At 44.0% G+C, this 60,948-nt stretch overlaps 1 protein-coding gene and 1 long non-coding RNA gene across 2 annotated transcripts; both read right to left on the bottom strand.

Annotated features, from left to right (window-relative positions):
• Positions 1-296: 296 nt before the first annotated feature.
• Positions 297-10,465, bottom strand: LOC125434465. Its single transcript, XR_007244789.1, has 4 exons — positions 10,364-10,465; positions 10,125-10,126; positions 9,102-9,110; positions 297-308 (listed from the first exon to the last, which is right to left on the bottom strand). It is a non-coding gene; the product is annotated as an uncharacterized LOC125434465 (long non-coding RNA).
• A 335-nt stretch (positions 10,466-10,800) lies between these two features.
• Positions 10,801-51,633, bottom strand: MFSD2A (major facilitator superfamily domain containing 2A). The gene is made up of 14 exons (XM_048501985.1): positions 51,318-51,633; positions 44,705-44,830; positions 42,535-42,659; positions 31,088-31,211; positions 30,179-30,257; positions 28,502-28,677; positions 27,662-27,752; positions 23,030-23,151; positions 22,347-22,430; positions 17,320-17,403; positions 16,551-16,663; positions 15,756-15,899; positions 14,890-15,066; positions 10,801-11,602 (listed from the first exon to the last, which is right to left on the bottom strand). The coding sequence occupies exons 1-14, from the start codon at positions 51,405-51,407 to the stop codon at positions 11,539-11,541; spliced, it is 1,599 nt and encodes a 532-aa protein (XP_048357942.1). The 5' UTR covers positions 51,408-51,633; the 3' UTR covers positions 10,801-11,538.
• Between the last annotated feature and the right edge of the window lie 9,315 nt (positions 51,634-60,948).

Raw genomic sequence — 60,948 nt, 5'->3', positions numbered from 1 at the left:
TTTCAGACCCATACATAATAATAAGGAATACTGTAGTATAAATTATCTTGATCTTGGTCACCAGCAACATCTATCTTTTCCCAGTGTCAATCTTTGGATTTCTTGGTTGTAGTCTCCCGGTTGGTTGATGATGGAGCCAAGGAATAGATAAGTCTTGAACAATTTCAATTTCTGGTTCTGGTGGGTTTTCCGGGCTGTGTGGCCGTGGTCTGGTGGATCTTGTTCCTAACGTTTCGCCTGCATCTGTGGCTGGCACCTTTAGAGGTGTATCACAGAGGGAAGTTTGTTACACACTGTTTTGCCTGCATCTGTGGCTGGCTTCTTCAGAGGTCCCTTCTGGAACCCACCTCTTCTATGTATCCTTTGTCTGACACCTTAGCTTTCATCCCCACACCAAACAAAGCCTAAACTTTGCCTTGGTTCACAGTTTTCACCTCCATCACTTCCATTCAAATCTTTCCTGCTCTGTTCTCTTAGGGCTGCCAATGGGCCAAAATTCCTTGCCTGCTCCTGCTTAGTTTCCTGTTGTGGCTTTAACAGTAGTTTTGAGGTGCAGTACTATTATCAAATAATAGTAACAACATCCAAAACTACTATCTGAGCAGTAGCAAACGCCAAATTAAAAGTTGGTAACTCCATTCTTAAGTGTAAGGCTGTAAGCTACTGGGGACAGAGCTGACTTTGCTTATCTTGTGAATAGGGATACTGTGACTTTCCTCGTGAACATGTTTAACAGACTGTGTTGATCTGACATGAGCTGATCATTGGCTAGAAAGTCTGGCAAACAGGTATGCTGCACATTGTTGTTGCTTTTATAAATGCTGCTTATCCAAACAAACAGGCAGCCATTAATATTACTAAGAACTGCTCAGATTAATGTCAAACTGTTTGTTTGAAAAAGACATTTTCTTATGACTGATTTATATGATTTTCAATTGATTTAACTGTCTATTCGAGCAGTTGCCTAAAAAGCAGAGCAATGGACAGCAGGGATTGGAAGAAGTACATATGGACACACAAGCTTTCTTGCACTGAATCAGACCACTGGTCCATCCAAAGCTACTATCTGAACTGTATCAAAGACCAGATTGTCTATTGTCACTATTGTCTATTGATCGGCAGTGGCTCTGCAGGTCCATCAAGGGCCCTATTGACTGGCAGTAATTCTGTAGGGTTCCAGGCAGAGGTTTTTAACATCACCTACTATCTGATGCTTTTAATAAGAGGCCAGGAATTGAACCCGGGACCAAGCAGATGTATGCCAAGCAGATATTCTATTACTGAGCAACCGTCTCTCCCCTACTAGAACTCTTATCGGGGTCTATGAGAATGCACATGTGAGTAAAGCTGATTGTGTACCATTAGTAAGGAATTATTGGAGCAATTTGCTGAAAAGCCATAAATGGGTTGACAAACAATCTGGCAAATGGGACATATGAGCAAAACTGGCAGTTGTTTAAGCATCCTTGGCGGTGAAGCACTACATGCATTGATGATAGTGGATAATTAATAAATAATAATGAAGACAGCAACATTGATGAGGAAAATGTTTGCTAATAATTGCCACCCTGGCAACTGCCCAGGTGCGCAATCGCTAGCTGTCATTCTGAAGTCAAGGCAGCACCAGAAAGATAACGTATCTGGGCACCGTGCTGTTTCTTTTTTTGTTCACATTCAACCCCATTTCATTTGTTGTTATGGATACTATCTTTCCACCTCATGTGTTGGATAAGATGAAAAATAGGTTCGGGAAGTTCGTTTCCAGGCACTAGTATTTTTCCCAGAGTACTCAGATCCTTCCTCCTGTGGAGAAAATAGACAGGAATCGGCTCAAAGTGATACAGTGAAAGAGACCGGCAAGCTGGCTTCAAGATGGCTGATGTTCACATTAATCCATACGCTATATATTGTATATTGGAATGCTGTATTTAACAGGTTTTAATTATTAAATGTTAATAGAGCTTATGTATGTATAGTACCGTATGTATAGTATGTATAGTTATGTATGTATAGTTATGCTTTGTTTATGTTTTAAATTGTGCTATACTTGTTACACTTCTTATGCTGTACACCGCCCATAACAATAACAACAACAACAACAACAACAACAACAACAACAACAACAACAACAACAACAACAACAATAACAATAATTCATTGTTACCCTTGTAACTGACTGAGCTTTCAGAAAAATATCAGTAGTCCTCAAAAATCAGCAAGCCAAGAACCTGTGGGACTTTCGTATACAAACATACAAAGTCCTGAAGCACAACACACCTGACATCGTCATCGTCATCGATGACATCGTCGAACCAGAAAAGGTGTAGATCACTGATACTGCGAAAAACAACATGAAAAACGAAAAGCAACATGAAAAGATCGCGAAATACCTGGATCTAAAGATGGAGATCCAGCGTCTTTGGCACAAACCAGCAGCAGTGGTGCCAGTGGTCATCGGCACGCTGGGTGCTGTCTCAAAAGACCTGGGGCAGCACTTGAAACAAATTAACATCAACAAAATCGACATCTGTCCGCTTCAAAAAGCTACGCTGCTGGGCTCCACAAACATCCTTCGCCGATACGTCACAACATCCTAGGCCCCTGGCTGGGGCTCGATGGTGACGTAGACCAACACTGACAGTGATACCAGGCTGCCGTGTATTTTGTATAATAATAATAATAACAATAACAACAACAACAACAATTTTCAATGCTGGCAGCACAACAAAGCACTGCATGGGCAATTTCTGGAGAAAATCAAGGACAAGGTGGACAACGAAAAGACCTGGCTGTGGTTAACAACTGGTACTCTGAAAAAGGAAACTGAATCCCTGATTTTAGCTGCTCAAGAGCAAGCCATTAGAACAAATTCGATCAAGGCCAAAATCGAAAAATCCTCGGACAATGCAAAATGCAGATTGTGCAAAGAAGCTGAGGAAACTGTAGATCATGTACTCAGCTGCTGCAAAAAGATTGCCCAGACTGAGTACAAACAGAGACACAACTCAGTGGCCAAGATGATCCACTGGAATTTATGCAAGAATTACAACATAAGAACAGCTAAGAACTGGTGGGAACATTGTCCAGAGAAAGTAATGGAAAATGAGAAGGTTAAGATCCTGTGGGACTTTCGAATCCAAACAGACAAAGTGTTGAAACACAATACACCAGACATCACCGTGATCGAGAACAAGAAAGTGAGCATCATCGACATAGCAGACCCCGGTGACAGCAGGTCATTGAAAAAGAACACGAGAAGGTCACTAGATACTGCGATTTGAAAATCGAGTTTCAGTGTCTATGGCACAAACCAGCTAAGGTCGTCCCAGTGGTAATTGGCACGCTGGGCGCCATTCCGAAAACACTAGGGGGCAGCACTTGAAACATCTTCGAATTGACAAAATTAACATTGGTCAAATTCAGAAGGCAGCCCTGCTGGGAGCCGCACAAATACTACGCTGATACATTACAACTTCCTAGGCCTCTGGGTGAGGCTCGAATTGTAATGAAGGCCAACAACCAACTAAAGATCTGGCAGCTGTGAAATCTACAATCATCATCATCATCATCATCATCATCATCATCATCATCATCATCATCATCATCATCATCATCATCATCATCATCCTTTGTTACCCTTGTAACTTATTGGAGCTTTTAGAAAAATATTAGTAGGTGGAGCAAATAGTTATGATTGCCAAATTTACAGATACACAAGACTTCTCTGCTTTCATCAGAGTAACCCAATATGAGGAGAAAGAAGCTACGTTGAAAGGAATGTGAGCTCAAATACAGTTGCCAGTGTAGTGTAGTGATATTAGTTGCCAGTTGCCAGTGTAGTGTAGTTATACTAAGATCTAGGGTGGCTTAGGTTCAGATGCCCACTCTGCCATGCAGCTTGCTGGGTGACTGTGGACCTGTATGTAAACTACCTCACAGAGTTGTTGTAAGTCTAAAATGAAGGAAGGGAGAACAATGTTATAAGTTGGTTTAGTTCCCATGAGGAAGCAAAGTAGTGTTTAAATGAATGAATGAATGAATAAATAGAATGTTTAACAGGCAACATCCTGTCAGATAAAAATCATCACTCCATTTCCAAAATAAAAACATCTACTGAATTTCTTCTCATCAATACAGTTCTCAATGTCACAGTGTCTCTATGCTCAGGTGGCAATCTCAGTGGGAACAGAGTTAGAACAACATTCCAAGGCAGCGATGGCGAACCTTTTCGAGACCGAGTACCCAAATTGCAACCCATAACTCACTTATTTATCGCAAAGTGCCAACACGACAATTTAACCTGAATACTGAGGTTTTAGTTTAGAAAAAACGGTTGGCTCCAAGGCGTGCATTACTCGGGAGTAAGCTTGGTGGAAGTCGGTGGCTTTGCTTTGACGCAACCGTGCAACTCTTCCAATGGGTGAATCACGACCCTAGGAAGGTTTACTCAGAAGCAAGCCCCATTGCCAGCAACCGAGCTTACTCCCAGGTAAAGGATCGTGCTTTAGTTCTTCACATGAAAATCAGTGGGGTTTAACAGCGCTTAACAGGGTTACCTACACTGCTTCCCCAAAACTAGGTCTTAGGTTTAATGCTAATAATCGAGCCCAGTGGCCTAGATGTGTGTGAGGGGGACTCTGTTTGCGCTTGCCCACAGAGAGGGCCCTGAGTGCCACGGGTGCCAGAGGTTCGCCACCACTGTTCCAAGGCAACACATGTGGCTGTTATAAAAGCCTGTTTAATTTTTGGCTACACCCACACTTCCCCCAAGACTCCTGACTTTGACACTAGTGGCTTCAAAAAGCAGGATCGTAGAAAACAAATCCAAAATACTCATTTCCTAAAAATGAACATTTTTTTTGTAAAAATTATGTTTATACCCCACCATAGCAATTTTGTTCACATCATATTTCCACCGACTCTGCCATATGTTTCCCTTTGGCAACCAAAAGCAAGAAAACATAATCCAAAGTTTGAAAAGAAGAAACCCAAAATAAAGATTGGATTCAAAATCATGCATGCAAATTGAACACATTGTGACAGCTAACCACGACTGCATTTTGATCTGAATAGTTTCCACCATAGAATTTGGTTTCCTCAATGGCGAACATTAAATGTTTTCACTTACTGCAGTATATACTCAGGCTCAATGTAAGAACTATCACTTTCTAACACTTCCACTCAAGATGGAGTTGATTAGATGGTCATCCACAAAGGACCAAAAAAGAGGGCAAAGTCCTCCAAGAAAGATGGAATTCATACATATGTTAATTGACATTTATAATGCAGATATAGAGTAGAATTATTATTCTCCCTTTCTGCTATTCTAATGCCAACTTTTGATGAGGAATTTATCAATGCCCATCTTGCACCCTCTTCCTAGGGTTCCTGTTCTCTGGAATAAAGCCTCTGCAGCCACTTTAGCTTATTTTACTGGACACACAACACAAACACACACATGAAACTGCTATTTCCCCTTGTTCACGCTTTTCTAAGGGCATAGAAGTCAGTGGGCTTGGAAGAGTATGACTCTGCTTGAAATTGCATTGCATATACCATAGTACTACCACCAGGATCTCTTGGAGCTCATGGGAGCAGGGAATGTGCATTGCTATTTTCATCTTTATGCCCTCCCAATCCCTAGTCTGATTCTGTTTGAGTGGATCATCCATTTTTTCCTTTTCCTTTTCCAAGGACAAAGTCATGAACATCTTTTGTTCTTTTATTTCTTTCTGAGCTCCCCAGCCCCCTCAGCCTATTCATTGAGGCCTTTCTATTGCTGCCTTTGTTCCCTCAATCCGGCCAGTCATTCAACACAGTGTAGAAATATTTCTCTTTGGCTCTTCCCATGCCTAAACACACACCCCCCCTACATCACTCTTCCCCAGCCTGACTTTGTTTTGAGAAACAATTCCTTCTCTGAATAAGTTTGCCAGATCATTGGCATCTGGGAGTGTCAATCAGCTCTCTCCTAACAGTTAAAGAAATTTCTGGGTTTCTGATCTAAGATGCTTTTCACTCTTTGGCCACAAAACCAAGGCCAGTTTCAATAGCAGAAAAAAACCATCCAGAACTCTACACAATGGTGGAGCCCCTCATTTTGTCAGTCTGGACAGACTTTGGGGGATTTGCCTCGCTTATTGATTGGCACTGGCCAATGGCTTTGCCCTGCTCCTCTTGGCCCGAACAATGGCCAGATTTTCCGTCTTTTATACAGAGGCTAGTCCGGCTTTTCTGTCTGAGGGCTAATCCCTTTTGTTATTTTTGCCCACTCCTCCTCCCAGCCCCTTCGCTTTGTTCAATATTTAAGTAGCATATGACTCACCCTTCGTCCGCCTTGCCCATCCATCTACAATAATGGGATACTAATGTCACTCCACTGAATGTCTGCTCGTGGGAAATGCTATTTAGAGAGTGCCAAAACCGTGCTAAAGATGTGGCAAAGAGAAGGATGCCTTCAGCTTTTAGAGTTTTTCCCTTCAGTCCATGAGGATTGATATCAAGAGGTTCAGTTCAAACGAAAATGGCTTGTAAAGTCCAAGGAATCAAACCTCAGTGCAAAAGATTTGGACTTGCCAAAACCAAGGTACCCTGGAAAATATAGATAATAAAGGAGTACTATTGAGCATGCACAGATTCCTTACGCTTCCTGTCTTTAGTCGGCCTCTGCACTTTTGTTTTTAACAGAGAAAATTACAACAGCAGGACCCAGCCTTCCTGTTTTGTGGAGCAGATGGAAAATGGCCACTGCTGACACCAGGAATTCTTGGTACAGCAGTGAATTCAAGAAGTACAATCCCATGGCTAAAAGCATGGCCTCTGCTTAGCAACAGAGCACAGAGGACCCAGGTTCAACTCCTGGCATCTCCAGTTGACAGACAGACCTGGGAAAGTGCATTCTCTGCAATCTTAAAGAGGTGTGCCCTCTCAGGTAGACCAGACATTATGACTATTAGATCAGCAACATATACAAAGCATGAATCATCGAGAGAAACTGATTGCTAATTGGAATGACAGCCTCCAGGTGGGGCCTGAAAATCCCCTGGAATTGCAACTCATACCCAGACTACTGAGAGGAGTTCCTCTGGAGAAAACTGATACTTTGGAGGGTGGACTCTAATGGCATTGTGCCCCACTGAGGTCCCTGTTCTCCCCAGATTCCATTTACAAATCTCCAGGACTTTCCTAACCTGGATCTGGCAACCCTACCCCCTATTTGGGAATTCAAATAGTTGAACAACTGATTGTTTACAAGCACCATTTTAACAACCGGTTCTGTTGAAGTGGTGAAAATCTGCTGAATCCTACTATTGCCCCTATCCCTTGCTGGTGACCAGGGGCGACCTGGCAGTGCTAATTGCTATGCATGACTGGCCAAATGCTCTCTCCTACACCATTCGTAGGGCCAGCTAACTGGCCATTTAATTCATTTTACTCTAGCTTGCTCTTCCCTGGGATTCCCCAGTTCAATTCTAGCGAGTGTAGGGTAGGCTATAATTGCCATGCACAGTTTAGCATTGGTCCTTGTGAATCTGTCCCTCTCACATTCTAGCCTTTAAGGCTGCCAAGAAGTTGCCCTTGAAAATATTCAAGCAACGGCTGATGCAACCTCAACAGCCTGCAAGGCTGGTCCTTGCTTACCTGCTTGTATTGCTTACCTGCTCTATCCCTCCTGTCACTTAGCAGAATAAGAAATGGGTCATATTAAGAAAAAAGTATCCAGTTTGTATAATCTACACTAGCTGTGCAAATGAAGTCCACCATTTATTTTACTAGACACTGATAGTATAGTGTTGCAGGTGGGGTTTGCATTCACCAATACTGCTGCTGCTGCAGGGAATGCAAATGTGAATCATTCCCTGGACTGAAAATACTATACTATCAACCACACCTTTGCATAGCAAGTTCCACCCAAACACTTACTGACTGGTTCCCCACCCTGGGACATGGACAATATATACCCCACTGAAACATTCCCTTCTCACTGGACACAGTGTGTAACAGACTTCCCTCTGTGATACCCCTCTGAAGATGCCAGCCACAGATGCAAGAAAAACATTAGGAACAAGATCCACCAGACCATGGCCACACAGCCCGGAAAACCCACCACAACCAGTTGAATCTGGCCGTGAAAGCCTTCAACAATACATCTTCTGAATTGTTGAATGCATGTGTATCCAATTTTTTTAGCCTTATTACAAATGCACCAAAAATGCTAAGAAGTTTCTCCATGATGACCACATTTCCAGCACACATTAAAAAAATTATACAATTTTGCCAATTTCTCCAGTGACAAATGCCAACAATACGTCATTTTCTGAAAATTATCTTTAAGACTGGAACTTAATATAAATTTAAGCTCTTTTAACCACTTATTTCCCCATTGTTTCATTTGTATATTGTGCTCAAAGTTGATGCCCCATTTCTAATACACTCTATAACTTCTTCTGTATCAAATCTCAGCAAGAGCCTACATATATCAGCAATAACATGATCATCATTCATACATAGTTCCATATCAAATTCAGTCTTAGGGTCTTCAAGACCATAAGATCATTTGTCTATTTTAAATCTTTCTAGTAATTGTACATAAAAAACCAATTACAAGCATTTCCTGTTACTAATATTGATCTCTTGATTTCATTTTACATTCCCTTGTGAAAAGTCTAAAGTGTCATGATATATTATCCACCTGTTTATGATGTCATGTCTAAATAATATTTCTTGTGGGCGAGAGTCCCCACAGCGTTTTTTAACATAGTCTAGGTTTAAACTTGTCTCATATTACCAGAATGGCACGCCTATACAATTATTATTCAAGTCTTTATTAACTTTAACTTTCATGCCATAAATAGGCATGCCACCCATATCTCAAATCATGTCCTTCTAGATCAAGCAATCTTCTGTTCTTCAACATAATCCATTCTTTCAGCCAAACCAAGAAGAGCAGAAGAGTTTAGATTTATACCCTGCCTTTCTCTCCTGTAAGTAGTCTCAAAGTAGCTCACAAACACCTTTCCTTCCTCTCCCCACAACAGACATCTTGTGAGGTAGGTGGGGCTGAAAGAGTTCTGAGAGTATTGTGACTAGCCCAAGGTCACCCTGCAAGGCTTCATGTGCAGGAGAAGGGAAATAAATCCAGTTCACCAGATAAGGGGCGGGGCATTGCTGGGTGGGGCTGTGGCAAGGACGCAGCCACTGCGCCGGTCCTTGGGTGGGAAACGAATGCATGCAGGCGCAGGCTGCCGTTTATGTGGAAGAGTAGGGAATCAAACCTGGTTCTCCAGATTAGAGTTCGCCACACTTATAACTACACCATGCTGGCTGTCAAACAAGCTGCAAAATAGAATTTCAGATCAGGTGAACTAAGACCTCTTCTTTTTTTCAATCTTGCAATTTTTTATATTTAATCTGAGATTTCCCCCCCTTTCCAATCAAAGTATAATTTAGCTTTCTGCTACTGTTTGAATGGAACATTATCTGCCAGCACTTGTATTGTTTGAAACAAAAATACCATTCTTGGTAGTACGTTCACGTTAATCATAAAAATTATCCCCAGCAATGATAACTGGAGTTTATTTCATCTTGACAAATCTTTTTAAACTTCATTCCATGTTTTAACATTAGTTTGAAATGCTAGTCATATTTGTTAGCAAAATACTTATATATTTCAATCTTTTTTTGACTAAAACCTGTTTTACTAAATATTCTTTTTGAACCTTTGATTTATAGTCTTTGTGTGCTTTGCTTTGTTTTCTGTTTATTAATTTCAAAACCCCACTAATGCAGCAAATTATTTCAGTTTCAATATAAAAGATTCAGCTCCTTTTAATGGATTTTTATGAGCAACACCAGATTATCAGCAAATGCTCTCAATTTGCAAGGATTTTTTAATTTTTAAACAACAACAAGAAGAAGAGTTTGGATTTATATCCCCCCTTTCTCTTCTGTAAGAGACTCAAAGGGGCTTACAAACTCCTTGCCCTTCCCCCCTCACAACAAACACCCTGTGAGGTGGGTGGGGCTGAGAGAGCTCTGAAAAGCTGTGACTACTAGCCCAAGTCATCCAGCTGGCGTGTGTGGGAGTGCACAGGCTAATCTGAATTCCTCAGATAAGCCTCCACAGCTCAGTTGGCAGAGCAGAGAAATCAAACTCAGTTCCTCCAGATTAGAATCCACCTGCTTTTAACCACTACGCCACTGCTGCTCCCAGAGGAGATAGTGGGCAACAATTCCGCACAGCATGAATATAATGTCTTTCGGACATTATAAAAATATTTGTGTGGGATTTTGTGTTCCCATAGTGTGAGAGACCATGAGCATTGCCAGCCAAAACGGATCTTTCTTCCCACCTTCTTCCCACCTCTTGTCAATTTCTCAGTGGCACCTGCCATTGTGTGTGGTGCAGCAGATTCTCCATGAAGATTCCCCACAGAGGTTACCTCTGCTTGCAGCTCATCCATTTGCCATTTCACTGTAAAAAGTAGATGAATAAAGTTTGGTTTGCCTAGCAATCCCATGCACATGTCATTTTTCCTTTGTTTTGTTTTAAGGGGGATATCTAGTCATGGGATCCAGCAGGTCCAGATTCAAATCCCCACTCTACCATGGGAGCTCACTGGGTGACCTTGAGCCAGTCACAGATTCACACAGGGTTATTGTGAGGTTAAATCGGAGAAGGAAGAGGGAACAATGTAAGCTTCTTGGCATCCCCCTCATTGGGAAGAAAAGCAGGATACAAATGAAGTAAATAAAAATTTCCAATTTTTCCACAGGCATATATATACACACACACACAACTTGGATGTCATTTTTGCATTTTAATTATAACTATATTAATAGTTCCACAGTAATCTTGCTTTACAGATATATACAAATAAGGAAAATACATTTGTATTTACAACAAAATTAAATTATTTCAATTAATTAAGCTCTGTCTATATATATATACATACACACATATAAAACAGCAAGACACAGGATATTTCTACATTAGTCATGTCTGATTTACAAACCAGTACGAGGTTCAGTTTGGCAGGGTCATGTCCATAGTGTAATATACACTAAGTAGCACCATTTGGGTCCTCAATACAAATAATAATAATAAGAACATCAATATAAAAAAATTAATAGTACCACAGAAACTTGCATCATACTCAGTGCCAATGGCATCAAGTGAATTAGTGGGGCTGGCAAGGAGTGGGCACCACCCACAGAACATCACCGCTCAAAAGACTTGTGTCATGTGCAAACTAAAATCTGCTTGGCATCTGTGCTTATTCAATTCAAGAGGTACCTTTTACTGCAGCACTGAATACTGTCCTGCTTTGTACACACATGCTCAGTGAAATCCCATATGTAGGCACAACATAGACCAGTGTTTGACTGTTTCTCCAGAACATTCTGGAAGGACGTTGTAGCACACTCCCTTCCATGGGAGTAAGTCAGCATTGCTCCTGTATGACAGAGGCTGCATCTGCCCCTTCCCGCCTAAGGGTCCCCCGGTGTGTAAACAAGTGAAACGAAGGAAAGCCAGGGTCAAACGATGCTAGCTAGCTCTGTGGAGTCAGACTCAGAGCTGCTATTACTGCTCTCTTCCTCTCTGGGGGAGAAAAGGAATTGAGAATAAACATTAAAACAAAGACCACACAAACATATTAAGAGACTGGCTAAAAGCATTCCAGTTCTGGAGGCTAACTAAATGATTTTTCCATTACCCTCCCGGGTCAAAGAACACTTCATCCAATTTCAAGGCTTGGCTGGCCATTTCACAAAATGTATCTATGTTCCCACTGTAGAGAAATTTGTATTGCAAATATTTTCTTTGCTGGACTATAACATGCACAAATTCCTCCATGCTTTGTGTGAAATGAACAGAACACAGACACCCTGCTTTTCTCCAGCTAGTAAACTGTTTGATAGAATTGCCACACTGAAGTTGTCTATGATATTTGTATTGAAATTGTCATTTGCTATATTTAACTGGTAAATCCTTTGACAGGATTCGTATTTGCTGCCATTTTGACTTTGGACATAATAGAATATAATCTTGTACGTTTGTAATTTTATAATATTTGTATTTCTATTACATTTTGCAATTTAAACTATATAAACACTTTTGGTATTTTTGATGTTCTTGTAATCTTTTTTTAGATTGATATTTGGAAAAGTATAAGATGGATTCAACTAGACTGTTAGAAAACAATGCAATAAAAACAGTGTAAGGCTCAAGAAATGCAAAAAGTAAAATGCAGAAGTTAGGGAACAATGCAGCAAACACATGGTAATGCATACAACAAATAAACGAAAGCCCTTGTGACTCTGTTGAAGCGTCCTGAACAATTCCCCCCTCCCACATAGCCTGATTCACGTCAGAAAAATGCCCTACTGATCACATGCTACTTTCAAACTGGCAAGGCAACCTGGTTCACCTTGTGCATCATTACAGGGACTTTTGAGATGACATCATTTCCCCAATGATGGCATGGGCCCTCACTAGGTAAGCTGCCAGGAGGCTTACCCATATCGACTTCTCCTTATCAGATTAGAAGTTCAAGGACCTACTGCTTACGTGCCAGGCACCCAACTCTTTCAAGAGGTTTTTTTTTAAGGATACTGAAAGGGTGCTTGTTAGAGAAGAGGCCAAAAAAGACCAGCAACCTATTTTTTTTCAATGGCCTGAAGAACCCAGCAAAGCAGCAGACCAGAGAACTTTTGAAGTTATTAGGGACCTAATTTGTTGTGTGTCTCAGTGCATTCATTTGGATTTTGCCTGTGTACTGGGGACAACAATATTTATTCCCTCTCTGAGCGCTGTCATGTAGTGTCACAGGGAGGCCATATATAACAGCTAAGAATTTGCAGAAATATTATCATTTCTTTCCTTAAGACACCATTAATTCGAATTGGTTGGTCTTCATAAAAAGGTATTGCATGGATTTTATTCTTCTTCTTGACAATAATGCTTAATATGGTGATGATCATTTTTATTCACTAGCATGAGACTTGTCTTCATTACACGCCCATCTTTGATAATAACTTTTCATCAATATATTGCTTGGTCCTTAGTATTTGTTGTACTTTATAGATGGTGTACAAGAAAAGCACCAGAGGTCACACACAGGAAAGTACAGAAATGTATGTGTTAACTTAGATAGGATTAGTCAGCATTTTATATTTAGCCTCCTCACATTTTTTCCAGACTGCCGCATCAGAGACACTCAACACCCATTTGGCAATGCGCCAACAGATGCCAGTTATATTTTCAACCATAACACTAACGCGTACGAATGAGCAAGACCTGAGAAGTTCAACCTATCTTTTTAGGATCTGGATCCCCCACCACACACATGAGTCTTTTAAAAAGCACTTTTGAGGGGGATGGGGGGAGGAGTTCTAGCTGTGCTTCTCTCATAGCTTGCGCAAAGATTTAATACCAAGCTGCCTGCTTTGGCACACAGCAGTAGGAGAAACCAGAACCGCAACCTGCGCATGACTGGATTAAAAAAGAGTGGGACCTTACAATTATTATCAAGCTGTCGTAACAAGAAAGAACTCAGCAAGGTAGACAAGGAGAGGATCATTTTATGGAAGAATGGAGGCCTGTAATTCCCCCCCCCCCCCGAAAAGCCTTCAAAGTTGGAAAAAAATAAACAATTATAAACCAATGTTTTATTTATTTACTAGCAGTAAAGCCCATTGTATGAACAAATACAACAAGTTCTAGAAGGCTGTTGTTGGGAGCAGCATCCTCTGAGGGACACAACACTTTGTGCCTTTCCTCCTTCTTTTCTTCCTCTTTCCAGGATTTTCCATCTCCCCAGGAACCATGCTGGATCCCGGCTTTGCATAAGTGGGGCAGCAGGGAACCAGCAAGGTGCCTGTGACTTTGGGGACAATTCTCCCCTTATCCATAAGCATCCCCCATTTGCAAAGCTGGATCCAGGCTTTGCAAAGTAGGGGGAGCCATTAGGGCACCTGTGAAGATGGGAAGAGTTCTCCCCATCTCCATAGGCACTCCCCCTGCTGTTTGCAAAACTAGGATCCCAGGTTTGCAAAGAAAGAGGGGAGCCAGCTAGTACTAATTATTTGTTTGAAAATTGTAGCTGCTCAGAGGGCTGGTCTACCTCCTACAAAGAAGCAATGAGTAAACTTGATCTCTGTAGATCTGGTCTCTGCAGAGGCCAATCTATCCATTACATTCAATTGTGGGTAGACCAGCCCTCCTGCTCCAGGGTTGGGGAGGGGGTAAGAGGCTAAGCAGGGGACTGACCAGGCTGCTGCAGGGCCAAGAAGGAGGGCGGGGACCAGGGAGGGGCAGGGGGAGCGTGGGCAGGGGACTGGTCAGGCTGTAAGATAAGTGGCGCAGCCAACCACTTTGCAGGACTCACTTTCACACAGAACTTGGCTGGAACTGAGCCCTGTGGTAATTGGTTGGAAGTGAGTCATCGCCACACGTTCCATCCTTAAGCAATTATTGTCTTAGGATTTGTTTCCAAGTTACAGCTGACATAGTGACCCCATATTGTTAAATAAAAAGTTTTTTTAAAAATGAAGCATGCAAATTCAATTGTCCTCATATTATTAACACCAGGTGCCGAATTTGAGCTCCTTGGATGTCACTATTCCTTGAAGCCCTTCCTGTGCCCAATCTATAAAAGTGTGGCAGGCCAGGACAGTGCACAAAAGGTGTGTAGAGACAGCGTCTGTGTTGGTGAGTTCCGAACTGAATGCTCTACTACATGCAAACCATCATTCCATTATCTTCCAGTGTAGTGGGAACCCACAGAACAAACAGGAGCCTAGCTCAGAGGGATGCCATCCCCTGCCATTCTATAGCTTTGTTCTTTCCACTGTACTCTGGTTGCAAGGAGCAAGAAAAGAGCTCACCTTAAATCCTGCAGAGCCTTCTTGTTTTTCCTTCGCCTCTCCTCATCAATGGGATACAGCTTGAAGAGAAGAAGGCCAAGGACGATCAAAGCCACAGGGGCAGCTGAGACAAGCAGCTTCAGGGTCCAATTCACACTCTCTGGCTGGCTGCAACCTCGGGTTTTGTATCCAGCAAAGCTGTGACAATAGAAAACATTGGTTTAATTACTTCGACAACACCTCAAGCACCTCAATATATATATATTTTTAAAAACCACGGAATGCTTTACTAAAACTAATCTTCAGTTTCTCCTTCTCCTGGCTATGGCTGGGGAGGAATTGCTGTTTGTGTGCATGCACAGAGAACTATGTCTCCTGTATCACTATACACATACACACACGACCAGTAGGAAGCTGTGGCTTGCTCCACCCCTCCAATTAGGTCACACAACTCTGACTCCTCCACTTCCTGTCACATGACTGTCGTGCTTACAGCTCAATGGGTACCATGCTTCCACCTGTGCTTTTAAAATGACTTCCAGGACTGGAAAAGTTGAAGACAACTGCCATAGATCACATAGCTTTCATGCATCTAGTAGAGATTGCCACCATTTGACTATCCCTCTGGAATCTGTTATCCTGCTGCTGTAAAACCACAAGGAAAAAGTCTCTGTGGTGCCTTAAAGGCTAGCAGATTTGTGACTTAATAAAACTGCCAATTTGTGACTTAATACAACTGCCAAGCTTCAAGATGTTAAAAGACACTCTTTTGCCACCATTTCCCAAGAGGAGATGCCAACAGTACTTCTCATGCACCAGTAGTAGCGCGATGGACTCATTCCAAAATTGCTGTAAAATATCACTATACAGCACAGAGAGAGACTTACTCTAAACTGAGGGTAGAGATCCCTAGAGACACTCCAGAGGCAAACTTGGTGAAGAAAACGTAAAAGGAGAAGAAAATTGCTTCGTGCCCAGCGGAATCTGGGTGCTGAAGTTTGAAGTCATCTACGACATCTGGCAACATGGACCTATGCAACAATAAAGGAATTATTGCTTTGTGAAACATAACCACTGGAAGAAATGCAGTCATCTAAATCTCTTAGGATTAAGTACACAGAAGGCAAAATATGCAGGAACACTAGACAGACCTGAACTACAAGTATAAAGTTCTGTGGAAACATTTCCACTCAAGAACATAGGAGTGGACCTGTTGGAGCAGATGTAGTCCAGCACCTTGCTTTCCACAGAGGTCTACCACCTCCAGACATGGAAGGTATTGTGGGCCTATCCTCTATGAATTTGTCTAACCCATTCACTGGCGGACATCACTGCATCTTTTGGCAGCAAGTTCCACAAGTGAGCTGTGTGTTTTGTGAGGAATTTTCTGAAAAAGAAGTTGGAAAAAAGGACTCATTGAGCCATTTATTTTTGTATTTTCTGAGAGTTCAGGACTTCAGGCAAAGAAAGGTCTTCCACACTTTTCTTTACCAGAGATCTTTTTAGCGGTACAAAAGGATTAAACCTTTCTCCATGCGGAACACAAACACTCCATTGAGCCTTGCCCCTTCCATTTTATCGCAGAGTTCAGTGCTCCACCATAGGATTATAAAGTTTCTGAAAAAACGCAAGTTCTGTATTCAGCACAGAAAGCATGGGTCTATAACTGTAATTACACTTACCATGGCAAAAGGAAGGCAGCCGCTACACTGATTCCAGCTGCGACAGCCACGATGTAGGTTACAACAAGGTTACTCTTCAAAATTGCAACCATGATGAGGAATGGTGTGGCTGACTGCAGAACAAGAGAGAGATTATTATTGTAGACACTATATTTTAAAACTTTGCTGGTATCTTTGTGTATTGATAACATCTGTACTATTCCCCCTCCTAGCCAGCTTATATGGGGCGCTCTCTTTTTCTTCCTAACAATCATAAACATAAGACCCATAGACCTGATTCAGACATTATGCTTCCCAGTTAGGACTGCCAATTCCAGGTTGGGAAATTCATGGAGATTTGGGGGTAGAGCTTGGAGAGAGGAGGGACCTTAGCAGGGTATAATAGCAGGGTAGAGTCCATCCTAGGAAAGCAAGAGTGAAGGGCCCACACCTGGGCCCAGCAGCCACAGAAAAAAAACCACAGCAAGGAGCAGGTAGGAACAGGGCAAATTCTACACTGCCCATGAGACTCAGAACAACTGCAGAAGAGACCCTTGAAGGGGCCTATTTTTGATTCATAGCTTCACACTGGCTCAGATCTTGCTGTAGTAGGTTTGCCAGAGCCTACCCCAGCTTATTTGAAGCTGCCCAGCAAGCTGTCAAAGCTTATATTTTCTAATTGTTCCTGGCAGCACCATGCAAGACGTTTCAGAGCCCAGCTCCTCATGAGGCACTAGCTCCATAAGCCCTCTTTACCCCACCCCTCCCGACCCAGATTGTGTTTACTTACCGAGATTCCAATATAGACAGCTGTTTTCTTTCCAAAACGAGTAAGAAACCATTGCCAGAAAGGGATTGTCAGGGTGGCAGAGAGCTGTAAGAGAGCACAAAGGAGAGGGTGAGATGAACCATTATTACACCTGTCAGACAAATAGCAACCCCAGCAGCCACACGTCTGGCAGAGCAGCAGGGCAATCTGCCACATAGCTTATACAAGACAAGACTCCTCTGCCTTCATACAAGTCAATCTGTAGTTACTGTAATCCCAGTCATGCATACATTGAAGGTGTGTGGGAAAGGCTTAATTTTTAGAGCAACCCTAACCAGGGATCAAAGCATACACAGTTTATGTATAATATTATTTGATCCTATAATGGTGAAACAGAAACAGAGACTACCTGCAAATCACCACTGACTAACCAGACCACATGCTAACTGCTCACCAGTTTCTATACTAGCTTCCCACCATTTTTAACAGCCAGCATCCACACATTGCCTTTGATGCACTTTGAGGGCTTGTCTCTACCTTCCAAAATACTTCTGGCTGGCAGAACCACTCCGCCCCCACTGTACCATGCTCAACAGGGTCTACTTGCTGCCTCTTTTATCTCAAATGCCCACCTAGAGGAGAGCGTCACAGCTTCCAAATCTCTCTTTAAAACTCAGCAATCTGGCACCACATTTGGTTTCAACCCTCAGTCTCATTTCTTTCTGAACCAAAGCCCACAAGATGGCACAGGTTCATTTCACATGGCCTCCTTTCTCTTTTGTTGTGACCACTCCCAAGCCCCGCATGAGGTTTGCAGGGCTGGGGGTGGGGTGTGTGGCTTTTTTCCTACATGAAAAAAGGCCAAACCTACTACTGGCTATGTATAATATTTGTGAGGCAATTTGATATTTTTTGTTTTCAGTCAAATATCTTTTTCCTTCACCACCACCACCACCCCCACCCCCCGGCCACTGCCATGTCTCTTCCTCTGAGAAACAGAAGCCTTGGGAAGAGACTACCAATGCTGCAATTGCAACACGAAGCATCAATTTCTCTGCTGTGATTTGGCAAACCTCAAGTCCCACTTCCACTTCTTCAGAGTAGCAGCTTAGACCACACCCATTTCTAAAGTCAGTCAGGAATTTGCTACAGCTGCATCAAAATTCTTTCCCCCATTCCCACCCAGCTAGTGGAAAGAGGTGGGGGGGGGGGGGAGCTCTGTTATGCACCAGTGATTGACAAGAGCTTCATTTCTGCAGTTTGGACAGAAACCGGGGACAGCTTCCTCCATTGTCCATTGGAACATATTTCACAGTTCCTACAGAACACACACAAAGGCAATGGCCAGTACCAGCAGGCTGGACTCCTGCCTGGGAAAATCTGAATAGGCCACAGAGCCAAGCCCCAGACCCTCCCCCAAGCTCCAGCCACTCAGAAGCAGTAGAGAGACAGCAAAGTGGAAGAGCCAAGAATCAAAACTGGGCGATTTCTGCATTAGAACGTGCATGCCATGGCCCTTTGCTGAGTATAATAATAAGGCATCCACACTTTCACCTTCATACAGCCTTTGCAAATTGCATGCGGCTATTTTTAACTCTCATTTCAGTTTAGGAGACTTGCATCTCTGTTACAGCAATCTGAATGCCAACACAATGCCTACAAACACTTTTTTTTTGGCAAGATACTCAACTATAGAAACGCTCCTTCAAAAAGTCCTCCTTAAAATTCAAAATTTTGCAGCAGTAGCCACTTCTCAATCTACACGTGATGGAAAATCAGGTGATAGACAGTAAAGGTATAGACCACAACATGGCTCATTGTGGACGGGCTCGATAATATTGCATGCTCTTGTACACAAATAAGACCTACCCTCATGTAGTAAATTAGCTCATCAGGGAAAATGCAATATTTCCCTGGATAAAGTTTTCTAAATGCAGCAAGGTCCCTAGCCCTGCTGCACAACAGCCTTCAAAGCTGCAATCCCTCCCTAAATTGCACTCTGAAACAGTATACAGAGCTACAATTCTGCACTCTCATTCTGCCACAGGTCAGAAAGAGGCCATGGCTTTTAAGGTAGCCTCTCCATGGTGCCCATCCAGCAGTCTGCAAACCAAGACTGATATTTTGAGGAAGGTGGCAATCAATGCAAGAGAAATGGATGAGAGAAGGAAGAAGTTGGGTTTATATCCCACCTTTCTCCCCTGTAAGGAAACTCAGGGTGGCTTACAAACTCCTTTCCCCGCAACAAACACCTTGTGAGGTAGGTGGGGCTGAGAGAGTTCTGAGAGAACTGTGACTAGCCCAAGGTCACCCCACAGGAATGTAGGAGTGTGGAAACAAATCTGGTCCACCAGATAAAACTCCACCGTTCATGTGGAGGAGTGGGGGATCAAACCTTGTTCTCCAGATTAGAGCCCACCTGCTTTACCCACTACACCACGGAGGCTCTCTGGATGTGCATACGCAGGGCAGATCTTGCAGTACCTGAACAATGCACGGTGGACCTCTCTCCATGCCCTTTGTGTGGTGCCTTGTTCAGGCCAACTGGCATGTATGAAGGAAGTACAGTGAAGGTCAATTTTAAATTCCCATGCAAGAGGATTTAAAGTTGTTGCTGCCGAATAACTGTGTGTGAGGTCTCCAAGCCTGCAGTTTGCTCATGTTAATTTGGCTCAATCTGTTTCCCCCTCCTCTGCCAAAGCAGGTTAGGACTTGGCATGTGCAGACGTCTCAGGAAGCAGATTTGGCATCCCTTTTAAGTATTTAGGCTACAAGCCATTATCTTTTATGCTACAAGGAACTTAGTGAAGAAAGGAACACAGCTTTGGGATTTTTAAACCTGACTGCATTCTGGATTGGGCTCACTTCAAAGCTGCTTCAATAAAAAAGTTTGTGCAGAAGACCAAGCTAATCCCAAGGGATGTTTACTGTTAGGTCTTGGTTCAGCTCTCCTCCCCAAAGGATAACTTTACCATGCATGGCTGAGTATGTGATGTTCCCCAAGATTTACTGGAGAACAGTGGTGTATTTGCCTAGGGACAGGGGGTACCCTCTGCCCCAGGCACCACTGATCTGGTCACGTCGGGGGGTGCAAAATCGGCCCCCCACATGACCAGGAAGACAGCAAGGCAGCAGGAAGTCCTGCTGTCTTGTCGTCTTCGGGAGGATGCCATTTCCCCCTGCTACACCTCTGTTGGAGAATGAGGGAAAAGGCAGCTTATATACTTCATTTATAGCCCACCTTTCTCCCAAGTGGGTACCCAAAAGTGGTTTACATAGCTATCTCCTCCATTTTATCCTCACAGCAACCACCCTGTGGTTATACTGAGAGTCTGGGATTGTCTGAAGGTTCGCTAGCAAGCTTCAACGGCTTGGGTTGCCAGCTGCAGGTTCGGAACTACCTAGAGGTTTTGGGGTGGAGCCTGAGGAGGGTGGGGTTTGGGGACTGGCTTCAATGGGATATAATACCATAGAGTCTACTTCCCATTTTCTCCTGATGAACTGATCTCTGTTGCCCGGAAATCAGTTGTAATCCCCCAAAATCTCTGACTGCCATCTGGGGACTGGCAGCCCTATCCATGGCACTGTGGAGATTTGAATCTGGGTCTCCCAAATTCTAGCCTGACACTCTCAGATTCTAGCCACCGCACCATCTTGGGCATCACACTATTAGTAGGCTTTCAAAAGACCATGGTACATGAAACAGTTGACTCTTGTGTGGGAATAGATTAACAGAGTCACAGGCTCTCTCTTCCTCAGGATCATAGATCCCATTTGAGGGTTGATTGTTTTCAGGAGCCTTAGATGCAGGAAGCGTGTCAGTCCATGCCACAAACGATGGGCTTTCTGCCTTGGCAAAGCATTTCCAAACACAATTTCCCCTCTTTCACGGTTTGCAAAGACTTTTCCTAGACAAATCGGCTCCATTCCTTTCATTCAATGCCTCTCTCTGATAAACACTCAAGCCTCTTTTCTTCTCATGGCGAAGGGTAAGAAAAATGGCAGCATTTGGACAGAAACGACTTGCATGGTTTTTATCCTCCACCCCTTTTCAAGCGGGAACAAAGGGCGCAGTGTTCTCATCAACACTGTATCGTTTCAGGAGCCATGTTTAGGAAATGCTCTTCCCTGCTAAGGTTACCCATCTTTCAGCTCAGCACAAGAACTTCTACTGCAGTTCTTCAAAAGGACATACCTAACTTCTCTACTGTTTGTATTTTCTTTCTGGCTGCATTTGTGCTGGCAATTTACCACCAACTAACTTCTTGGAAAGTACCTCTGCCATTGTAAGTGTGCAGAAGACTGGTGGTAATTTGGCATTAATTATCGGTGGCAGATTTAGCAAGAACTTCTTGCTGTTTCCTTAGGATGCTCAACAGAAAACCATAACCAGGGGGTTATAAAATCGGGGGAGGCTTATGTTCAAATCCGTGCCACTGCTGTGACTTTGGGCCATTCACTTGGGTGGATCCAACCATCCCGCCTCCAACGCAAAAAGCCACTTAAGTTGGAGGAACACTCCTTTTGGCCATTTCCACATTACAAAAACCAGTGTAGTGAAGTGTCAGACTAGGATCTGGGAGATCCAGATTCAGATCCCCACTCTGCTGCGGCAACTTGCTGGGTAAGCTTGGGCCAGTAACACACTTAACCTAACCTATCTCACAGGGTTGTTGTGAGGATAAAATGAAGAAGGGGAGAATATTGGAAGCTGCTTCAAGTCCCTACTGGGAAGAGTGGGGTACAAATTAAGTAAAATAAACAAATAAGGTGGGACTGTGGGGTATGTGTGAAGGAGTTAAAGTCATACAAGTTTTACAGTTCCACAAGTACACGTGCATCGTATTACTACTGGCTTTACACATAGCTCTAGTATTCACATGACAGTTTTGCTTTACTTGTAAGGAACCCTGAGACACTACTACAACAGCCCTGTAAGTCTGGTCAGTATTAACATATTGCAACAGTGAGTAGCCAGTGTAGTAAATTACATTAGCAGGAAAAGAATCATGGAAGAGACGGGTACAGGTCGACTGCAGCGTACATACCATGATGGCCAAGAGAATATTCTGGAATTCATTGCGGAAGCCCAAGGTGTATGTGCAGAACAAAGCGAAGTTGCCTTCCAGTAGCTGAAAGGAAGCAAAAATGTGGAAGTTATCAGAGGTGGCCCTCAAAATCGTATTCGTTCCAACTACCTCATGGGAGGGGTTGGGGGAGCGATCAGGCTTCCTGCCAGCGCACCATAAGCACTGTGCCAGAACATTCTTTTGCAACAGCCAGAAACATTTTGCTTTCTTCATCATCAGCCAGTTGCAATTCAATTTGTTCAATTTGTACATTACAATTTGTTCAATTTGTACATTACAATATATAAAGTACTTCCCTCGCCTTACAAATACTGGACTATTGACATTTGAGGTGGGTTTGGGTTTTTTGCGTGTGTTACAGACTAATTCCACTTTCACATGCCCCAAAGAGAATGTTATGTCCTAACCAAATAAAAAGGCTAGTAGATAAAAGTCCATGATGGAGGAAGAGAAGGTCAGCTAGAGGGGAAAATTCCACAGATGCTCTGAGGCCAGAGAAGAAAAGGTTGCTATTCACATTAAAAGCAAAACAAACAAACAATCCAAATTTCCTCAGCCACAAGATACTGCATTAGGAAACCAAGCAAACCTTGTAAATAAACCAACAACATGCTCTTGTTCCACAGGACCCTCTTTCTTACCATGAAAGCCAGTGATGTAAAAAGGAAGCCAGCAATCAACCTGATGTAGGGGCCATGGTTCATCACCAGCTTCAAGCCTTGGAAGAAAGAAACTGGCTCATCTGACTGAAGCTCAATAGATGCTGCAAGAAACAAGAGAGAAGTGATTCTTTCAGCTCAATAAGACTGGACAGTGTGTGCCTCACTAGAGAAAAGGTATCTTCAGTATCCAGGCAACTAAAACTCTACATAGCGTATGCAAGTGGAAGATGAATTCTGTAACTTTTGCTCTGTTGTTCATTTGCTACTTGTGCTAGCCATGGGAGAGACAGGGACACTCATGCTAATCATGAAAAGTCAGTGTAATTTTAGAGCTTCTGCATCCACGGTGAAGGGCTGTGGCTCAGTGGCAGAGAATCTGTTCTGCCTGCAGAAGGTCCCAGGTTCAATACCTGGCATCTCCAGTTAAAAGGATCAGGAGCAGATTATGTGAAAGAACTCTGCCTCAGACCCCGGAGAATTGCTGCCAGTGACAATAAACTTGATAGACCAAAAGTCTGACTCAGTAGAAGACAGATTCTTGAGTTCACCAGCACTAGAAACTTGCCTTTCAATTAAAAAAAAAACTGGAGATAAGGGAACTACATTCCACCCCTGCTGACATACCTCACAAATATAACAAGAGAAACATAGCAGTAGTAGCCTGGTGTTACAGTGGCCTTTGACATGATTATTAGAAAGGAGTAGGAAGGTTGGGAAAGGGCAGAAAGATTGAATAGATCCTTCTGTACTACATCACTGCAGACAACATTTTGTGTAATTTAAGATTACACAAGTTTCTTTCACACATATATATTTTATCATGGACACAGTCACTCGGATAGTCTCATACACATTTTGAACATTGTCCCATCATTTAAGATAACAGTGCTGTCCCACTGTTTGTTCAGGACCTAGTCAGCCCCGGACAAAATGAATACCCTTTTGAAGAGACTTTTCAAGAAAGGAGGAACAATCAAGGTCTAATTTGGTTGCCAGCAAAGTCTCATTGGCTAATAGGCTTAAGATTGAAAGATGGTAGTTCAGCCAGTGATGGGGTTTGGAAGGAGGACGGTTCCAATGACAACGGGCGCAGATAGAACAGGGTGACCACAATTGCCAGAAGGGGAGCGCTTCTTCCAGAAAAAGCTCCTTCCAAAAACAGGCCTTCCAGCACACCTTAGCCTAGAGAGGTTTCTGATTTGAGTGCTCAAGATGAACGGAGACACAATGACTTTATTCAGGAGGACAATCCAGGGCAGAGATTAGGAGAACCAGCTTCTCTCAAAGGGCTAGTTGGAACTGGAAGCTGTGGGGTTTTTCCTGTGGGGAGCCGAAGTCAGGGAGGCTTAGAACATAAGAACTAGCCTGCTGGATCAGACCAGAGTCCATCTAGTCCAGCATTCTGCTACTCGCAGTGGCCCACCAGGTGCCTTTGGGAGCTCACATGCAAGATGTGAAAGCAATGGCCTTCTGCTGCTGCTGCTCCTGAGCACCTGGTCTGCTAAGGCATTTGCAATCTGAGATCAAGGAGGATCAAGATTGGTAGCCATAGATTGACTTCTCCTCCATAAATCTGTCCAAGCCCTTTTTAAAGCTATCCAGGTTAGTGGCCATCACCACCTCCTGTAGCAGCATATTCTAAACACCAATCACACGTTGCGTGAAGAAGTGTTTCCTTTTATTAGTCCTAATTCTTCCCCCCAGCATTTTCAATGAATGCCCCCTGGTTCTAGTATTGTGAGATAGAGAGAAAAATTTCTCTCTGTCAACATTTTCTACCCCATGCATAATTTTATAGACTTCAATCATATCCCCCCTCAGACGTCTCCTCTCCAAACTAAAGAGTCCCAAACGCTGCAGCCTCTCCTCATAAGGAAGGTGCTCCAATCCTTCAATCATCCTCGTTGCCCTTCTCTGCACTTTTTCTATCTCTTCGATATCCTTTTTGAGATGTGGCGACCAGAACTGAACACAATACTCCAAGTGCGGTCGCACCACTGCTTTATATAAGGGCATGACAATCCTTGCAGTTTTATTATCAACTCCTTTCCTAATTATCACCAGCATAGAGTTTGCCTTTTTCACAGCTGCCATGCATTGAGTTGACATTCCCATGGAACTATCAACTAAGATGCCCAAATCCCTTTCCTGGTCTTGGGTCATGGGACAGAACTCCTGCTCTGTGTGATCACTGGGACTCTCAAAGTCAACTTTCTGTCAACTTTCTGTCAAAGTCAACTTTCTGGCCTTATAAAAGAAGGAACTTTTGTGTTTACACATTCCACAGGAGGAAGTAGCCCATGGCAAGCCTTCCGCAAACATTCATTCAGTGCCACCAAGACAAAGTACATCAATACCACAGTATGTTCTAAGTGTTTCAGACAACGTATTGTGTTAACAATAACCCTATTAAGGTAGATAGGTTGGTATATCCTATTCAGATATTGCTGTGGGGAGGGTGGCGGAGGACAGCTTGCTTGAATTAGTTCATAGCGGTGGCAGGATTTGAACTAGGGCCCTCCTGCTTTATCTCCCTAGATCAGGGGTAGGGAACCTGCGGCTCTCCAGATGTTCAGAAACTACAATTCCCATCAGCCTCTGTCAGCATGGCCAATTGGCCATGCTGGTAGAAACTTGATAAGTAGTTAAATCTGGGCTGCACCTAAACTCTTTGCTGAGCTCTAAATCTAACTATTACTTGGATGTTGTGGGGTTTTCGGGCTGTATGGCCGTGTTCCAGTAGCATTTTCTCCTGATGTTTCACCTGCATCTGTGGCTAGCATCTTCGGAGGATCCTCTGAAGATGCCAGCCATAGATGCAGGTGAAACATCAAGAGAAAATGCTACTGGAACACGGCCATACAGCCCAGAAACCTCACAACACCCCAGTGATACCAGCCTTGAAAGCCTTCAATGTAACTATTACTGTTCTCAAAAAGCCCAACTACAGTGTGGCCAACCTCTGCAAGCAGCAGTGGCCCAAATCAATCTACAATTTCACATTATAGGCTCATTAAAGGCAGTATGGTTGACCATAATTTCAATCTGCACATCAGTCACCAAATGTTGTAAATCTGGGATTGCCAAGCATGACTTGGCAACCAACAGGAGGCTTACTAGTGGTGGGGTGGGGGAGAAGGAACCTCACTAGCAGTGTAATAATATCATTCACAATGCACTGACATCACTCCCTGTGCAACTGGAAGCAACATCAGCATGTTGCTGGAAATGCCCAACTTCCCACAAAAACTATGGTTTTACCACAGAGTTTTAGCTGAAGACTAAAGCATTCCATGGCACTTGAGGCTGAAGCTTCCTGCTGTACTAGGAAATTTAAATTATTTGTCACCAAGCAACCAGAAGTACAACAGGTTTCCAGACTACAGAGATCAGTTACCCGAAGAAAATGGCTGCTTTGGAGGGTAGACTCTTACAATATTATACTGGCTGATGTCCTGCCACTCCCCAGGTTCCATCTACAGATCTCCAGAAATTTCCCAAGATTTGGCAGTCCAAACAGCTAAATATTTGGTGGTGAGACTCCAAGTAGCTGGACATAACCACGTCAGCATGGTGTAGTGGTTAAGAGTAGGTGGATTCTAATCTGGAGAACCGGATTTGATTCCCCACTCCTCCACCTGAGTGGCAGAGGCTTATCTGGTGAACCAGAGTTGTTTCCACACTCCTGTATTCCTGCTGGGTGACCTTGGGTAAGTCACAGTTCTTTGGAACTCTCTCAGCCCCACCTATCTCACAAGGTGTCTATTGTGAGGAGAGGAAGGGAAAGGAGCTTGTAAGCCACCTTGAATCTCCTTACAGGAAATAAAGGTCGGGTATAAATCCAAACTCCTCCTCCTCTTCTATTTTTCAAAGCTGTTGTGCATTACTATAACCAGGAAGTTTAAACTTCCTAGTTTGCATCTGGGTGGTAGGTGAAATTAATTTCCTTGTAGGCAAATTAGGTATAGTCTTCTCCTTCCAAAACCCTTCCTCTCTGACATCTTAGTGAGGGACCCTCTCTAAGAGAATCTGGTCAAACAGAATCATGAAGCATGACAATTTCCATTAGAAGGCAATGTTGAAATTTTAATTGCATATGAAAATGTTGGGTCATTTGCGTTTCCCTTCCCCCTTCATACTGCATTTTTCTTGTATGAAAGAACTGTCATTATATCATTTTTCTCTAATTGAGATATCCAGTTGGACCACTGCTCTGCAATTGTGAAACTCTTTCCACAGGATGTATTACACTGCTCTTTCATTGTGCAATCTAGATGTAATGTGTTATTATTTGTTTGCATTATACCAATCTTTCCCACACTGCTTTCAGTATAGTGTGGTGGTTAGAGTATCCGCCTAGGTTGTGGGAGACTTGCGTTCAGATCCCCACTCTGCCATGGAAGCTATGCTGGGTGACCTGAGGCCAGCCACACACACACTGAACCTAACCTACCTCTCAAGGCTGTTGTGAGGACAATATGGAGGAGACAAGAAAGGTAAGTTGTCAGGGAGAAATGTGGGGCATAAGAAAATGATAAATAACCGTAATCCACCTTGAATCTCAACAAGAGAGGCAAAAGACAAATGAATAAGTCAGTCTGTTTTGCTCACCTCGTTTTTCCCGCACGCCAACAGACAGGACAATAGCACATAGAATATAAATCCCACCAATGACTCCAGCAGCAATCATGTAGGCATTTCTCTGTATTTGGGGCAGAAAGAAGAAAAGAGATGCTTATCTAGATGATCAAACGTTCAGAGCAGAAAAACATAAAGAAGCCCCCTGAATTCCAAGGCAGGGCAACAGGTCAGATAACTGGACTTCTGATTAAAGGTATTCATGAGAAATCAGCAGACCCAGGACAGACGCAACAACAGCCATCTGGCTTATTGAAGAAGAAGAGTTTGGATTTACACTCCACCTTTTTCTCATATAAGGAAACTCAAAGTGGCATACAAGCTCCTGTCCCTTCCTCTCCCCACAACAGGTACCTTGTGAGGTAGGTGGGGCTGAGAGAGTTCCAAAGAACTGTGACTACTAGCCCAAGGTCACCCAGCAGGAATGTAGGAGTGCAGAAACACATCTGGTTCACCAGATAAGCCTCTGCCACTCAGCTGGAGGAGTGGGGAATCAAGCCCTGTTTTCCAGATTAGAATCCCCTGCTCTTAACCATTACACCACGCTGGAAGAACAGTATTTTAAAAAGTGGTCTTCAACCCATACAGCTTCTGCACAGCTGCAACCCACAGCTGCTTCTGAGAAGGACCTGCTGCTAGTTAATGCTCTTGGATAGAAAGTATGGGTGAACGTCTCTTAGCATCCACATAAAAAGAAGTGGCAGGATGGGGAAGCAGGATCACTTGGGAGCAAAGAGATTTGATGTATGGTTTCTGCTGTTCCCCTAATATACCCCCTAACTGGAATTATAGATCATCTGAACCAGTGCATACCGTATCTGTGAGCGAGCCTGTTTCATGGGTGATGTTCACCTCCTCCATGACCACTGAAGAGGAGTTGGCCATACTTAACAATAGTGGGTCTGAAATGCACGGCGTGTCAACTTTGCCAACTATCTGGCCTTGGATGGCTGTTCCTAGGACAGTACCAAGCACTTCCACCGTCATACCTGTAAGCCATGCACAAAACACACAATGAGGCTCTTGTGTACTTCTTGAGGCTACCAAGCATAGTATATACAAACCTCAGCTGAACATTACAAAATCTAGGCAGTGTCTTAAAGTCATTTCTGCTTTAAGCCACTTATTACTCAACCAAAACCTTTACCAAAAAAAGGGCAGAGTCATCCCATGAAGATTTCTTGTAAAGATATCTCAAAGCAAATTATTGAAAGGATGATGTTTACAACAGCCTAACAAATTTGTGGCAAACCGGGGAACAAAATTGCAGGTTTTCCTCCCATTTCTTAGCTAGTTTTTCTTTGTAACTATCAAGCAGATCCATGTTTGATGTGAATTCCAGTTGTAAGTTGAAGTCAACAGGAGGGTCTGTTAATGCCTAGAGTTGACAGAGGTCAATTGCCCTGGAAAAAATCGTTGCTTGGAGGATGAACACTATGTTATTATAGTCTGCTGAAGTCCTTCCCCACAGACCACCTTTCCCAAGTTCTACTCCCAAATCCCCAGGAATTTCTCAGTCCAGAGTTGCTAACCCTAACGCTCGTAAAAGGAGTATAAGATAACCCTAACACCGGTATAATGAGTCATTCTGCATATGACACTGATTTCAGGTCTGTACTACTGCACTGGGAGGTTGGAGTGGGGAACAGAGTTAATAGTTTTGAATCCTTCCCCATATTGAAACTAAAACCAACACCCTATATGTATGAAACCAGGTTATCAGAGAGCAGGCTAGACTGTTTTAAAATATGCAGGGAGTTCACACAAATACAATCATCCTGAAATACAGCAAATTATCATGTCAAAGAGACAGGTGGAGTTGAACCATCTGCCGAATGGATTCACACATTACGTTCAGAATTTTAAGAGTGTCTACACACACCATACCAATGCTAGCAGCTCATTCAGCAGCTTAAATCTATGTAAGGACTAGGAGATCCACTGGCATAGATTCTATGCCGAGGAGCTTAATGGCATGTGAACATCCTGGAGTTTAGGAAACTGGACCACTCAAGGAAAATGCCTGCATGGGTCTCAAGAGGGGACTTAAAAATATTCTTCTCATAGGTAAATTTGTGTTGCAAAGTATGTACATTCTGGATTTGGCAAGATTAAAAATGCTTTGTGCCCTTTTAGGTTCTAACACCCAAAGGATTCAAGGACCAACAGATACCCACTTTCAAAGGAGGCCTTGTAAAGGTGTGGCTTTCCTGCCTTGAACCAAAACTAGAATGTTGGACAGGAATAATCAATGGGGTTTTTTTTATTTTCAAGCCAGTCCCTTGCGCTCAAATGTATTCCATCATAAACACAGCCCTCAGCTAGCTTCCAGATCCTTGTTCATAGCAACCAGAGAAATCTACTCAGCTAGGTCATATTTGTTTCTGTTTCCAACTGGTTGGATCAAGGGGGAAGGGGGAAACTAGAAACTTTTGACATCTATTTTGCACTGGGTGGGGGGAAGAAAGTGGAGATAGAAGAAGCTCTTACGGTAGGCAGTGGCTGAGTCACGCTCACTCTGCTCACTGCTAATGAACATGGTCAGGGCTGAGTATGGCACGTGGAAGCACTGCAAAAGAGAAGGAAGAATTAAGTCATGCACAAACCATTCATCCTGTCATTAGGGGGCATTAGACCCAAAACAGGCACGTGCAAGCAGCTAGTACTTTTCAAGGGTGTGGTAAAGGAAAGTTGAGCAAGGCTTTGAGGCTGCATGCATACTAAACTTCTCCAGAGCAGTTCAACAGAGCAGGATAGATCAAGACTGCTTCAAAGTCACGTAACACACAGCTTGCAGAATCGAGACCCAACTATTGGCTAGATCTGCTGGAGTCCTTCCCGAAGACAAGCATGTACACATACTCCCCCGACTATGAAAAATCAGGGCATGTACTTTGCATATATGAGGGTGCCAAATGGCGTAACGTGTCAGTGCTGCTGGAGATTGGACTGTTTTAAGGTATTTCAAGTTTCCCACACCACCATATGGTCTAGAAGTTGTGGTTTTTAAAAATACAGACGATCAAGAACGCAGATTTAGCAGATTACATGTGGATTTACACAGTGCGCAGAATACACACAGGCATCTATGCAGAAACCAAGATGCACTCTTTTCCCCCAGTATGGAAAGCAAATCCATTCAATAAACAAGAGTATGCTTGTAAAAATAATTTAATGATAAAGCACAAAGTGTGTGCAGTTTATTATGGGACTTTAATACTTGGCTGTCTTTAAGATCAGCTTTGCTGAGGCTGTCATCACAACAATGCTTACTGCAGTTAGTCTGTGCATTTAAAAATCCACATACAAGGCTGTGCAGATCAATACATGGGATGGGAGAAGAAAGAAAAGGCTCCGCAGTGAAGAGCCAGTTATGGCGCCAACAACAGACAAACTCACCGTTACAAGGGTCTGGAAAATGCAATAGAAGAAAAGGTACCACATCATCTGCCCCTGAGAGATGTCCGGCACGAACCATATCAAGAAGTAGGAGATGACAGCAAAAGGAGTGGAAAATATAATCCTGTGGGATATTAAAGCAAAATTTAACATAGACTCTGCTTTCCTTCTCTGGACACCCAAATATTACATCACACAGTTTGGCCTATTTAGGTTAGTGTAAAATATGCAAGGGAAACTGGCCCTCCGTTCCCATCCATGAGCAAAACTTTTGATCTTTCTGGGTACATCCCACTAATCTCTGCGAGGAGTACATACACACCCAGCTACGGCACCCGGAGCAAGAACATTTTGATAGTGCTAGACAGCTAGTCTCACGTACACAGGTTACAGGTGATTTGGCAGCTCCCACAAGAAATACATTGCCAGTTTCTTCCAGTAACCACTAAATTATGATCCTCTGCTCCCTTCCATTCAGTGTCTGGCCAGGTAAACGTCTGGCATGTGAAGGCCTGGGAGTGTATCTAACTTCAACCATGTGCTTACTGAGAGGTCTAAGGCATACTATTCGGTTCCCAATAAACTGTTTTTCTATGCAATGAGGGCCAAAAGTGGCTTACATCATCATTCTTCCCTCTTTCATTTTCTCTGCACAACCACTCAGTGAGGCGGGGAGGCTGAGAGAAAGTGACAGGTCACCTAGTTGCCTTTCATGTCAGAGCGGGGCGTTCAAACAGATCCTAGTCCAACACTCTAGACCAGTGGTGGCTAACCTTTGGCACTCCAGATGTTATGGACTACAATTCCCATCAGCCCCTGCCAGCAGTCCATAACATCTGGAGTGCCAAAGGTTAGCCACCACGGCTCTAGACTCTCAGACTGCATAACACTGGCCTACATTACGGGATTGTAGTAAGAAAAAGATCTCCTTATAGATTCTATTATGAAATGTTTATATCCTGCACCGTTAGGCAAAGCAGGTTCTTGAGGTGATTTACAATACAAACAACATTATGTATAAATTATATGCATTGAGCATTTACCAATAAACTTATTCCAACTCAAAATGTCTAGTAAAATGTGTACTTGAAATGGGGACATTATATAGAATCAAAGAGTTGGAAGAGACCATCAAGTCCAACCCCTGACTAGTAGGAATACACAGTCAAAGCACTCCTGACAGATGACCATCCAGCCTATTTTTTAAAACCTCCAAAGAAGGAGACTCCACCACACTCCGAGGCAATGTATTCCACTGTTGAACAGCCCATACTGTCAGAAAGTTCTTCCTAATGTTTAGGTGGAATCCCTTTTCCTGCATCTTGAATCCATTACTCCGTGTCCTAGTCTCTGAGGCAGCAGAAAACATGACATCCCTTCAAATATTTAAACAAATCCCTTTGACATGACATCCATTCAAATATTTAAACATAGCTATCATGTCCCCCCTTGACCTTCGCTTCTCCAGACTAAACATCCCCAGCTCCCTAAGTCTCTCTTTGTAGGGCATGGATTGCAACCTTTTACCATTTTAGTTGCCCTCCTCCGGACATATTCCAGCTTGTCATTAACCTTTTTAAATTACTGTGCTCAAAACTGAACACAGTACTCTAGGTGAAGTCTGACCAATGCAGAGTAGAGTGGTACAATTGCTTCCCTAGATCTAGACACTATATTCTTATTGATGCATCCCAGAATTGCATTGGCTTTCTTGGCTGCCATATCACGCTGCTGACTCATGTTCAGTTTGTGGTCTACTAAGACTCCCAGATCCCTTTTGCATGTAGTATTGTCAAGCCAGGTGTCACCCATCCTATATCTATGAATTTCATTTTTTTCTGCTTAAGTGTAGTACCGGTATCTTACATTTATTTCTGTTGAAATTCATTTTGTTAGTTTTGACTCAGCTCTCCAATCTGTCCAGATCATTTTGAATCCTGCCCCTGCCCTCCAGGGTATTAGCTACCTCTCTTAATTTAGTATCATCTGTAAATTAGATTAACATGCCCTCTATTTCATTTTCCAAGTCATTGATAAAAATATTGAATAGCACTGGGCCCAGGACAGAACCCTGTGGCACTCCACTATTCACTTCTCTCCAGGATGAAAATGAGCCATTGATGAGCACTCTTTGTGTTTGGCCTGTCAACCAATTACAAATCCATCTAACAGTTGCACTGTTTAGTCCACATCTTTCCAGCTTACTCACAAGAACATCATAGGGCACCTTGTGAAAGGCCTTACTAAAATCAAGGTATGCTATGTCCACAGCATTCCCTTCATCTACCATTCCCTTCATTTGTCACTCTATCCAAAAAAGAGATAAGTTTGTCACACTATAAAAAAAACAGGATAAGATTAATCTGGCATGATTCATGGACATGCTCACAGATGTGATTACCCCTGACATACATTGCTATTCCCCCGCCTTTCCTAGTTGATCTATTTCTCTGGAATAGGTTGTACCCCTCAATTATTACATTCTAGTCATGAAATTCATCCCACCAGGTTCCAGCAATGCCCATTATATCATGTTTATTATGCCATGTTAAGAGTTCCAGATCTATTTTATTACCCATGTTGAGACATCTAAGGGTTTGGTTCATGCCCCATGGGTGCTTATTTAAGGTTTAATCCCCCTCACGGCTGGGTTTTTGAACTATTCGCTAAGTTCTCTCTTTAACCTTCAGCCTATTCTCTCTAGTACTAGGTGAACTCCTGCCCACTTGAATACTGCCTCCCTCCCCCACTGCACTCAGTTTAAAGCCCTCCTAGTAAGGTTTGTTAATCTCCTAGCAAAAATGCTCTTCCCTACAGCTGTGAGGTGTAACCCATCCTTTGCCAGTAGTTCCTCTTTATGAAACCGCAGACCATGGTCCAAGAAGCCAAAATGTTCCTGGAAGCACCACCTGCAAAGCCAGTTATTCACCTCCACTATTCTTCTTTCCCACCTGGGCCCATGTCCTTCAACTGGAAGTAGAGATGAAATGACAACCTGTGCATCCAGTTCCTTCAGTTTCCTTCCGAGAGCCTCAAAATCCTTTCTGATGTCCCAAAAGCTGTCTAGCAGTGTCATTTGTTCAGACATGGATTAAAAGGAAGGGATAAGGGTCAGTGGACTTGACAAGCCCTTTCAGCCTCTCTGTGACATCACAGATTTTTGCCCCAGGGAGACAGCACACCTCTTGATACATCTTGTCAGGCCTGCACATTGCTGTTTCTGTCCCCTACCACCACCACACGTCTCCTCTGGGGTTTTGCAGGTGACATTTCATAGAATTGGAAGAGACCCCAAGGGCCATCAAGTCCAACCCCCTGCAATGAAGGAACACATAACCAAAACACTCCTGACAGATGGCCATCCAGCTTCTCTTTAAAAACCTCCAAAGAAGGAGACTCCACCACACTCCGAGGTAATGCATTCCACTGTCGAACAGCCCTTATTGTCAGGATGTTTAGGTGGAATTTATTTTCCTTCACCTTGAACCCATTACTACTCGTCCTAGTCTCTGGAGCAGCATAAAACAAGCTTGCTCCCTCACCAACATGACATCTTCAAATATCTAAACATGGCAATTATGTCACCTCTTAATCTTCTCTTCATCAAACTAAACATATCTTGCTTCCTAAGTCTCTCCTCGTAGGGCATGGATTCCAGACCTTTTACCATTTTGGTTGCCCTCCTCTGGACCCATTCCAGCTTGTCAATATTCTTCTTGAATTGCAGTGCCCAGAACTGTACACAATATTCCAGGTGAGGTCTAACCAATGCAGAATAGAGAGGTACAATTACATCCCTCGATCTAGACACTATACTCCTATTGACACAGCCCAGAATCGCATTGGCTTTCTTGGCTGCCACATCACACTGCTGACTTGTGTTCAGTTTGTGGTCTACTAAAAGACTCCCTTTCGCATGTAGTGTTGTCAAGCCAGGTGTCACCCATCCTATATCTGTGTATTTTATTTTTTCTGACTAAGTGTAGTATCTCACATTTATCTCTGTTGAAATTCATTTCATGGATTAAACTTTCTGTCATATAATAACAGCAATAATGTTCCTTTTCCTTCTCCCTCTTCTGAACAAAGGTTGCTCTGCCTCCAAGCCCCGCCTTAGGAACACAACCCAACTGGAACCAGAGGGATCCAATGACCTTCAAATTTCATTTCCAGAAACAAATTTCTATCTGGGCTGGGAAAGAGGCAGAGTTCCAGAGAGCATTAAAACAAGCCTTAGTAAGTTTTTATGAGTGGGGCTTTGATCCCAAATACCAAATCGCCTTCAAATGAGGCAGCGGGAAGTAGGCCTGTAAGTTTTTAAACCTGGCTGGAACAATAAAGAAGGCATTGGCAAGCTGCCCAGCCGCAAAAGGAGACAAGAAAAGTTGGCGTGCATGGAAATGAAACAAAAAAATAGGGAAATGAGATCCAAAGCACCATTACAGAATGAGAAGGAAAATTTATTTGAGGTAGTTCTCCATAGTCATGGATGTTTGCAAAAAAACCTGCATTCATTCCTCCTCTTTTAGGCCACAGACAACTAAATAAGTCATATCTATATACTACTTCCAGCCTCCCATGCCGTATGTGATATATGATGGTAGACCCACAAAGTCACAGGAAGCACCTGTCTGGCTCACAAACCAGCCACAACTCTTCCAAATGCCATAAACCATTGGTGGTGAACCTATGGCACTCCAGATGTTTATGGATTACAATTCCCATCAGCCCCTGTCAGCATGGCCAATTGGCCATGCTGGCAGGGACTGATGGGAATTATAGTCCATGAACATCTGGGAGGCCATAGGTTCGCAACCACGGCCATAGACCCAAGCCCGGGGTGATCTGTAGCTGAAACTCTCAAATAGGGAACCTGTGCCCAGTTTGAGAAGAAGGGCCACAGCAACAACAAGCAGGTCTCACCATCGCATGAAGAGGTTTTGGTTTCAGAGTTTCCCTTACCTCAAGGTACCCCCAGCCACTGCAGCTGAGATAAATTACTTCCTTTGCCATTTCATCCCAGAAATCATCTATACAGACACCCAGGGAAGAGGGAATTTGTCTCAATTGAACCAGCTGCCTGACACACACACACACACACACACCCGTTACCATCTCCAGGCTGGGAAATTCCTGGAGATTTGGCTGTGGAGCCTGAGGAGGGGACATTTTTATCTGGGGCCCTTTGTACAGTGAAGTACTTGCCCTCTATGTATCAATACTTCTCAAATTCACATTTCAATAACAAGATTGGGATGGTGTACATTCCCTCTGAACAAAGTGAAGAATCCACAGAATGCTACTCTGCTCTGAAAGTAAGACCAAATGCAAGAAGCACATGACATTAGGTGTCTCCTGTGGCCTGGCCAACCAGGACACAGGCCCTGTTCACCACATCCCCTTCAGTGTATCCTGCATTCCTGATCCTTCCACAAAGAGCAAGGTGTGACTTCCTTCTTCACCTCCTGCCCCCGCCCAGAAAGGCACAGCAAACTTACCCAGCAACTCAATTGTCAAAGCTAATTAGAATGGAGATGGGAGTGGTCCAACCAAGCAGCCTCTCCCTCCAAATCACAAGGGAGGCAAACCCAACAGCCAGTGCAGAAAGGGTTAATGCTCCATCCAGAAAAACTGGCTGGCTCTCCCCATTCCAGTTGAGATAAGCAAAAAAGTCACAACTCTGTTTTACATGTGTGCTCCCACACCCACCCATTAAACAATACTCTAGACCGCAAGGCTATGTGTTTCTGCTTTCTTTTCATTGCATCTTTCTCTCCAAGAAGCTCAAGATGGTATATATAGCTGTTTTATTCAGGGTTAGGGTAGGCTGCAAGTGTGAGGTTACTCAGGGAGTCCCACCTCCATGGTAAGCAGGGACTAAACCTGGGTCTCTCCAGACTTAGTTCAGCCATTACTCACCCCACGTGTGCTTGCTGCACAGCTCCTGCTCACTTCAATTAGGTTTGAACAGAATAATTTCTCTGCAGCTCTGTGTAGTACTCCTGGAGGAGTGTATGTGCCAACATTTGGGGCAAGTACCTAACAGAATGCTAGTGAAATTCAGTGGGCATTACTGTATGCCAGGGGTGTCCAACTCTGGCGCTTCAGATGTTCATGGACTACATTGGCCATGCCAGCAGGGGCTGATGGGAATTGTTGTCCATGAACATCTGAAGCGCCAGAGTTGGACACCTCTGCTGTATATCTAGGCCAGGCCTGCAGAAGTCTCTCAAAGGGAGGGGCAAAGTGGGACAGAATGTAGGAAGGCTTCACAGATCGAGCCAGAATGATAGTTTCCTTTCCTCCACACAGTGGAGTGGCTGACTTAAACTTCTGGCACCTTATGTAGAGGTCGGAAGGGAAGGGGGGGGGGTGGAGGGAGGCTGAAACGTTTATCAATTAGCCACCTGGACATTTTTTCAACTATCTGTCACTTCCTGTGATACAGGACGTCAGTGCTGCTGTGCAGAGGAAGCAAAGGAAAGCCCAGACCCCCCTGAAGCTTGTAATAATGTTCCCCTGTTGTTCATGCGTAGAATCAGGATTTCCACCAAGCCCTTATACAAACAATACAGTCTGCTGATCAGACCCATGAGGTAAATGGTGTGCATGAGCATGCGGGAGGGGGAATTCCAATTAGAGGCAACCCCCCCACCTCTTTTGGGGTAACACAGGGATCCAAAAGTCTGGCAAGGTAGCTGCACATTTAAAGACCAGAATGCTAACTATTTCTCCTTTTCCAGCCTCCATTCACCCCACCCTGGGAGCAACCGGATCTCAGAGCCCTGTTTGACTCCAAGTAACCTCCTCCCTGAGGCAGCGTGGCGATTAGCAAAGGCGTATGAAACAGGCTAGACTGCAGGCACACGCACACTGAGCCGCCATTGGCTGATCTGGGATGGTGTGTTCAGCTGTGAGTGGCACACACCCCTTTCCCTCCTCCCTTTTTCTCAACGTATGCGCCCTGGCTTCCTTTTCCAAGCACGGCTATTGTGCAAGCACAGAAAGTGCCACGAGGAGGTTGCAATGAGGGGGTGAAGTTGGGGAAGGGTAATAGAAAGGGGGAACTTTCCTTCCAAGGCTGCAATTCTAAGCACGCTTATGTGAAAGCCCTTTTTTACCAGATCTATAAGGCTCAGGTGCACACTGGAGCACTAGAACATCCACGTCCTATTTTGAAACATTTTACTATCAGGAATATTCAACTCATCTGCCAAGAAAACCCTAAAACCCACACATGTGCTGGTGTCACTGCAGTGTCGTCCCCCCACCCCACCCCGTACAAGCACCCCTCTCCTCTATAAGCACACAAGTTTTCTAATCAAAGGGAAGAAAATAATGGCAAAGAAACTGGCTAGCTCCTTATGAAAACCACATATCCAGTGCACAAAAAGTTACCACAATATATTTCCCCTGCCACCCCCACTGCTCAAGATGTGCCCATCAGAACATTACAATAAACTTCTAGACAATCTGCCATAGAAGTCTTGCACACTGCAAAAGAACTGGGTTCATGTTCTACAGCATACATGAGTTGTATGCATGCTGACCACTAGACTTCTGTGGTCTCTCTGTGGTGAATAGAGTCTGTGTTAAAACACAACCTCTGAATATTGTCTGCAACAACACACTGGAGAAGATCGGTATTGATGAGAAAGCCATGTTCTACGTACATGTCTCTGCAATTATTGCATGTAATGTTACAGTTGTTTGAATCCATTTTCATTTTGAGTATGGACATTAATGGATCTATTTTGAAATTTGTTTTAAAACAGAACTACTGTAAACTGCCTTGAGCTGTTTTTTAGGAGAAAGGTGGGTTAAAAATTCATAAGGACCTCTTAAGACCTCGACTTCAACTTTTTTCTTGCCTCAGTGATCCTGAACCTCTCTCGGACAGATGGCTGTTCCAAGTCTGCAATGTTTTGCACATTCTTCCACATTCATCAATTTGATCAGCCTGTTTTCATAAACTCAACAATGCAAACAGGTTTAGGAATTTTTTGGAATCAGCTGCCAGGGCTAGGCCAATGTTATTTGGGTAGGTAGAACATCAAAGCACTTCTGACAATAGCCAGGATTTGCAATATCATAGCTAAACAAATCACTCTGTTCTGTAATAATCCTGTTTGCAAAAGGGCTTGCTTTTTGCTTACACGCAAAACTTCATTAAGTCATAACTATTTCTACACATTTTTCAGAGTCCAAGCTCACATCTTCATGGTTTTCTTTCTTTTAGATAGGGCCAGAGCACCAAGAGCCAACACAAATCTTATTCTAGGAAGATCTGAGGCAAATTGACAAAATTTTGCAATATTTTTAACTACACAGGAAATACTCCATCTCCTGGATGCACCATCAAAAAGTAAAAATTCAATTAATCATGGTTAAATCACAACTGTGAATAGCTAAACATAACAGGAGTCCAAGGATACCTTAAAGATCAACAAAGTTTGTTTCAAAGAGATGCTTCTTCCATATCCTTCAATTCACGAAACCTTATTTTGGAAAGAAAAACCTGTTTGACTTTGAGGTGACTCTTGCTTATTTTGCTGTTGCACACTAGCATGGCTTTCCATTTGGATTGCTAAATGCATTATAAGCCATCAACTGCTGCTGCTTTCAACACCCAGACTTCTAGAACTCATGACATGCTCAGCTTTCCCTCCTCATTCAATCTTGTTAGCACAATCCATAAAGAGAATGTGCTGATCTTACACGCTTTGCAAATGAACAGACAGAAGAAGCTTTGATCCAACTGTTTCTGATCCAATTCCAGCTCCTGAAACATTTCATTCCTTATTCTACTGCCCTGCAGGCAAAAATTCAGCTTCTTCCAGTGATACAGGATGGCCCAGTCCCTGCTAAGCAGGGCGGGCGTGAATGCTCTGTGGCTTTAATGCACAAAACTACAGGACAAGGTTTTCGCCTTTAAAAGAGGCTAGTAAAATGCCCATCATTAAGAATGACATCATTAAGACAGGCATTTTATTAGCCTCTCTTAAAGGAAGAAGACCATCTGCTAAAGGCCAAGAAGAGATACATTTCACTTCTGACAGACCTGAACCCCCACAAACCATTTCCTGCTTGTTTAGCAAAACCTGCCCAGCCTGGATCCATTCTCACATGAGAACAGCCCATGATTGGGGGCCTGTTTTACGAGGTTTCAAGAGTACAAGAAGGCAATCATCAAACTGTCTCACCCTGATGTGTTTAGAAAACGGGGGCGGTATAATAATCCCTCACAACTGGAAAGCAGTCTGAAATCTCTCCCAGGAGAGTTCCCCTTAGGCTAACTCTTTCTCACAATTTTAGCCCTGATTCCATAGTCTGAAAGTTAATTCCTTATGGCATGGAGCATTGCATTCTGGGCCATGATTTCCAGACTCCTGTGGCTAACGCTGACCCACAAAAGCTACTGAGGAGGAAGAATGAAGGAGAGTTCAGACACCTGATTGGTTTTTATGAGGCTGTTGTCTTCAGCACTGAAATTCCCAACACAAAAGAAGACAACGCTGTCCAACACCACCAGTTTATGTGGCCTTGTAAAACCCAAGGTCCTGGAATTAGAATGAGCCTTTTGGGTTATCTCAAGGGCCAAGGTAGCATACCTATTAGAGCAGGGGTAGGGAACCTGCGGCTCTCCAGATGTTCAGGAACTACAATTCCCATCAGCCTCTGTCAGCATGGCCAATTGGCCATGCTGGTAGGGGCTGATGGGAATTGTAGTTCCTGAACATCTGGAGAGCCGCAGGTTCCCTACCCCTGTATTAGAGTGATAGATTGGGGCCGAGGAGTCCCAGGATCAAATTGCCCATGGAAGCTTGCAGGGTGACTCTGGGCCAGTTTCTCTCCCCTGGTCTAGCCTACCTCACAGCTGTTTTTAGCTCCCAACAGGGAGAAAAGTGAGATATAAATACATTTTTAAAAAGAGCCTGTGCCCTCTTCCATCTGAAATCTCTTCCAGCATTTGAAGAACATGATTTGTATAGAATCATTACCACTGAAAAGGAGGCACGAAGACAAAACACTGCCACATACTAATCAACCCCTTCTTGGGTAAGGAGGTTGGGGGTCCCAGTGACACAGGATAATAGGCTGTTTGATGGACTTCTACTTTAAAGGTAGATGAACACTCAGAGGAGGGAGGGATACAAATACTGACACACTTCTCTACAGGCAATCTCCCCTACCCAGCCCAACAACTCTAATTCTTTCATGGGTTGAAACAGAAAACAGCAGAACAAATATGCTTGCTACATACCCAAAGTGTAAAGACAACCACTGAGAAACACGATCAGCCAAAGCAAAGGCAGCATATACCCAGATTTTAAAGATGGAAGATAAAGGGCATGAAGCTTAGCCCACCCTGAGTCAAGTCAGACATTAAACATTCTCCAAACAAAGGAGGAAAAAAAGTTCATATGCTAATTATCATGGGGGGGGGGGGAGAAGAGGAGGAAAAGCTTTGCTTCTCTTTGCTAAGAGGCTGCACCCCCAAACCATTCATTGGTCCCCACACTGCCTGAAACGAAGTGCAGGCAGATTCAACAGTTCCTGAAAGGGGTCACATACTACACCCCAACAAGCATCACCCAATGTCCCCGTCAGAGGCCATAGTAGCCTGGATTACTTGCTTAGCATGTTGTTTCCATCTCACACTTCCTCCATAAAGCTCAGGGGGGGTTGCATCCACTCCCCCACATTTTATTCTCACAGCAGCCCTATGAGCTAAGGGCTGAAAGGAAGAGAGAGACTAGCCCATGGGTCTGCAACCTGTGGCTCTCCATATGTTCATGGACTACAATTCCCATCAGCCCCTGCCAGCATGGCCAATTGGACAGCCGCAGGTTGCAGACCCCTGGACTAGCCCAAGGTTACCCAGAAAGCTTCCAAAGCAGAATTAGGGATTTAGTTTCAGGTCTCCCAAATTGTAGTCCATCACTCTAGCCCAGGAGTCTGCAACCTGCGGCTCTCCAGATGTTCATGGACCACAAATCCCATCAGTCCCTGCCAGACGATCAATTGGCCATGCTGGCAGGGGCTGATGGTAATTGTAGTCCATAAACATCTGGAGAGCCGCAGGTTGCAGACCCCTGCTCTAGCCACTAAATAAAAGGCAGTTCCCGACATCTTTGTACTGTAGCATGAAGGAGAACAGGACTTAGGATGGTGCTGACAACACAGATTCATACTAAATTTCTAAATTCCCCAACAAACATTCCGTCCCATTTTTCTGTATTAGAGACTTTTTTTTAAAAGTCTGTATTCAGGGACACAATTTCAGCCCACATAGAACTTCCCTTTGGACTTTGGACACTGGCTGTCACCAACAAGTGTCTAGAGGCAGTACACTGATTGCATTCACAAAGGAACCCTAGCAATATACAAGCCTTCTCTCCACTGTCACCCCTACAGGTATTTTGCCTCCAGCCAGTCTTTCTTACCAGGGCATCAGGCGTCCAAAACGACTCCATGAGGTTTTACTGATGAAGAAGCCGACCAGTGGATCAGTGACAGCATCCCATGCACGGCCCACAAAGAGGATGATGGAGGCGTAGAAAGGGTCCAGCTTTTAAGAGAAATTATGCTGTTAGACATTTGGGACCGAGGCAGAGAGTCCGTTTCCACAACACAAGAGAAGAAAGCTATGTTGATCATGCTTTCAGAGCTCTAAAGGTGACTACTGAAACCTTTTGGACCTCTGGTCTGTTAAGCTCAATATTACCTACTCTGACTGGAAGTGGCTCTAAAACAAAGAAAGGTTTTACTCTCAATGCCCTGTCAGAGATCCTGCAACTGGAGTTGCCAGGGATTGAACTGGGGACATTCTGCATTTAAAGTAGAATCTCTCCTGCTGAGCCACTGCCCTTCCTCAAAATTCTTCTCAGCTTCTCCTGTCTTCTAAACATGCAAGTCTAGCAGCTAGGTAGGATGTTCAGCTAAGTAGCAACATTCCTCCAGTCCGTGTTTTTCCCCCCACTCCTCAGCAGGCATCTGACTTTGGCTTGGAATATCATGAGTGACACAGGTTTGCCATCTGAAGAACTCATAAGCAAGCACCAATTTGCCCACTCTTGCCCCCACAGCAAGAACTCTTCACTGATAGCAAAATGCAGAACAAGGTATCAACCTCAAAAGGTACATCATGTGCCATCTCAACACAGTGAAGTGTTCTGCGTCTTGAGATGAAGCATTTGTGTGAAGTATACTTAGGGCATATGAAGACAGACTTGTTACCACACTGCCCTGGTATAGTGGGGGTGGGGGGAGTACCTATTCACAGGTATCCCTGCCCACGTGCCAGTCAAAGGAGCGATGCTGCCATTGCAGAGATGGGTAGCCCATTCTCTGCCAATAGCCAGGTCTACCCACAAGAAGCTCCCAGGAATTGTTTTTCTGTTCTCACGCTTTCTGCTTGTTTGCCATATCAGCACGTTTTCAGCTCCACAGCCAAGGAAGAATTTGTTCTCAATAGGATACAGTAGCCCTGCTGAATGAATACTCATTTTCAGTCATAAGAAGATTCCTGATGTCATTGCCTCCCTTAATTATCTTAACCCAAATAGTCCCTCTGTAACTAACGTCTTCTGACCACCTCACAATACACTCAATTGTTTCTCAAAACAATCCATTCTGACACCTCCCAGAGGTTGTCCAAACATCTCCTAAAGGTTGTTCTGATACCCCCAGAGGTGGATCTTCACCTTATAAAGATCCTACACCTCCCCTCAAGGGCCATTTGTCCAGTGCCACTGACATCTTTCTGTCTCTGTCGCTGTGTCCAATGCATTGCACCCCTCCTGGAACCAGACACTGGCCGTTTGGCTCTGAAGCCTGGATCTTCCTCATGTCATGATCAGGTCATATTACGCATGTACCCAATACCCCTTTTCTATTCCAAATCTATTTTCAAACCTATCTATATCTTAGGAACTCTGTCTGTGTATGTTTGCTGCGTTGATTAAGTGATTGTGAACCCCTTATTCCTACAATAAAGACTGTCAAATTTGTGTTAAATCCTTCTCTGTGGATTTTCTTCCAAGTGCTGACCTTCGTATACACTGGTATTAAAAATCCTTTATCCAGCCACTTGCAACACTGATAAGCAGTCTGCTCTAAGCCAATATCCCCCCCATTATTGAGAGACTGTGTCTCCACCTTGGGTAACAGTCTGATCTGCAGGATATAGAACCACACAGTTATTTCAACCCTGAAAGGGGAAATTTACTTCTGTATGGAATAATGGGGGGCGGGGGGAGGGAGAGCGCAATAATAAGCGCAATAATGGTGACAGAATCTTTTAATCTTCAGAGGTTTAGAGATTTATCAGCATCTGAACAGGCTCTTTGCCAGTCCCATAGCAGGCAAAGCTGAGTGGCTAGCTTGACTTTGGAGAATTGTACTGCTTTATGTGCAAAGATATGTGGCTTTTGGTATTCACTAAACAGTGAAACCACAACTGGACATCCAACAGTGCTCAATACATACATACATGATGATCAGGTGGTTAGTGGGGCTGCCCTTGAACTGACCGCAATAACCACTGAAACATGTGTATTTGAGCTGCTCCTGCGTTTTCCCTCAACATAAGTGCATCGAAACAGCAGGACTTACCTGTGCCACATCTAGCAAGTAGATCTGCAGGAAAAAGCCCAAGGCGCAGCCAGTGATCTGGTAAGGGGCTCCACCGATGGCATAACACACTTTACTGCATATCGATAGTTTTCCTTTGCTCTCTCTCTGGAAGAATTGAAGAGGGAGAGAAAAGGTACATGATAATTCAGAACTATTGTTACCAGCAATCAAGCTGTACTCAAGGCATATGACCAACATGTAGTGTATGGTGGCCAAAACCCCACAAAAAATCCTTCCCATCTTCAACTCACCACCCTCCACCTATGTATTGCTAGAAACTATTTTTTTTCAATGACCAGATAATGACTGGAGGGGGAAATAAATAAGTTCACACCTTCTTCATTGCAATTAAGACTCACATTTTAGAAGCTTGAAGTAAAACAGATGTAATTTCATGCTCCCCAAGTACCATTCAATAAAATCATAGAATGCACATGAATCAAACCACTAGGCAGTTTGCTATGGGGAAAAGTAGCATCGAGAAAGGGCCACTCCCAGTCTCATTATCTAGTAAGTCAGAAATGGACTGACTGAACCCTGTAAATGCCAAGTATTCTTGAGTGCACTTCATTTAGGGGCATGCTTTATTTATTTACTCTATTTATAGTCTACCCATCTCCACGGAGACTCACATCAATGCACTCAATTAAGATCAGATGGCTAATAAGCACTAAAATAGGACTAGGATTGTAGAAATGTAAAGTATTAGACATAATATAAAGTATTAGACATGATATGCTAAACATGCTAACAATGCAAAAATGTATTACACAAAAAGAAATATGGAATAGCTAGCATTTCCCGGTTCCACAACCGCTGGCTATTTCAACTAAAAAGCAACTTACACCCCACGAAGTCAAATGCAATCATGTACTACTATACTGAAGTGACTGCTGAACAGACTGCAGGGAATGCAAGAACAGTGCAAGAACAGTGTTGTTGTCAAAGTGATTGCAAAACAGAACAGAAATCCACTGGCATCTTATGTTGTTAGTCTTTAAGGTGCCAAGGGGTTTTTGATTTGTCAAGAGCATGGCAGGGTGGCATTCATCTTGGTTCAACTAAGCCATCTTGAAGTAATTAAACAAAAGAGCTTGCAACTCTGCCTCACAAGGCATAAAGCTCAGTAGGCACCTCAAACTCTCCAAAGCCAGCTTGAGGGAAAGCTCTGGTAAGTCTGAATGCTTGCTCAAGGCAGTGTGTCAATTTGGTTGGTCCTAATAAAAGAAGTTACATGGATTGTGTTCTTGTTTTAGGACTTCAGCTATATACTTAAAGGATATTCTTTTGGTGGAACCAATATAGCAGTTGAGAATCCTTGCAAAGGGTGACATTTTTTTTCTACACAGGAAGTCAGTAAGGGTAGAGCCCAGATATTCCCTGGATGACCTCCAAGGAGTTTCAGCAGTATCAGCCTGTGTCAGCCAGAGAGGAGTTTGCTTTCGATCATTAACTGCTGCATAGGTCCAAGCTCATCTTTACTAGCAGAAGTCTATATCTTCCATTGTTCAAGGCCCACCAGCCTCAGACAGCAAGGCATTGTGCCAAAGGAGGGCAAATGCTCGGTTCAGAAGCTGTTTGTGCGGCTAATAACAACCCTACTAAACCACACTGTACACTAGTTCTTATAATATCCAGCCTGCCAACTAAGCTCCTCCACTGACTCAACCATTTATTTCACAATTATTTCAGAAATCAGCAGAAGGAAAGTCAAGAACAGGGGTCAGAAACCTTTTATAACTTTGTAAGAGCCAGACAACATTACACTTCAGAGCGAGAGATCAACGAAATGCTGGTATAAGAAAGCCTGTGTACATAACTGAAAACATACAGCTTGCAGGACTAAAAATGGACATTTTGATTAATAATCTATAAAGGTGTTGCAGTCCTGATTGCTGCCTGTTGGAAATCTTATTATAAAGTGGCACACGCTTGAAGTCTCACCATGAACAATAATTCTGCACAGGAACACCCTGAATTAAAACTCAAGTCATACTTCTGTCTTCCAAAAGGGGAAACTGTGTCTCAAAATGTTTAATCTGCGAACGTAAGTCCTTTTAAAAGTCTAGCATTCGTAGCTTCCGTGGATTAGAAGCCACTAATCTCTTTTCACATAGGACTCTTTGAGCTCCCACGTTTCTGGATGAATCAAGGATCTTGAAAAGGCTCCTGATAGGAAGGATGCCTGCCCTGAAGAATGACTCACACAATATCTCCTCTATTTACATAATATTGTGTGACGGCATCAGGCGTGATGCAGGCAGCCAATCATCTAATGCAGAGAAGTAGCAGTTCTCCATTCCCAGACAGATGCAGCCATGGAGGAACCGTTTACTATTCTCTTCCACGCGGCACACTAATCATTCTTTCATAAGACTGTAATGCATCCCAACGCATAGTAAGGGTTTCAGCTCTATGCTACCAGCTGCAGATTTAAGAGCCATTCTGGATTCAGAGCTTAAACTATGTGATGATTTCTTGTACAGCTGCTATGTGTAAAAAAAAGTCTGATTCCCAAAACCTACACCGAGATTCCAGATTCACAGCTGGGTATAGAATTAAAGCTTAGCCAGGAAAAAAGCAATTTCTCAAGAATCTTCTCAAGACATTTAACAGTGCTCATAACTTGCCTTTTTAATTAAAATAAAATTACATCATAGGAAATTCAACATACAAAGTCCTGGCTTTCAATTTTAAGAAGCAAGACTGCAGTTCCTTTGGAGGCAGAGAAATTGCCAACTCTATGTGAGCAACAGCAGATGGAACCCAGGAGAGAATTAATTGGGGAGGGGGGTATCAAGATCAGTCCCCTGTTTTGTTGCTGCCCTTCCACAAATCCGGGCAAATTATGGCCTAGGGACACACATGACTGCCCCCCCAAAAAACTTTCTCATCTAGCCCTCAGTCTGTTAATAACTTGTTCAGAGCATCAGCCCAGTGCATTCTAGCATTGGTCAGTAACCCAACTAAACAAAAAATGGTTGGATGGTTTGAGAACTACTCAGAGCAGCCGGAGTGAAAATGTGCTTCATAGACACAGACTTAAAAAAAAAACCCTGCAGCTTTAGCATCATGAAAAAAATAAACAAACGTATGAATAAGGTATTTTTAAAATCCCAACCAGGTAAGAATTTTTAGCTGATGAGTTCTTGGTAAGCACCTTTGCTTTTTAAAAAGAAAAAGTGTAACACAGCCAAGCTGATCCATCATTTTCAGTAAAACTCAAAAATATTGTCTTAAGGTTTACTCTGCTGCAAAGATCTCCATCTTCTTTTCCCATCAATAAATCTTCCTAATGCCAAATGAATCCAAGACATCATCTGTGTTACCCTTCTGTGGTCAGGTAGAGCTTGGTACACGTTGTGTAGTCTCTCTAACCAACTGATGAAGCATTCACAAGAACCAAACCAGTTTAGTTCCTAACCATAGAGCGTCTGTAGCCATTCATGACCCTGCAAGGATTAACCATCTACTTTAAACCTTCAGCAGCAATTTACTGTCGTAAGCACATAATTTCTCTGGACGTTAGCAATGCTTTTAACCACAAAGATAATGCGTAATTAAGTGGTTAGTTCTTTCCCTTAACACCCAATATTTACATGGCGTTTCAATGTTCATATCCATCAATAACAGCCATGCACTATGAGCCCTATATTCAGTGGTGAGATTCAAATAATTTAACAACCGGTTCCGGTGGTGGGATTAAAATAATTTAACAACTGGTTGTTTACAAGCACCGTTTTAACAATCAGTTCTGTTGAAGTGGTGCAAACCTGCGGAATCCCACCACTGTCTATATTGCAGAGGTTGAAAAATAGTGCCTTACCAACAGCTACTTAGTCAACTCCAAAAGGAAGTGTAATTTTAACAGGAAGGGATATTGGGGAGGGGTGTGCGTGAGGTAATGTCCTGACTCCACACTTTTTTCCGCTAGGCTTTACCAACTGTGTGCTTCTTCCAGTTCCAGATGCACAAGGCTGGCTGCGCAGTACAGAAAGATGTACAAAGTTTCATCCCCAGTCCAGAACAGCAACATTGAAGATGGGAAGTTTAGAGATGCAAGGTTCCATACCAGAGGAAATCAGGAATAATAAGCAAAGAGATTCAAAATTAGTTACCCCAAATAAAACAGCTGCCAGTTGAAGAGCACAGGGGCAACCATGAAAAGAAGAGTGAAGGCCACTTCCTCAGACATTGGTGACTCAGAGGAGGAAGAGAGAGGCTTAATGGGACACTTGGGCTAACCACGCCAGTGCCATCACATGAGAGAAGCTTCCTGGCCTGGAAAGGTATTATTCTCACCCTCATCCAGTACTGCTACCAGGTTGATAGGGGGTCCCCCCACCCCACTTTTCTGGGTGCCATAAAGGGAAGACAGACAGCTTTAGAAAGACTCATGAAGTCATTACTAGCTTCCCATCTCACACGCCATTCCTGACACAGATTCCCCAGGCACCCTGAGCCTCGGTGTTACTTTTGTTGTGTTGACATGGAAGTCGCTAGACCAATCTGACAGCCTTGCTTGCAGAAGACAACCAGAGAAGCTGCTAATGTGCTTGGTACATGCTGTGTACCTGTATCAGATCCCGCACGGCTGTTCCTAAGGAGCAGTGAGATATCAGGCTCTATACATGATGGATGTGAACGATTCAATTAGTCCAATGAATCCCAGAATGAATTCAAAGGGCAGGAATGCCTTGGTTGAACCAGGAAAGGTGACCCTGACCTGCTCAGATTTTTTAAAGCAATATGCTTCAAGAACCTTTGCAATTGTTTTATAACTAGCTATTTAGCTTTGAGTACACATAGGTCTCCAAGTCTGGCTAGGAAGCTGGCACCATTATAACTGACATGACGGCTCCCCTCCCCCGCACTGGTGGTGGAAAGAGCCACCAAGTCACAGTCAATGTATTGTGACCCCTCATGAGATTTTCAAGGCAAGAGACAACAGAGATGGTTTGCCATTGCCTTCCTCTGCACAATGACCCTCTGCACCATGCCATTCATGTGTCTCTCATCCAAGTACAAACCAGGGCCAACACTGTTCAACTTCCAAGTTCAGACTAGCCTATGCACTAGTTCTGTCCAAAACATTTTGTGATAAACCTTGTTTCTCCTGCTCTTTTAAAAGCAGCTCTGAACACAATACATTTCAACACACCTTCACAGATCCAAATATCTTAATTTTCTTCCTTCTCATAGCAACCCTGCAAGGTAGACTTATTTCATGCTTCTATTTTATACATTGGAGAAACTGAGGCTACAAACCTAGGTACATTTCCTTAGGAGGCCATATCCATTGAACTCAATGGGATTTATTTTGAGGTCCCATGTTTCCATTGAACTACAAGTCTCAATGCTAGCCATTACCACTGTCATTTCCGCATATTATTTATATAGTATCCCTCCAAGTAACACCTCACATCAAACTGTCCTGAAAAGGGTAGACCCTTCACTTATTCACATACGTAACAGCCACAATACACACAGACTGATTGTCTGATGGTTGCCATTCTATTCACGTCTGTCTGGAGTAACTACACCGTGGAACTTACTTCCAAATAACTATGCACAAAACTACACTGCAAAAAATAAATCAGTAGACAGATCTTTTTGAATACATGTTGCTAAGGAAGTGCCACGAAGCGAACCGATTCTATTGCGTTTTCTGAGCAGGCTGGCTTTTTTAACGGCTAACCATTCATATTTCTATCCGGCCCTCCCCGCGCCAAAGCAGGGTTTACAATCTGTAGGGGAGTTTCTCCATTCTTCCTGGACAGGGGCTTTCAGTTCCCCGCCAGCCAGGCCCGCTGCTTTCTTTTCAACGAAGGGAAAGAAGACAGCAGATCTTGCCAACTTGAAGCCAATACGGAAAGACGCACTACAAAAATGGGGTCGCGGCCCCTTTAACAGAATTCTCGCCCTGGCTTCCAAGAGCCAATTTACTACTCCGGGTGCGGTTGTGGGAGTGGAAGAAAAGCCAGCGGGGTCCCGCTTCACGCCCTTGCACGTTGAATCTAAGGAGAAGCCCTCCGGCAACCGTCATGGGGAAGGAAAGACCACCTATCTAGCCCTTCCAAGCGGTCCCAATCCGGCCGTTTCAGGGACAAGCTCCGCCAGCCATCCAGCCCTTCTCCCACGGGAATGGAAGTGACGCCTTATAAGGAAAGTGCCCTCTCTCTCCCCCACTCCACAGCATGGGTTCGAAGCCCGTGTAGGCACCACGCTCCGCAGCAGGGGAGAAAAGAGGGGCAGGAAATACGCAAGGGGGGGGGGTTCTCTTTGCGCCCCATGCCCGAGATGAAAACCCTTTTGGTCCCGAAGCTAGACATGGCCAGATTTTCCCATTCTCTTTCCACATTTATTTCAGAACCGCCATTGACCTTTTTTCTTCAGCCCCATACCGATCTTGCACGTGCTTCTTCGCCCTCGCACCTCTACGGAAGCAAGCCCTGCGCCTCCTCGACGGGACTTTCGCCAAGGACGCGCAAAAGGACTTACATTCCCACAGTCCTTCCCAGAGACCTTTTTACGCCTGTCCCCCACATTTCGGAGAAATCTCACCCCTTCGCCCAACCACACTTTCCCCTACCTTGGAGCACATTAACTCCTCTTGCTTTAGGATACTCTGCTGTAAGAGTCCAGCCGATGAAACGCTTTCTGCGCCTTCTCCTTTGGCCATTGGAAGGGGGTGGCAAACAAACCAGGATCTCCCCTTTCTGGTTTCCCCGCGAAAGAGCTCTTTTTCCCGCTCCTTTCCTTTACAGTGGAAAGGGGGAAAAACTTCAAAAGTGGACGCACGTTATAAGTTGCTGGCGAACTCCCTTCCAAGGCTAGAGGAGAAAGACTCAGCGCCGGAATGCAAAAGAATGAATGAACCGCCCGGTTCCGTCGCGACTGATCGGATTTCATTCACGTTGCCTGCCAGACCCCGCCCCTTTCCCCCCTACAGGGACCCGCCCTCTTCAATGGACCAACCTTGGGGGGAGGGGAGAAAGAAGGTGGCGCTCCTCTTTTGGGGAAGGGGCGGAGCGTCCTTAATTGGAGCGCGCGGCAGGCGATGCGCTGGAGCCAATCACGGGCGGCGGCGCAGCAAACACCTCCGCTTTGCCCCCTTGCTGCTTGCATGCTGACGCCTTCTGCAAGGGGAGCGAGATGTCTAAGCTCAGACCGGCCTAATTTTAGCTTCTTCACCTGCTGGGAGCTTTAGGCTGTGGGATGTGCTGGCCGGGCTAACCTGCGCGCATCGGAGGTTGATTTAATTCCATGTGGAGGGGGGCTAAAAGGGACAATTTCCTGATCTGTCAATTAAAACACACTGTTGTTATGTAGTGGTTACAGTGCCCGTGTTAGAGAAAACCTATGTACTGTACATAATGTCCCCATAGAGTTCCTTTTGCTGTCCAGCTTCCTATCTCTCAAAGGCTGCGCTTGTGACTCTGTTTGAGACTCTGTTCTGTCAGGAACAGTGAATCCATGCAGGGAATGCAGGGCTGGTTCAATCCATGCAGGGCTACAGGGAAAGTAGTCTTGCAAGAAATGGCAGCTTTTGAGGGCAGACTCTGTTATTGGATTACATCCCCACTGAACTCTGACCCCTTCCCAAATTTTTGTCAACCTAAGCAAGGTGTAGCCCATTACTCCCCACCCAGCCCCTCTCATAGCTAGGAGTCAGCAGAGACACTAGTCTAGTTTATACGGGACCGTCTTTACTGTGCCATCCCAAGCGGTAAGACTTGCAGAAATGTTATAACAAGCTTCCAACTCTACTACCGGTAGTCTATGAGAAGCTGTTAGACTTCTGGTTATTTTGCCTTGCTGCCTTGGGAATGTTTGAATGGTCAGATTGCTACCAGATGGCATGTCCATTTCCCCAGGAGAGACAGACCAGAATGAGCAAACACTCCCACCCCACCCCTGCACGCAGACAGGTGTCTTGAAGTGGAAGGCTGTAGGTTACAGCCTCTTCCTCCAATGCATGATGAAACCAAACTTCACTACAGCGAGATAAAATTGTGTCAGGTGGGTATACATACTGTTGCCAGCTTCTAAATAGCTCCCTCTTGTTGTTCCTTTAATATCTATTCTCTGTGGTCTGTAGTGACTATTAGACAATATGATTGAGCTGTAGGCTTCATCTGCCCTTTTCCTCTATTAAAAAGAGAGGACTTTTCCACCTCCTGTGCCAACTGACAACGTGGCATGACATAAATAAATAACATAAATAAATTAATGTACATAACCCTTTCTCTCTGCCTTGTTTTCTCTGGTGGAAGTCACACCTGGAACTGGACTTTGCCCCATGTGGGTAGGGGAGAATATGCAAGTAACTAGTAACTGTATATTTTCACCTAGCAGCTCTGGGAGGAGGAGGAGTAATTACGGGTTTTTTTTTTAAAAAAAATGGCATTGGAGAAAGGATTCCAGTCTTCTTCCAAGGAGCTTAGAGAAACCTCCTGTGACCCTTTTCTCCTCACAACAAATCTGTGAAGTAATTTAGACTGAAGTATGGTTGTTTGTGTGTTACATGCCATCAAGTCCCTTCCAACTTATGGCAACCTTGTGGCTCCGAAGTGACTTTCTCACATTCTTTGGGAAAACGGGAGGGGGGATTATTTCTGAATAAAGGGGATAGAAAAAGCCAGGTTCACCAGAACTGACTTTGACAAGCTAGGTGCTTCGTTGCCTTCCAATAAATGCTGCTGATCAACAATACAGAATCCATTTATTGATTCAAGGATCAAGATCTAACACCTAGGCTGACACTCTAACCACTGCACCACAATGCTTTTTTGTTTTCCGTGGACTACCAATGCAAATAATGTGTTTCCCAGAATTCCCTCTGATGCATGAAGAGCTCTTGCTGAAGGAGGAGCTGCTGAGGGCATGGAGAGCACAGGATGGTGGACCATTTATACCAGGGGTGTCCAACTCTGGTGCTTCAGATGTTCATGGACTACAGTTCCCATCAGTCCCTGCTGGAATGGCCAATTGGCTATGCCAGCAGGGGCTGGGGGGAACTGTAGTCCATGAACATCTGAAGCACCAGAGTTGGACACCCCTGATTTATACTTTCCCTTGGATAGCTAGTCCTTATCTGCTTGCAGTCACCTGCTGAATTCAGCATGGTGTGCTGATTTATCACTCAGTCCTGCATCCTTACAAGGAGTGAAATCATAGATATCGTCCACAGAGACAATGTTAGATTGCAGAAGGATACAGCTCTCTGAGCAGGCCAGCATGCTTCTGTGGTTAGAGTGCCAGACTAGGATCAAGAAGACCCAGGTTCAAATCTGGAGGCTATCATGAAAGCTGGCTGGGTGACCTTGGGCCAATCACTGTTGCTCAGCCTAACTGAGCTCAGAAGTTTGTTGTAATGAGGAAAAAATGGAGGAGGGGAGAACAATTGCATAAGCCCATTGGGTAGAAAAGCAGGATATAAATATCCAAATAGATAAATAACTGTTACATTATTAATCAGCCAAGGCAGAGAAATACAGTTTGATGTTCAACTTAAAAGGGATGGAGATGGCACTGGTCACCTTCACGGATGACCTTCAGAGATTGATGCCAATAAAGACACATGTATCTTTGTGTGTATGTAGACCTCCAGAGATACTTGCAGTGAGGTGAGTTGGTGCTGCTGATATTGCTTAACTTAATAGCAGCCTCCAACTAGGTCGATCATGCTATCTAGACCAACCATCTAGCCGATGCTGGGATTCATGAGGCAACCTTGCAGTGGCTGCGCTCATTTCTCCAGCATCAGGGACAGAGGGTAGCTATTGCAGACAGAGGCGTTCCTCCCATTGGACAAAGTGGGCAGTTGCCCTGGGCGCAGCCCTGTGGGGGGCGCAGGTTTGTTTGTGGGATTTTTTGTATTTTCAGTGTTTTTCCATTTTTGGCCTGCAGAGGGTGCAGTTTTTAGGCTATCAGCACCAAAATTTCAGGGATGTTTTGGGAGACTCTCCTGATGCTATCACCCAGGTTTGGTGAGGTTTGGTTCAGGGAGTCCAAAGTTATGGACTCCCAAAGGGGGTGCCCCATCCCCCATTGTTTCCAATGGGAGCTAATAGGAGAGGATGAGGGCTACACTTTTGAGGGTCGATAACTTTGGACCCCCTAAACCAAACTTCACCAAACCTGGGAGGTATCATCAGGAGAATCTTTTACTGATACCACCCTGGTTTTGTGAAGTTTGGTCCAGGGGGTCCAAAGCTATGGACTCCCAAAGGGGGTGCCCCATCATCCATTGTTTCCAGTGGGAGTTAACAGAAGATGGGGGCTACACCTTTGAGGGCCCATAACTTTGGACCCCCTGAACCAAACTTCACCAAACCTGGGTGGTATCATTAGGGGAGTCTCCTAAAGATACCCTGAAAGTTTGGTGCTGCTAGCTTAACAATTGCATCCCTGCCAGCAGGCACCTCCCAAATTTCCCCAGATTTTCCTTTTAAATCTTTGCCTTTGACATGGATTAAATCTTTGCCATGCCCTTGACATGGATTTAAAGGGAGAATCTGAGGTCCCCAGTTTAAACATTGCAAGTGATGCTGTTTCAGGGTGGGGAAGAATCAACCCCAAAATAGCATCACTTCCAATGTTGTTTAAACTGGGAACCCCAGATTCTCCCTTTAAGGTGAATTTAAAAGGAGAATCTGGGCTCCCTAGTTTAAACACCATCGAAAATGATGCTGTTTGGGGGTGGATTCCAGCATCACTTGTTTAAACTAGGGAGCCCAGATTCTCCTTTGAAACATTGAAAGTGATGCTGTTTCCTCCAATTGGGGGTACTGGATACAACACCATAAAATGTTTTCATAGCAGTAATGAAACATTTTGAAAGCATTTTAAAAATGTATTCAAAAAAAAATTATTTCTGCTGTGTGGCATGAAGCTTATTGCTGTGCTCAGATCTGTTAATGAGTTGGGGCATGTTCTATAATGTGATGGTGACTTTGGAAACAACCTGGTGTAAAAAAAGATCATTGCTTGGTCACAGTGGGGGGGGGTGGCTGCCCATGGGGTCAGCCTTAAACTCCAGTTTTACCTCCAGATACTTCATGCTGGCTGCGAAGCCTTCTGAGATGCGCGTTGCATTGGGCACGCGCCTGGGGGGGGCATCAAACTCAGGTTTTGCCCAGGGCTCCAGTTTGCCTAGTTACGCCACTGATTGCAGAGAGAACCTCCACATGCCACTCATTGATGTGGGGTCCCACAAGGGGCTGTTCTCTCTCTGATACTGTTCAACATCTATAGGCCCCCTCTAGCCAGATTGGGGGATTGGGCTGGGATGCTATCAATATGCTGATGACACTCAACTCTACCTGTCAATGGCTGGCGAGACTCTGTCCTAGTTGCCTAGAGGCCATGGTGAGATGGTTGGAAGAGAGCTGACTGAAGTTAAATCCAGCAAAGAGGGAGGTCCTGTGGTTGAGGAGACCAGGAGCATATGGGGAGGGCCAATTACCAACTCTTGATAGCGTGCAACTGTCTGCTGCATTGTCTGTCAGGAGCCTTGAGGCGATTCTGGATGCCTCCTTAACATTGGAGACTCAAGTCACTCAGGTTGCTCACCAGGCTTTTTATCATCTCCACCAGGCGAGGCTATTGATGCCCTACCTATCCCAAACTGACCTGGCCACAATGATCCACGCAACCATCACCTCTAGACTACATAATTGGACTACTGCAACTTGCTCTATGGACAGTTTCCCTTGAACCTACTCTGGAAACTCCAGCTGATGCAAAATGCAGCAGCATGGGTCCTGATTGGGACCTCATGGCAGACTCATATTCAACTGGTGATCTGCCAAATGCATTGGCTCCAGGTGGAGTACCAAATTAGGTTCAAGGATTTGGTGCTTAGTTTTAAAGGGCTTAGTACCTAAGGAACCTCCTCTCCTGTTACATTCCATGAAGAGCACTCTGGTCAGCGAGAAGTAACCTCCTGGTGATCCCTGGCCCAAAAGAGGTCCAGATAGCCTTGGCCAGGGCCAGGGTTTCCAACCTGGTGGAATGCTCTGCCGATGAGACCAGGGCCCTACAGGACGATGCAACTCCGCAGGACCTGCAAGACAGAGCTGTTCCACCAAGCCTAAGGTCGAGATGGAAACTATACCATCTAAGGACCTCTATCAACAACTGGCCTCTATCCTTCCTACTCCCTCCCCTAGGTTTCTTTAAAAAATTTGAATGAATGAGCTGTTTTAATGTTAATGCTTTTTAAATGTAAATGAATGATAATGTGGCCTTCAATCTAATGGGTCAGCTGTGAAGAACTAGACCAGACGCCTATCGAGAGCAACATCTGGTGGAGATCGCCAGCAGCGGGAGACCGGAGGTCCGTGTTCCTAGCGAGTCTCCCGTCTGCCGGTTCCTGGCACCTTTTATTGTTACTCTATCATGCAGTAGGGAGGGAGCACTGGGGAGTTCCGGGAGAACGGGAGGCGGGAGGTCGGGAGATCATCATGTGATGTATGATCTCATCTGCCTACGTATGAGAGGAGCTGCATCGCTGCCTGGAGCCTAACTCTCACCTGGGCAGCACCATTGTCCCCAAGCTCGTGACTGAGCCAGACAGTTCAAGTGACCAGTGTGGACTCATGGGGGATGAGGAGTGGGGCGCGAAGGCGCACCGGCAAGGTCAAGAGGGTCCGCCATGTCCCAACGTTCTACTACGGTGCTGCTGGGTCGGCAGTGCACTACTACAATAATGGTTGTATTTTTAAATGATATCAACTGCCCTGAGCCCCTAAGGGGAAGGGTGGCCTATAAAATAAATAAAACATTTATGGTTTCTTCTTTTCTGCACAGAGTGGTGTCTGGAGAGTTGTGGATGCTGAAGGAACAGTTGTTTATGTCTGATAATTCAACCACAGTGTGTTATGTATACACAACACCTCTGAATGCTTCTCTGCTGTTCATAGCAGCAAGAACACTTTGAACTTGATGGATTCCCCACACAGAAAGCAGGGAAAAATATGAATATAGTGTGTGGGTTCACATCTGCTACAATGGCATCTGGTCTCACAGCATGTGTACCTCTGAAAAGCTACAGTAGGAAATAACTTCAGACTGTGTAGCTGCTCTCCTTCTTATACTGAAAGAAGACCTCTCTATCGCAGACAGATGCACCCCAGAGGGTGAGTTCAGGAGGAAGTATTTCAGTAGTAGGGATTCTTGTGTCTTTTAAACAGGAAGTTCATAGCCTTTTCCCCTCTTACAATTGCCACCTTTTAACTAGAATCCTACCAGTACTTTCCTGGCAACAAGCAACACTGAATAACGTGGGAGTTATTTCTGGGTAGACCTGCTTAGGATTACTCTGAGCATATCTAAAGCACCCTTTCTTTGAAGGAAACATTCAAAAGCAAGATGCTTCTGGGCATGCCCTAGTATCTTCCCTGTTCGACAGGGGAAAAGGTTTTCCAGAGCTCAGTTTTATCTCCACCCCACATGGTGGATGAATGTTTACAAGATTAATCAGTGGTTTAATTAATCAGAAAATCAATTCAAATTCATGCAATTAAAAGCATTTATTTAAACCTTTATTTCTTTAATCCTTTAATTGTTCCTTCAGTAGAACAAACAGCAACCTACTGGAACTAGTCTTTGTCTAAATGTTGTCCAGTCCTGAGAAGACTCGCCTCTGCATGAATAGGAATGATGCGCATAAATAGGACACCCATGTCCCAAATAATGCATGCCTAAACATGGAAGCTGCCCATCTGCACTGCATTACATTCAGTGAGGTGTCTGTTCCAGTGTGCATCTTGATTCAACAGCTGATGGTATCGTGCATTTGCATTGAATGGAAAGTCACAGACAATTGCACAGATTCAATTTATGCTTGTGTTTCTGTCTCCGCAACCAGCTCATTTCCTCTAGATCCAGTTGACTTTAGGGATCCGAGGGCATTCTAGCCCAAATAATTCTCATTCCTTGATTTCTTGGACAAAAGGAATTTCATAAGAATGCCTGGAGGGGGGTTCATACTAATGTATCCATGACAGCTGGATCAGTGCAGGAATCTGACAGAGAATTTCTGGTGAAGAACATGACTCTGAAGCATATTTGGGCATTAGTCTTCTGCAAGCCAGCAATCCCATTCTATGCTTTTTGCACCTGTTGGGGTTTAGAGATCAAATTCTTTCTCGCATTTGGTCACGTCAACTCCTTTATAGTGTCCCAGTTTCCATATGACTTCATCTTCATCTTGCCCCAATTCGTTTCCTCCACAGTTGTTCCATCAGCTAACCAGGTCTTCGTGCTGGTTGCAAGAAAGATCTAAACATTCTTCTGTACAAGAGATCATTGCAGGTTCTGTTGGAAACAGAGCTCTGAAGCAACAGTCAGTGAGGAAGTCTTTAGTGCAGAAATCTGACTGTCTCTCGGAGCAGAGCGGAAAGAGAAGGGGGAAAGGGGGTGGATCCCACCGATCTAAATTAGAATTCTGTGAACTATAAAAACCTTGTGTCTCTTCCTGGTCCTCTGGTGACGGGCAGTACAAATATGTGCAATATTATTGAATGACAGGCTATAGTCAAATTGAGAAATGTAGGAAATAACACATTGAAGAACAACTTTTTTTAATAGTAAAAATTCTGAAACTAGTTCCCCCAGCTTGACATATGGCATTCAGGAAGCCCGATCACACCAAGTTTTGCATATTGCTGTTCGGCTTAAAAAGACATTCCTACAGTCAGATGTGACTTACCAGAAACATCTTTTCCACAACATCAATACCATGTAGCATAAAAGATGTCACATAAAAGACTGGCCCTCTCTCAGCATGTTGAAGGGAATGCCAGTTAATTTCTTGAGCAGAATTCAGGTGACTTTGATGTGTCTATTTAACTCTTCAGCACATATCTAAATCTCTTTTCCATATGACCCATCATTTGACCATTATAATCATCATATTATTAATAATATTTTCTATATCCAATGCCAATCATACAAAAGCACAACCCAAGCCAACCACAGGTAAGACAAGTAAAAAAACTCCAACCGAACTTCCCAGATATGCTGAAAAAAATGTGACTGTAAATGACAAACTAATAGTGCAGTCCTGGAGGGGGTGTGTGTGAAATCTCTCAGGATGCGGAATGACTCTGGTACTGGCATAAATGCCACTTATGCCAGAGCAGGGAGAACTGCGTGGCAACGTGATGCTTGAGTGCCAATGCTGCTGCAGCACCAGCACCAGCACTCCGCTCACACAGGAGCCCACGCTGGTGCCAAAGAAGGCATTCTGGGGGACGGAGTCAGCTTTAGTTGGCTTCCTAAGCCCTTTCAGGCCAGGAACGTTCCCTTTTGTTGGTGCCAGCTTATGCCAGCAAAATCAATGGCACAGCCCTTTGAGCTGCATACACCACTTGCATGGGGAAAGGGGCAGCGTCGCTTTTTGCTTGTTGGCCATGATACAGCAAGCCTCTTAGGAGGGGGCTGCTGCATTGTCCCTGGCTGTGCGGCAACTACCCCTTCTTCTCCAATGGCAGGTGTTCATGCTCCGAAAAGACTGGCCACCTTGCTTCCTTCGTTTCATCTTAAATTGCTGGTGTAATTATCTGCAGTTCCAGGCCCTGAAGTAATGTGCAAAAGTAATAGACAATAAAAATCATTTGAAAATTACATATAACGTCACTGCAAGCTAGAGCAGCAATAAAAAATGAGGATGTGCTACATCCTGTTGAACAAGCTAGGGCCATAGAACATATGACAGGAAGTTCCACAATTCTTCCGTTAATTTTTTTATAGGAAAAGCAGCCTTGAGGAGAGTGAAATAATATGATCAGTGACGGGAGAGACTCTTCTTAACCCTTTCTTTTCTTTCCGTTTGGGGGTTTCCCACCCTAAAAGGGAAAAGATATCAGGAACTGTCACTGTTTGGCCCACACTGACAGTTGAAATGAAAATCTGATTGACAATACAACAAAGTAACACTAAAGCTGCAATCCTAGGAGTGTTTTCGTGGGAGTAACCCCCAATTAATAAAACAGGCCCTTCTTCCGTGTTCTTCTGCTTAGGGTTGCACTGTCAATAGCCTGCAAGCATCTTTCTGTAGCTGGGTACCCTCCTTAGGAAGATGATCCCTATTTCTGTATTGTTGAAGGCTTTCACGGCTGGATTCAACTGGTTGTGGAGGGTTTTCCAGGCTGCGAGGTCAGGTCTGGTTCAGATTGCGAGATTCCTAACGTTGACAGGCTTGGATATATCTT

This window comes from Sphaerodactylus townsendi, linkage group LG06, assembly GCF_021028975.2.
Source record: "Sphaerodactylus townsendi isolate TG3544 linkage group LG06, MPM_Stown_v2.3, whole genome shotgun sequence".
In the NCBI taxonomy this organism is placed as follows: domain Eukaryota; kingdom Metazoa; phylum Chordata; class Lepidosauria; order Squamata; family Sphaerodactylidae; genus Sphaerodactylus; species Sphaerodactylus townsendi.
The sequence above is the reverse complement of the archived record's forward strand: the minus strand, read 5'-3'. Positions and strand labels throughout refer to the sequence as shown.

What these genes read in the sequence shown, in the direction of transcription:
- MFSD2A (XM_048501985.1), bottom strand. Translation starts at nt 51,407, where the DNA reads ATGGCCAAAGGAGAAGGCGCAGAAAGCGTTTCATCGGCTGGACTCTTA. An exon ending in CAGGCTCGCTCACAGATACG is followed by an intron (nt 27,753 to 28,501) that starts GTATGCACTGGT and finishes CCCCAAATACAG; the next exon opens with AGAAATGCCTACATGATTGC. An exon ending in CTGTCTATATTGGAATCTCG is followed by an intron (nt 16,664 to 17,319) that starts GTAAGTAAACAC and finishes CTTGTTCTGCAG; the next exon opens with TCAGCCACACCATTCCTCAT.